Consider the following 72,089-nt stretch of genomic DNA (forward strand, 5'->3'; position numbering starts at 1 on the left):
ATTACAGTGTAATAATACACTGTGCTATTATACCTTTATTACAGTGTAATAACACATTGTGGTATTATACCTTTATTACAGTGTAATAATACATTGTGTTATTATACATTTATTACAATGTAATAATACATTGTGTTATTATACATTTATTACAGTGCCATAATACATTGTGAAAATATACCTTTATTACAGTGTAATAATACATTGTCTTATCATACATTCATTACAGTGTAATAACACATTGTGGTATTATACCTTTATTACAGTGTAATAATACATTGTCTTATCATACATTCATTACAGTGTAATAACACATTGTGGTATTATACCTTTATTACAGTGTAATGATACATTGTGTTATTATACCTTTATTACAGTGTAATAATACATTCTTATTATACATTTATTGCAGTCCCATAATACATTGTGCAATTCTACCTTTTTACAGTGCCATAATACATTGTGTAATTATACCTTCATTACAGTGCCATAATACTTTGTGAAATTATACCTTTAATTCAGTGTAATAATACATTGTGTTATTATACATTTATTACAATGTAATAATACATTGTGTTATTATACATTTATTACAGTGCCATAATACATTGTGAAAATATACCTTTATTACAGTGTAATAATACATTCTTATTATACATTTATTGCAGTCCCATAATACATTGTGCAATTCTACCTTTTTACAGTGCCATAATACTTTGTGAAATTATACCTTTATTACAGTGCCATAATACTTTGTGAAATTATACCTTTAATTCAGTGTAATAATATACTGTGCTATTATACCTTTATTTCAGTGTAATAACACATTGTGGTATTATACCTTTATTACAGTGTAATGATACATTGTCTTATAATACCTTTATTACAGTGTAATAATACACTGTGTAATTATACCTTTATTACAGTGTAATAATACATTGTCTTATAATACCTTTATTACAGTGTAATAATACACTCTGCTATTATACCTTTATTACAGTGTAATAACACATTGTGGTATTATACCTTTATTACAGTGTAATAATACATTGTCTTATCATACATTTATTACAGTGTAATAATACATTGTGTTATTATACATTTATTACAATGTAATAATACATTGTGTTATTATACATTTATTACAATGTAATAATACATTGTGTTATTATACCTTTATTACAGTGTAATAATACATTCTTATTATAAATTTATTACAGTGTAATAATACACTGTGTTATTATACCTTTATTACAGTGTAATAACACATTGTGGTATTATACCTTTATTACAGTGTAATAATACATTGTGAAATTATACCTTTATTACAGTGTAATAATACATTGTGTTATTATACATTTATTACAATGTAATAACACATTGTGTAATTATACCTTTATTACAGTGTAATAACACATTGTGTAATTATACCTTTATTACAGTGTAATAATACATTGTGTAATTATACCTTTATTACAGTGTAATAATACACTGTGTTATTATACCTTTATTACAATGTAATAATACATTGTGTCATTATGCTTTTATTACAGTGTAATAATACATTGTGTCATTATGCTTTTATTACAGTGTAATAATACACTGTGTTATTATACCTTTATTACAGTGTAATAATACATTCTTATTATACATTTATTACAGTCCCATAATACATTTTGTGATTCTACCTTTTTACAGTGCCATAATACACTGTGCTATTATACCTTTATTACAGTGTAATAACACATTGTGGTATTATACCTTTATTACAGTGTAATAATACATTGTGTTATTATACATTTATTACAATGTAATAATACATTGTGTTATTATACATTTATTACAATGTAATAATACATTGTGCTATTATACCTTTATTACAGTGTAATAACACATTGTGGTATTATACCTTTATTACAGTGTAATAATACACTGTGTTATTATACCTTTATTACAGTGTAATAACACATTGTGGTATTATACCTTTATTACAGTGTAATAATACATTGTGAAATTATACCTTTATTACAGTGTAATAATACATTGTGTTATTATACATTTATTACAATGTAATAACACATTGTGTAATTATACCTTTATTACAGTGTAATAATACATTGTCTTATTATACCTTTATTACAGTGTAATAATACACTGTGTTATTATACCTTTATTACAGTGTAATAACACATTGTGGTATTATACCTTTATTACAGTGTAATAATACATTGTGAAATTATACCTTTATTACAGTGTAATAATACATTGTGTTATTATACATTTATTACAATGTAATAATACATTGTGTTATTATACATTTATTACAATGTAATAATACATTGTGTTATTATACCTTTATTACAGTGTAATAATACATTGTGTTATTATACATTTATTACAATGTAATAATACATTGTGTTATTATACATTTATTACAATGTAATAATACATTGTGTTATTATACCTTTATTACAGTGTAATAATACATTCTTATTATACATTTATTACAGTCCCATAATACATTGTGATTCTACTTTTTACAGTGCCATAATACATAGTGAAATATATCTTTATTACAGTGTAATAATACATTGTGGTATTATACCTTTATTACAGTGTAATAATACATTGTGTTATTATACATTTATTACAATGTAATAATACATTGTGTTATTATACATTTATTACAATGTAATAATACACTGTGCTATTATACCTTTATTACAGTGTAATGATACATTGTCTTCTTATACCTTTATTACAGTGTAATAATACATTCTTATTATACATTTATTACAGTTCCATAATACATTGTAATTCTACTTTTTTACAGTGCCATAATACATAGTGAAATTATACCTTTATTACAGTGTAATAATACACTGTGCTATTATACCTTTATTACAGTGTAATAATACATTCTTATTATACATTTATTACAGTTCCATAATACATTGTAATTCTACTTTTTTACAGTGCCATAATACATAGTGAAATTATACCTTTATTACAGTGTAATAATACACTGTGCTATTATACCTTTATTACAGTGTTATAACACATTGTGGTATTATACCTTTATTAGAGTGTAATAATACATTGTGTTATTATACATTTATTACAATGTAATAATACACTGTGTTATTATACATTTATTACAATGTAATAATACATTGTGTTATTATACCTTTATTACAGTATAATACATTGTGTAATTATACCTTCATTACAGTGCCATAACACATTGTGTAATTTTACCTTTATTACAGTGTAATAATACACTGTGCTATTATACCTTTATTACAGTGTAATAACACATTGTGGTATTATACCTTTATTACAGTGTAATAATACATTGTGTTATTATACATTTATTACAATGTAATAATACATTGTGTTATTATACATTTATTACAGTGCCATAATACATTGTGAAAATATACCTTTATTACAGTGTAATAATACATTGTCTTATCATACATTCATTACAGTGTAATAACACATTGTGGTATTATACCTTTATTACAGTGTAATGATACATTGTCTTATAATACCTTTATTACAGTGTAATAATACACTGTGTAATTATACCTTTATTACAGTGTAATAATACATTGTCTTATAATACCTTTATTACAGTGTAATAATACACTCTGCTATTATACCTTTATTACAGTGTAATAACACATTGTGGTATTATACCTTTATTACAGTGTAATAATACATTGTCTTATCATACATTTATTACAGTGTAATAATACATTGTGTTATTATACATTTATTACAATGTAATAATACATTGTGTTATTATACATTTATTACAATGTAATAATACATTGTGTTATTATACCTTTATTACAGTGTAATAATACATTCTTATTATACATTTATTACAGTGTAATAATACACTGTGTTATTATACCTTTATTACAGTGTAATAACACATTGTGGTATTATACCTTTATTACAGTGTAATAATACATTGTGAAATTATACCTTTATTACAGTGTAATAATACACTGTGTTATTATACCTTTATTACAATGTAATAATACATTGTGTCATTATGCTTTTATTACAGTGTAATAATACATTGTGTCATTATGCTTTTATTACAGTGTAATAATACACTGTGTTATTATACATTTATTACAGTGTAATAACACATTGTGGTATTATACTTTTATTACAGTGTAATAATACATTGTGTTATTATACATTTATTACAATGTAATAATACATTGTGTTATTATACATTTATTACAATGTAATAATACATTGTGCTATTATACCTTTATTACAGTGTAATAACACATTGTGGTATTATACCTTTATTACAGTGTAATAATACATTGTGTAATTATACCTTTATTACAGTGTAATAATACATTGTGTAATTATACCTTTATTACAGTGTAATAATACACTGTGTTATTATACCTTTATTACAGTGTAATAACACATTGTCTTATAATACCTTTATTACAGTGTAATAATACATTGTGTCATTATGCTTTTATTACAGTGTAATAATACATTGTGCTATTATACCTTTATTACAGTGTAATAACACATTGTGCTATTATACCTTTATTACAATGTAATAATACATTGTGTAATTATACCTTTATTACAGTGTAATAATACATTGTGGTGTTATACCTTTATTACATTGTAATGATACATTGTCTTATTATACCTTTATTACAGTGTAATAATACATTGTGCTATTATATCTTTATTACAGTGTAATAATACATTGTGCTATTATACCTTTATTACAGTGTAATGATACATTGTGAAATTATACCTTTATTACAGTGTAATAATAAACTGTGCTATTATACCTTTATTACAGTGTAATAACACATTGTGTAATTATGCTTTTATTACAGTGTAATACATTGTGTAATTATACCTTTATTACAGTGTAATGATACATTGTCTTATTATACCTTTATTACAGTGTAATAACACATTGTGTAATTATACCTTTATTACAGTGTAATAATACATTGTGTAATTATGCTTTTATTACAGTGTAATACATTGTGTAATTATACCTTTATTACAGTGTAATAATACATTGTGTAATTATACCTTTATTACAGTGTAATGATACATTGTCTTATTATACCTTTATTACAGTGTAATAACACATTGTGTAATTATACCTTTATTACAGTGTAATAATACATTGTGTAATTATACCTTTATTACAGTGTAATAATACACTGTGTTATTATACCTTTATTACAATGTAATAATACATTGTGTCATTATGCTTTTATTACAGTGTAATAATACATTGTGTAATTATACCTTTATTACAGTGTAAAAATACATTGTGTCATTATGCCTTTATTACAGTGTAATAATACATTGTGTTATTATGCTTTTATTACAGTGTAATAATACATTGTGTAATTATACGTTTATTATCGTGTAATAATACATTGTGTAATTATACCTTTATTACAGTGTAATAATGCATTGTCATTATGCCTTTATTATAGTGTAATAATACATTGTGTCATTATGCTTTTATTACAGTGTAATAATACATTGTGTAATTATACCTTTATTACCATGTAATAATACATTGTGTCATTATGCTTTTATTACAGTGTAATAATGCATTGTGTCATTATGCCTTTATTATAGTGTAATAATACATTGTGTCATTATGCTTTTATTACAGTGTAATAATACATTGTGTAATTATACCTTTATTACAGTGTAATAATACATTTTGTCATTATACCTTTATTACAGTGTAATAATACATTGTGCTATTATACCTTTATTACAGTGTAATAATACATTTTGTCATTATACCTTTATTACAGTGTAATAATACATTGTGTAATTATACCTTTATTACAATGTAATAACACATTGTGCTATTATACCTTTATTACAGTGTAATAATACATTGTGTCATTATACCTTTATTACAGTGTAATAATACATTGTGTAATTATACCTTTATTACAATGTAATAACACATTGTGCTATTATACCTTTATTACAGTGTAATAATACATTGTGTCATTATACCTTTATTACAGTTTAATAATACATTGTGTAATTATACCTTTATTACAGTGTAATAATACATTGTGCTATTATACCTTTATTACAGTGTAATAATACATTGTGTAATTATACCTTTATTACAGTGTAATAATACATTGTGTCATTATACCTTTATTACAGTGTAATAATACATTGTGCTATTATACCTTTATTACAGTGTAATAATACATTGTGTCATTATGCTTTTATTACAGTGTAATAATACATTGTGTAATTATACCTTTATTACAATGTAATAACACATTGTGTAATTATACCTTTATTACAATGTAATAATACATTGTGAAATTATACCTTTATTACAGTGTAATAATACATTGTGTAATTATACCTTTATTACAGTGTAATAACACACTGTGTTATTATACCTTTATTACAGTGTAATAATACACTGTGTTATTATACCTTTATTACAGTGTAATAATACATTGTGTCATTATACCTTTATTACAGTGTAATAATACATTGTGTAATTATACCTTTATTACAATGTAATAATACATTGTGAAATTATACCTTTATTACAGTGTAATAATACATTGTGTGATTGTACCTTTATTACAGTGTAATAACACACTGTGTTATTATACCTTTATTACAGTGTAATAATACACTGTGTTATTATACCTTTATTACAGTGTAATAATACATTGTCTTTAATACCTTTATTACAGTGTAATAATACATTGTCTTTAATACCTTTATTACAGTGTAATAACACATTGTGCTATTATACCTTTATTACAGTGTAATAATACACTGTGTTATTATACCTTTATTACAGTGTAATAATACACTGTGTTATTACAGTGTAATAATACACTGTGTTATTATACCTTTATTACAGTGTAATAATACATTGTGAAATTCTACTTTTTTAAAATATAATAATTCATTGTGAAATTATACCTTTATTACAGTGTAATGACATATTGTGGTATTATACCTTTATTACAGCGTAATAATACATTGTGTTATTATACCTTTATTACAGTGTAATAATACATTGTGTTATTATACATTTATTACAGTGTAATAATACATTGTGTAATTATACCTTTATTACAGTGTAATAATACATTGTGTTATTATACATTTATTGCAGTGTAATAATACATTGTGTAATTATACATTTATTACAGTGTAATAATACATTGTGTTATTATACCTTTATTGCAGTGTAATAATACATTGTGTAATTATACCTTTATTACAGTGTAATAATACACTGTGCTATTATACTTTTATTACAGTATAATAATACATTGTGTAATTATACCTTTATTACAGTGTAATAATACATTGTGTAATTATACCTTTATTACAGTGTAATAATACATTGTGTAATTATACCTTTATTACAGTGTAATAATACACTGTGTTATTATACCTTTATTACAGTGTAATAATACATTGTGAAATTATACCTTTATTACAGTGTAATAACACATTGTGCTATTATACCTTTATTAGTGTAATAATACATTGTGTAATTATACCTTTATTACAGTGTAATAACACATTGTGCTATTATACCTTTATTACAGTGTAATAATACATTGTGAAATTATACCTTTATTACAGTGTAATAACACATTGTGCTATTATACCTTTATTACAGTGTAATAACACATTGTGTAATTATGCTTTTATTACAGTGTAATAATACATTGTGTTATTATGCTTTTATTGCAGTGTAATAATACATTGTGTAATTATGCCTTTATTACAGTGTAATAATACATTGTGTCATTATGCCTTTATTACAGTGTAATAATACATTGTGTCATTATGCCTTTATTACAGTGTAATAATACATTGTGTAATTATACCTTTATTACAGTGTAATAATACATTGTGAAATTATACCTTTATTACAGTGTAATAACACATTGTGCTATTATACCTTTATTACAGTGTAATAATACATTGTGTCATTATGCCTTTATTACAGTGTAATAATACATTGTGTCATTATGCCTTTATTACAGTGTAATAATACATTGTGTAATTATACCTTTATTACAGTGTAATAATACATTGTGTCATTATGCCTTTATTACAGTGTAATAATACATTGTGTTATTATACCTTTATTACAGTGTAATAATACATTGTGTTATTATGCTTTTATTACAGTGTAATAATACATTGTGTTATTATGCCTTTATTACAGTGTAATAATACATTGTGTAATTATGCCTTTATTACAGTGTAATAATGCATTGTGTTATTATGCTTTTATTACAGTGTAATAATACATTGTGTAATTATACCTTTATTACCGTGTAATAATTCATTGTGTCATTATGCTTTTATTACAGTGTAATAATACATTGTGTAATTATACCTTTATTACCGTGTAATAATGCATTGTGTAATTATACCTTTATTACATTGTAATAATACATTGTGTAATTATACCTTTATTACAGTGTAATAATGCATTGTGTCATTATGCCTTTATTACAGTGTAATAATACATTGTGTAATTATACCTTTATTACAGTGTAATAATACATTGTGTAATTATACCTTTATTACAATGTAATAATATATTGTGTCATTATGCCTTTATTTCAGTGTAATAATACATTGTGTAATTATACCTTTATTACAGTGTAATAATACATTGTGAAATTATACCTTTATTACAATGTAATAATACATTGTGTCATTATGCCTTTATTACAGTGTAATAATACATTGTGTAATTATACCTTTATTACAGTGTAATAATACATTGTGTAATTATACCTTTATTACAGTGTAATAATACATTGTGTCATTATGCCTTTATTTCAGTGTAATAATACATTGTGTAATTATACCTTTATTACAGTGTAATAATACATTGTGTAATTATACCTTTATTACAGTGTAATAATACATTGTGTCATTATGCCTTTATTACAATGTAATAATACATTGTGTCATTATGCTTTTATTACAGTGTAATAATACATTGTGTTATTATACATTTATTACAATGTAATACATTGTGAAATTCTACTTTTTTAAAATATAATAATTCATTGTGAAATTATACCTTTATTACAGTGTAATAATACACTGTACTATTATACCTTTATTACAGTGTAATGACATATTGTGGTATTATACCTTTATTACAGCGTAATAATACATTGTGTTATTATACATTTATTACTATGCAATAATACATTGTGTTATTATACTTTTATTACAGTGTAATAATACATTCTTATTACACATTACAGTCCCATAATGCATTGTGTCATTATGCCTTTATTACAGTGTAATAATACATTGTGAAATTATACCTTTATTACAATGTAATAATACATTGTGTCATTATGCCTTTATTACAGTGTAATAATACATTGTGTAATTACCTTTATTACAGTGTAATAATACATTGTGTAATTATACCTTTATTACAGTGTAATAATACATTGTGTCATTATGCCTTTATTATAGTGTAATAATACATTGTGTCATTATGCTTTTATTACAGTGTAATAATACATTGTGTAATTATACCTTTATTACCATGTAATAATACATTGTGTCATTATGCTTTTATTACAGTGTAATAATGCATTGTGTCATTATGCCTTTATTATAGTGTAATAATACATTGTGTCATTATGCTTTTATTACAGTGTAATAATACATTGTGTAATTATACCTTTATTACAGTGTAATAATATATTGTGCTATTATACCTTTATTGCAGTGTAATAATACATTGTGTTATTATACATTTATTACAATGTAATACATTGTGAAATTCTACTTTTTTAAAATATAATAATTCATTGTGAAATTATACCTTTATTACAGCGTAATAATACATTGTGTAATTATACCTTTATTACAGTGTAATAATACATTGTATAATTATACCTTTATTACAGTGTAATAATACATTGTGTTATTATACCTTTATTACAGTGTAATAATACATTTTTATTATACATTACAGTCCCATAATACATTGTGAAATTATACCTTTATTACAGTGTAATACGTGTTATTATACCTTTATTACAGTGTAATAATACATTGTGTAATTATACCTTTATTACAGTGTAATAATACACTGTGTTATTATACCTTTATTACAGTGTAATAATACATTGTCTTTAATACCTTTATTACAGTGTAATAACACATTGTGCTATTATACCTTTATTACAGTGTAATAATACATTGTGAAATTATACATTTATTACAGTGTAATAACACATTGTGCTATTATACCTTTATTAGTGTAATAATACATTGTGTAATTATACCTTTATTACAGTGTAATAACACATTGTGCTATTATACCTTTATTACAGTGTAATAATACATTGTGCTATTATACCTTTATTACAGTGTAATAATACATTGTTCTATTATACCTTTATTACAGTGTAATAATACATTGTGCTATTATACCTTTATTACAGTGTAATAATACATTGTGTCATTATACCTTTATTACAGTGTAATAATACATTGTGTAATTATACCTTTATTACAATGTAATAACACATTGTGCTATTATACCTTTATTACAGTGTAATAATACATTGTGTCATTATACCTTTATTACAGTGTAATAATACATTGTGTAATTATACCTTTATTACAATGTAATAACACATTGTGCTATTATACCTTTATTACAGTGTAATAATACATTGTGTCATTATACCTTTATTACAGTTTAATAATACATTGTGTAATTATACCTTTATTACAGTGTAATAATACATTGTGCTATTATACCTTTATTACAGTGTAATAATACATTGTGTAATTATACCTTTATTACAGTGTAATAATACATTGTGCTATTATACCTTTATTACAGTGTAATAATACATTGTGTCATTATGCTTTTATTACAGTGTAATAATACATTGTGTAATTATACCTTTATTACAATGTAATAACACATTGTGTAATTATACCTTTATTACAATGTAATAATACATTGTGAAATTATACCTTTATTACAGTGTAATAATACATTGTGTAATTATACCTTTATTACAGTGTAATAACACACTGTGTCATTATACCTTTATTACAGTGTAATAATACATTGTGTCATTATACCTTTATTACAGTGTAATAATACATTGTGTAATTATACCTTTATTACAATGTAATAATACATTGTGAAATTATACCTTTATTACAGTGTAATAATACATTGTGTGATTGTACCTTTATTACAGTGTAATAACACACTGTGTTATTATACCTTTATTACAGTGTAATAATACACTGTGTTATTATACCTTTATTACAGTGTAATAATACATTGTCTTTAATACCTTTATTACAGTGTAATAATACATTGTCTTTAATACCTTTATTACAGTGTAATAACACATTGTGCTATTATACCTTTATTACAGTGTAATAATACACTGTGTTATTATACCTTTATTACAGTGTAATAATACACTGTGTTATTACAGTGTAATAATACACTGTGTTATTATACCTTTATTACAGTGTAATAATACATTGTGAAATTCTACTTTTTTAAAATATAATAATTCATTGTGAAATTATACCTTTATTACAGTGTAATGACATATTGTGGTATTATACCTTTATTACAGCGTAATAATACATTGTGTTATTATACCTTTATTACAGTGTAATAATACATTGTGTTATTATACATTTATTACAGTGTAATAATACATTGTGTAATTATACCTTTATTACAGTGTAATAATACATTGTGTTATTATACATTTATTGCAGTGTAATAATACATTGTGTAATTATACATTTATTACAGTGTAATAATACATTGTGTTATTATACCTTTATTGCAGTGTAATAATACATTGTGTAATTATACCTTTATTACAGTGTAATAATACACTGTGCTATTATACCTTTATTACAGTATAATAATACATTGTGTAATTATACCTTTATTACAGTGTAATAATACATTGTGTAATTATACCTTTATTACAGTGTAATAATACATTGTGTAATTATACCTTTATTACAGTGTAATAATACATTGTGTAATTATACCTTTATTACAGTGTAATAATACACTGTGTTATTATACCTTTATTACAGTGTAATAATACATTGTGAAATTATACCTTTATTACAGTGTAATAACACATTGTGCTATTATACCTTTATTAGTGTAATAATACATTGTGTAATTATACCTTTATTACAGTGTAATAACACATTGTGCTATTATACCTTTATTACAGTGTAATAATACATTGTGAAATTATACCTTTATTACAGTGTAATAACACATTGTGCTATTATACCTTTATTACAGTGTAATAACACATTGTGTAATTATGCTTTTATTACAGTGTAATAATACATTGTGTTATTATGCTTTTATTGCAGTGTAATAATACATTGTGTAATTATGCCTTTATTACAGTGTAATAATACATTGTGTCATTATGCCTTTATTACAGTGTAATAATACATTGTGTCATTATGCCTTTATTACAGTGTAATAATACATTGTGTAATTATACCTTTATTACAGTGTAATAATACATTGTGAAATTATACCTTTATTACAGTGTAATAACACATTGTGCTATTATACCTTTATTACAGTGTAATAATACATTGTGTCATTATGCCTTTATTACAGTGTAATAATACATTGTGTCATTATGCCTTTATTACAGTGTAATAATACATTGTGTAATTATACCTTTATTACAGTGTAATAATACATTGTGTCATTATGCCTTTATTACAGTGTAATAATACATTGTGAAATTATACCTTTATTACAGTGTAATAACACATTGTGCTATTATACCTTTATTACAGTGTAATAACACATTGTGTAATTATGCTTTTATTACAGTGTAATAATACATTGTGTTATTATGCTTTTATTGCAGTGTAATAATACATTGTGTAATTATGCCTTTATTACAGTGTAATAATACATTGTGTCATTATGCCTTTATTACAGTGTAATAATACATTGTGTCATTATGCCTTTATTACAGTGTAATAATACATTGTGTAATTATACCTTTATTACAGTGTAATAATACATTGTGAAATTATACCTTTATTACAGTGTAATAACACATTGTGCTATTATACCTTTATTACAGTGTAATAATACATTGTGTCATTATGCCTTTATTACAGTGTAATAATACATTGTGTCATTATGCCTTTATTACAGTGTAATAATACATTGTGTAATTATACCTTTATTACAGTGTAATAATACATTGTGTCATTATGCCTTTATTACAGTGTAATAATACATCGTGTTATTATACCTTTATTACAGTGTAATAATACATTGTGTTATTATGCTTTTATTACAGTGTAATAATACATTGTGTTATTATGCCTTTATTACAGTGTAATAATACATTGTGTAATTATGCCTTTATTACAGTGTAATAATGCATTGTGTTATTATGCTTTTATTACAGTGTAATAATACATTGTGTAATTATACCTTTATTACCGTGTAATAATGCATTGTGTCATTATGCTTTTATTACAGTGTAATAATACATTGTGTAATTATACCTTTATTACCGTGTAATAATGCATTGTGTAATTATACCTTTATTACAGTGTAATAATACATTGTGTAACTATACCTTTATTACAGTGTAATAATGCATTGTGTCATTATGCCTTTATTACAGTGTAATAATACATTGTGTAATTATACCTTTATTACAGTGTAATAATACATTGTGTAATTATACCTTTATTACAATGTAATAATACATTGTGTCATTATGCCTTTATTTCAGTGTAATAATACATTGTGTAATTATACCTTTATTACAGTGTAATAATACATTGTGAAATTATACCTTTATTACAATGTAATAATACATTGTGTCATTATGCCTTTATTACAGTGTAATAATACATTGTGTAATTATACCTTTATTACAGTGTAATAATACATTGTGTAATTATACCTTTATTACAGTGTAATAATACATTGTGTCATTATGCCTTTATTTCAGTGTAATAATACATTGTGTAATTATACCTTTATTACAGTGTAATAATACATTGTGTAATTATACCTTTATTACAGTGTAATAATACATTGTGTCATTATGCCTTTATTACAATGTAATAATACATTGTGTCATTATGCTTTTATTACAGTGTAATAATACATTGTGTTATTATACATTTATTACAATGTAATACATTGTGAAATTCTACTTTTTTAAAATATAATAATTCATTGTGAAATTATACCTTTATTACAGTGTAATAATACACTGTACTATTATACCTTTATTACAGTGTAATGACATATTGTGGTATTATACCTTTATTACAGCGTAATAATACATTGTGTTATTATACATTTATTACTATGCAATAATACATTGTGTTATTATACTTTTATTACAGTGTAATAATACATTCTTATTACACATTACAGTCCCATAATGCATTGTGTCATTATGCCTTTATTACAGTGTAATAATACATTGTGAAATTATACCTTTATTACAATGTAATAATACATTGTGTCATTATGCCTTTATTACAGTGTAATAATACATTGTGTAATTACCTTTATTACAGTGTAATAATACATTGTGTAATTATACCTTTATTACAGTGTAATAATACATTGTGTCATTATGCCTTTATTATAGCGTAATAATACATTGTGTCATTATGCTTTTATTACAGTGTAATAATACATTGTGTAATTATACCTTTATTACCATGTAATAATACATTGTGTCATTATGCTTTTATTACAGTGTAATAATGCATTGTGTCATTATGCCTTTATTATAGTGTAATAATACATTGTGTCATTATGCTTTTATTACAGTGTAATAATACATTGTGTAATTATACCTTTATTACAGTGTAATAATATATTGTGCTATTATACCTTTATTGCAGTGTAATAATACATTGTGTTATTATACATTTATTACAATGTAATACATTGTGAAATTCTACTTTTTTAAAATATAATAATTCATTGTGAAATTATACCTTTATTACAGCGTAATAATACATTGTGTAATTATACCTTTATTACAGTGTAATAATACATTGTATAATTATACCTTTATTACAGTGTAATAATACATTGTGTTATTATACCTTTATTACAGTGTAATAATACATTTTTATTATACATTACAGTCCCATAATACATTGTGAAATTATACCTTTATTACAGTGTAATACGTGTTATTATACCTTTATTACAGTGTAATAATACATTGTGTAATTATACCTTTATTACAGTGTAATAATACACTGTGTTATTATACCTTTATTACAGTGTAATAATACATTGTCTTTAATACCTTTATTACAGTGTAATAACACATTGTGCTATTATACCTTTATTACAGTGTAATAATACATTGTGAAATTATACATTTATTACAGTGTAATAACACATTGTGCTATTATACCTTTATTACAGTGTAATAATACATTGTTCTATTATACCTTTATTACAGTGTAATAATACATTGTGCTATTATACCTTTATTACAGTGTAATAATACATTGTGTCATTATACCTTTATTACAATGTAATAACACATTGTGCTATTATACCTTTATTACAGTGTAATAATACATTGTGTCATTATACCTTTATTACAGTGTAATAATACATTGTATAATTATACCTTTATTACAGTGTAATAATACATTGTATAATTATACCTTTATTACAGTGTAATAATACATTGTGTTATTATACCTTTATTACAGTGTAATAATACATTTTTATTATACATTACAGTCCCATAATACATTGTGAAATTATACCTTTATTACAGTGTAATACGTGTTATTATACCTTTATTACAGTGTAATAATACATTGTGTAATTATACCTTTATTACAGTGTAATAATACACTGTGTTATTATACCTTTATTACAGTGTAATAATACATTGTCTTTAATACCTTTATTACAGTGTAATAACACATTGTGCTATTATACCTTTATTACAGTGTAATAATACATTGTGAAATTATACATTTATTACAGTGTAATAACACATTGTGCTATTATACCTTTATTAGTGTAATAATACATTGTGTAATTATACCTTTATTACAGTGTAATAACACATTGTGCTATTATACCTTTATTACAGTGTAATAATACATTGTGCTATTATACCTTTATTACAGTGTAATAATACATTGTTCTATTATACCTTTATTACAGTGTAATAATACATTGTGCTATTATACCTTTATTACAGTGTAATAATACATTGTGTAATTATACCTTTATTACAATGTAATAACACATTGTGCTATTATACCTTTATTACAGTGTAATAATACATTGTGTCATTATACCTTTATTACAGTGTAATAATACATTGTGTAATTATACCTTTATTACAGTGTAATAATACATTGTGCCATTATACCTTTATTACAGTGTAATAATACATTGTGTCATTATACCTTTATTACAGTGTAATAATACATTGTGTAATTATACCTTTATTACAATGTAATAACACATTGTGCTATTATACCTTTATTACAGTGTAATAATACATTGTGTCATTATACCTTTATTACAGTGTAATAATACATTGTGTAATTATACCTTTATTACAATGTAATAACACATTGTGCTATTATACCTTTATTACAGTGTAATAATACATTGTGTCATTATACCTTTATTACAGTTTAATAATACATTGTGTAATTATACCTTTATTACAGTGTAATAATACATTGTGCTATTATACCTTTATTACAGTGTAATAATACATTGTGTAATTATACCTTTATTACAGTGTAATAATACATTGTGTCATTATACCTTTATTACAGTGTAATAATACATTGTGTAATTATACCTTTATTACAGTGTAATAATACATTGTGCTATTATACCTTTATTACAGTGTAATAATACATTGTGTCATTATGCTTTTATTACAGTGTAATAATACATTGTGTAATTATACCTTTATTACAATGTAATAACACATTGTGTAATTATACCTTTATTACAATGTAATAATACATTGTGAAATTATACCTTTATTACAGTGTAATAATACATTGTGTAATTATACCTTTATTACAGTGTAATAACACACTGTGTTATTATACCTTTATTACAGTGTAATAATACACTGTGTTATTATACCTTTATTACAGTGTAATAATACATTGTGTCATTATACCTTTATTACAGTGTAATAATACATTGTGTAATTATACCTTTATTACAATGTAATAATACATTGTGAAATTATACCTTTATTACAGTGTAATAATACATTGTGTGATTGTACCTTTATTACAGTGTAATAACACACTGTGTTATTATACCTTTATTACAGTGTAATAATACACTGTGTTATTATACCTTTATTACAGTGTAATAATACATTGTCTTTAATACCTTTATTACAGTGTAATAATACATTGTCTTTAATACCTTTATTACAGTGTAATAACACATTGTGCTATTATACCTTTATTACAGTGTAATAATACACTGTGTTATTATACCTTTATTACAGTGTAATAATACACTGTGTTATTACAGTGTAATAATACACTGTGTTATTATACCTTTATTACAGTGTAATAATACATTGTGAAATTCTACTTTTTTAAAATATAATAATTCATTGTGAAATTATACCTTTATTACAGTGTAATGACATATTGTGGTATTATACCTTTATTACAGCGTAATAATACATTGTGTTATTATACCTTTATTACAGTGTAATAATACATTGTGTTATTATACATTTATTACAGTGTAATAATACATTGTGTAATTATACCTTTATTACAGTGTAATAATACATTGTGTTATTATACATTTATTGCAGTGTAATAATACATTGTGTAATTATACATTTATTACAGTGTAATAATACATTGTGTTATTATACCTTTATTGCAGTGTAATAATACATTGTGTAATTATACCTTTATTACAGTGTAATAATACACTGTGCTATTATACCTTTATTACAGTATAATAATACATTGTGTAATTATACCTTTATTACAGTGTAATAATACATTGTGTAATTATACCTTTATTACAGTGTAATAATACATTGTGTAATTATACCTTTATTACAGTGTAATAATACATTGTGTAATTATACCTTTATTACAGTGTAATAATACACTGTGTTATTATACCTTTATTACAGTGTAATAATACATTGTGAAATTATACCTTTATTACAGTGTAATAACACATTGTGCTATTATACCTTTATTAGTGTAATAATACATTGTGTAATTATACCTTTATTACAGTGTAATAACACATTGTGCTATTATACCTTTATTACAGTGTAATAATACATTGTGAAATTATACCTTTATTACAGTGTAATAACACATTGTGCTATTATACCTTTATTACAGTGTAATAACACATTGTGTAATTATGCTTTTATTACAGTGTAATAATACATTGTGTTATTATGCTTTTATTGCAGTGTAATAATACATTGTGTAATTATGCCTTTATTACAGTGTAATAACACATTGTGCTATTATACCTTTATTACAGTGTAATAATACATTGTGTCATTATGCCTTTATTACAGTGTAATAATACATTGTGTCATTATGCCTTTATTACAGTGTAATAATACATTGTGTAATTATGCCTTTATTACAGTGTAATAATGCATTGTGTTATTATGCCTTTATTACAGTGTAATAATGCATTGTGTCATTATGCCTTTATTACAGTGTAATAATACATTGTGTAATTATACCTTTATTACAGTGTAATAATACATTGTGAAATTATACCTTTATTACAGTGTAATAACACATTGTGCTATTATACCTTTATTACAGTGTAATAATACATTGTGTCATTATGCCTTTATTACAGTGTAATAATACATTGTGTCATTATGCCTTTATTACAGTGTAATAATACATTGTGTCATTATGCCTTTATTACAGTGTAATAATACATTGTGTAATTATACCTTTATTACAGTGTAATAATACATTGTGAAATTATACCTTTATTACAGTGTAATAACACATTGTGCTATTATACCTTTATTACAGTGTAATAATACATTGTGTCATTATGCCTTTATTACAGTGTAATAATACATTGTGTCATTATGCCTTTATTACAGTGTAATAATACATTGTGTAATTATGCCTTTATTACAGTGTAATAATGCATTGTGTTATTATGCCTTTATTACAGTGTAATAATGCATTGTGTCATTATGCCTTTATTACAGTGTAATAATACATTGTGTAATTATACCTTTATTACCGTGTAATAATGCATTGTGTAATTATACCTTTATTACAGTGTAATAATACATTGTGTAACTATACCTTTATTACAGTGTAATAATGCATTGTGTCATTATGCCTTTATTACAGTGTAATAATACATTGTGTAATTATACCTTTATTACAGTGTAATAATACATTGTGTAATTATACCTTTATTACAATGTAATAATACATTGTGTCATTATGCCTTTATTTCAGTGTAATAATACATTGTGTAATTATACCTTTATTACAGTGTAATAATACATTGTGAAATTATACCTTTATTACAATGTAATAATACATTGTGTCATTATGCCTTTATTACAGTGTAATAATACATTGTGTAATTATACCTTTATTACAGTGTAATAATACATTGTGTAATTATACCTTTATTACAGTGTAATAATACATTGTGTCATTATGCCTTTATTTCAGTGTAATAATACATTGTGTAATTATACCTTTATTACAGTGTAATAATACATTGTGTAATTATACCTTTATTACAGTGTAATAATACATTGTGTCATTATGCCTTTATTACAATGTAATAATACATTGTGTCATTATGCTTTTATTACAGTGTAATAATACATTGTGTTATTATACATTTATTACAATGTAATACATTGTGAAATTCTACTTTTTTAAAATATAATAATTCATTGTGAAATTATACCTTTATTACAGTGTAATAATACACTGTACTATTATACCTTTATTACAGTGTAATGACATATTGTGGTATTATACCTTTATTACAGCGTAATAATACATTGTGTTATTATACATTTATTACTATGCAATAATACATTGTGTTATTATACTTTTATTACAGTGTAATAATACATTCTTATTACACATTACAGTCCCATAATGCATTGTGTCATTATGCCTTTATTACAGTGTAATAATACATTGTGAAATTATACCTTTATTACAATGTAATAATACATTGTGTCATTATGCCTTTATTACAGTGTAATAATACATTGTGTAATTACCTTTATTACAGTGTAATAATACATTGTGTAATTATACCTTTATTACAGTGTAATAATACATTGTGTCATTATGCCTTTATTATAGTGTAATAATACATTGTGTCATTATGCTTTTATTACAGTGTAATAATACATTGTGTAATTATACCTTTATTACCATGTAATAATACATTGTGTCATTATGCTTTTATTACAGTGTAATAATGCATTGTGTCATTATGCCTTTATTATAGTGTAATAATACATTGTGTCATTATGCTTTTATTACAGTGTAATAATACATTGTGTAATTATACCTTTATTACAGTGTAATAATATATTGTGCTATTATACCTTTATTGCAGTGTAATAATACATTGTGTTATTATACATTTATTACAATGTAATACATTGTGAAATTCTACTTTTTTAAAATATAATAATTCATTGTGAAATTATACCTTTATTACAGCGTAATAATACATTGTGTAATTATACCTTTATTACAGTGTAATAATACATTGTATAATTATACCTTTATTACAGTGTAATAATACATTGTGTTATTATACCTTTATTACAGTGTAATAATACATTTTTATTATACATTACAGTCCCATAATACATTGTGAAATTATACCTTTATTACAGTGTAATACGTGTTATTATACCTTTATTACAGTGTAATAGTACATTGTGTAATTATACCTTTATTACAGTGTAATAATACACTGTGTTATTATACCTTTATTACAGTGTAATAATACATTGTCTTTAATACCTTTATTACAGTGTAATAACACATTGTGCTATTATACCTTTATTACAGTGTAATAATACATTGTGAAATTATACATTTATTACAGTGTAATAACACATTGTGCTATTATACCTTTATTAGTGTAATAATACATTGTGTAATTATACCTTTATTACAGTGTAATAACACATTGTGCTATTATACCTTTATTACAGTGTAATAATACATTGTGCTATTATACCTTTATTACAGTGTAATAATACATTGTTCTATTATACCTTTATTACAGTGTAATAATACATTGTGCTATTATACCTTTATTACAGTGTAATAATACATTGTGTCATTATACCTTTATTACAGTGTAATAATACATTGTGTAATTATACCTTTATTACAATGTAATAACACATTGTGCTATTATACCTTTATTACAGTGTAATAATACATTGTGTCATTATACCTTTATTACAGTGTAATAATACATTGTGTAATTATACCTTTATTACAGTGTAATAATACATTGTGCCATTATACCTTTATTACAGTGTAATAATACATTGTGTCATTATACCTTTATTACAGTGTAATAATACATTGTGTAATTATACCTTTATTACAATGTAATAACACATTGTGCTCTTATACCTTTATTACAGTGTAATAATACATTGTGTCATTATACCTTTATTACAGTGTAATAATACATTGTGTAATTATACCTTTATTACAATGTAATAACACATTGTGCTATTATACCTTTATTACAGTGTAATAATACATTGTGTCATTATACCTTTATTACAGTTTAATAATACATTGTGTAATTATACCTTTATTACAGTGTAATAATACATTGTGCTATTATACCTTTATTACAGTGTAATAATACATTGTGTAATTATACCTTTATTACAGTGTAATAATACATTGTGTCATTATACCTTTATTACAGTGTAATAATACATTGTGTAATTATACCTTTATTACAGTGTAATAATACACTGTGTTATTATACCTTTATTACAGTGTAATAATACATTGTGTCATTATACCTTTATTACAGTGTAATAATACATTGTGTAATTATACCTTTATTACAATGTAATAATACATTGTGAAATTATACCTTTATTACAGTGTAATAATACATTGTGTGATTGTACCTTTATTACAGTGTAATAACACACTGTGTTATTATACCTTTATTACAGTGTAATAATACACTGTGTTATTATACCTTTATTACAGTGTAATAATACATTGTCTTTAATACCTTTATTACAGTGTAATAATACATTGTCTTTAATACCTTTATTACAGTGTAATAACACATTGTGCTATTATACCTTTATTACAGTGTAATAATACACTGTGTTATTATACCTTTATTACAGTGTAATAATACACTGTGTTATTACAGTGTAATAATACACTGTGTTATTATACCTTTATTACAGTGTAATAATACATTGTGAAATTCTACTTTTTTAAAATATAATAATTCATTGTGAAATTATACCTTTATTACAGTGTAATGACATATTGTGGTATTATACCTTTATTACAGCGTAATAATACATTGTGTTATTATACCTTTATTACAGTGTAATAATACATTGTGTTATTATACATTTATTACAGTGTAATAATACATTGTGTAATTATACCTTTATTACAGTGTAATAATACATTGTGTTATTATACATTTATTGCAGTGTAATAATACATTGTGTAATTATACATTTATTACAGTGTAATAATACATTGTGTTATTATACCTTTATTGCAGTGTAATAATACATTGTGTAATTATACCTTTATTACAGTGTAATAATACACTGTGCTATTATACCTTTATTACAGTATAATAATACATTGTGTAATTATACCTTTATTACAGTGTAATAATACATTGTGTAATTATACCTTTATTACAGTGTAATAATACATTGTGTAATTATACCTTTATTACAGTGTAATAATACATTGTGTAATTATACCTTTATTACAGTGTAATAATACACTGTGTTATTATACCTTTATTACAGTGTAATAATACATTGTGAAATTATACCTTTATTACAGTGTAATAACACATTGTGCTATTATACCTTTATTAGTGTAATAATACATTGTGTAATTATACCTTTATTACAGTGTAATAACACATTGTGCTATTATACCTTTATTACAGTGTAATAATACATTGTGAAATTATACCTTTATTACAGTGTAATAACACATTGTGCTATTATACCTTTATTACAGTGTAATAACACATTGTGTAATTATGCTTTTATTACAGTGTAATAATACATTGTGTTATTATGCTTTTATTGCAGTGTAATAATACATTGTGTAATTATGCCTTTATTACAGTGTAATAACACATTGTGCTATTATACCTTTATTACAGTGTAATAATACATTGTGTCATTATGCCTTTATTACAGTGTAATAATACATTGTGTCATTATGCCTTTATTACAGTGTAATAATACATTGTGTAATTATGCCTTTATTACAGTGTAATAATGCATTGTGTTATTATGCCTTTATTACAGTGTAATAATGCATTGTGTCATTATGCCTTTATTACAGTGTAATAATACATTGTGTAATTATACCTTTATTACAGTGTAATAATACATTGTGAAATTATACCTTTATTACAGTGTAATAACACATTGTGCTATTATACCTTTATTACAGTGTAATAATACATTGTGTCATTATGCCTTTATTACAGTGTAATAATACATTGTGTCATTATGCCTTTATTACAGTGTAATAATACATTGTGTCATTATGCCTTTATTACAGTGTAATAATACATTGTGTAATTATACCTTTATTACAGTGTAATAATACATTGTGAAATTATACCTTTATTACAGTGTAATAACACATTGTGCTATTATACCTTTATTACAGTGTAATAATACATTGTGTCATTATGCCTTTATTACAGTGTAATAATACATTGTGTCATTATGCCTTTATTACAGTGTAATAATACATTGTGTAATTATGCCTTTATTACAGTGTAATAATGCATTGTGTTATTATGCCTTTATTACAGTGTAATAATGCATTGTGTCATTATGCCTTTATTACAGTGTAATAATACATTGTGTAATTATACCTTTATTACAGTGTAATAATACATTGTGAAATTATACCTTTATTACAGTGTAATAACACATTGTGCTATTATACCTTTATTACAGTGTAATAATACATTGTGTCATTATGCCTTTATTACAGTGTAATAATACATTGTGTCATTATGCCTTTATTACAGTGTAATAATACATTGTGTAATTATGCCTTTATTACAGTGTAATAATACATTGTGTAATTATGCCTTTATTACAGTGTAATAATACATTGTGTCATTATGCCTTTATTACAGTGTAATAATACATTGTGTAATTATGCCTTTATTACAGTGTAATAATACATTGTGTAATTATGCCTTTATTACAGTGTAATAATGCATTGTGTTATTATGCTTTTATTACAGTGTAATAATACATTGTGTCATTATGCCTTTATTACAGTGTAATAATACATTGTGTCATTATGCCTTTATTACAGTGTAATAATACATTGTGTAATTATGCCTTTATTACAGTGTAATAATACATTGTGTAATTATGCCTTTATTACAGTGTAATAATGCATTGTGTTATTATGCTTTTATTACAGTGTAATAATACATTGTGTAATTATACCTTTATTACCGTGTAATAATGCATTGTGTCATTATGCTTTTATTACAGTGTAATAATACATTGTGTAATTATACCTTTATTACCGTGTAATAATGCATTGTGTAATTATACCTTTATTACAGTGTAATAATACATTGTGTAATTATACCTTTATTACAGTGTAATAATGCATTGTGTCATTATGCCTTTATTACAGTGTAATAATACATTGTGTAATTATACCTTTATTACAGTGTAATAATACATTGTGTAATTATACCTTTATTACAATGTAATAATACATTGTGTCATTATGCCTTTATTTCAGTGTAATAATACATTGTGTAATTATACCTTTATTACAGTGTAATAATACATTGTGAAATTATACCTTTATTACAATGTAATAATACATTGTGTCATTATGCCTTTATTACAGTGTAATAATACATTGTGTAATTATACCTTTATTACAGTGTAATAATACATTGTGTAATTATACCTTTATTACAGTGTAATAATACATTGTGTCATTATGCCTTTATTTCAGTGTAATAATACATTGTGTAATTATACCTTTATTACAGTGTAATAATACATTGTGTAATTATACCTTTATTACAGTGTAATAATACATTGTGTCATTATGCCTTTATTACAATGTAATAATACATTGTGTCATTATGCTTTTATTACAGTGTAATAATACATTGTGTTATTATACATTTATTACAATGTAATACATTGTGAAATTCTACTTTTTTAAAATATAATAATTCATTGTGAAATTATACCTTTATTACAGTGTAATAATACACTGTACTATTATACCTTTATTACAGTGTAATGACATATTGTGGTATTATACCTTTATTACAGCGTAATAATACATTGTGTTATTATACATTTATTACTATGCAATAATACATTGTGTTATTATACTTTTATTACAGTGTAATAATACATTCTTATTATACATTACAGTCCCATAATGCATTGTGTCATTATGCCTTTATTACAGTGTAATAATACATTGTGAAATTATACCTTTATTACAATGTAATAATACATTGTGTCATTATGCCTTTATTACAGTGTAATAATACATTGTGTAATTACCTTTATTACAGTGTAATAATACATAATTATACCTTTATTACAGTGTAATAATACATTGTGTCATTATGCCTTTATTACAGTGTAATAATACATTGTGTAATTATACCTTTATTACAGTGTAATAATACATTGTGTCATTATGCCTTTATTACAGTGTAATAATACATTGTGAAATTATACCTTTATTACAGTGTAATAATACATTGTGTCATTATGCCTTTATTACAGTGTAATAATACATTGTGTAATTATACCTTTATTACAGTGTAATAATACATTGTGTCATTATGCCTTTATTACAATGTAATAATACATTGTGTCATTATGCTTTTATTACAGTGTAATAATACATTGTGTTATTATACATTTATTACAATGTAATACATTGTGAAATTCTACTTTTTTAAAATATAATAATTCATTGTGAAATTATACCTTTATTACAGCGTAATAATACACTGTGCTATTATACCTTTATTACAGTGTAATAACACATTGTGGTATTATACCTTTATTACAGTATAATAATACATTGTGTAATTATACCTTTATTACAGTGTAATAATACATTGTGTAATTATACCTTTATTACAGTGTAATAATACACTGTGTTATTATACCTTTATTACAGTATAATAATACATTGTGTAATTATACCTTTATTACAGTGTAATAATACATTGTGTAATTATACCTTTATTACAGTGTAATAATACACTGTGTTATTATACCTTTATTACAGTGTAATAATGCATTGTCTTTAATACCTTTATTACAGTGTAATAATACATTGTGGAATTATATTTTTATTACAATAATACACTGTGTTATTATACCTTGAAATTATACCTTTATTATAATGTAATACATTGTGTTATTATAACTTTAATACAATGTAATAATACATGTGTAATTATACCTTTATTACAATGTAAAATACATGTTTAATTATACCTTTATTACAGTGTTATTATACCTTTATTACAGTGTAATAATACATTGTGCAAGCATACCTTTATTAGAGTGTTTTAAATACATTTATTTCAGTGTAATAATGCATTGTGTAATTTTAGCTTTATTACAGTGTAATAATACATTGTGTACTTATACCTTCGTTACAGTGTAATAATATATTGTGTTATTATTAGTGCTGTCAAAGTTAGTGCGTTAATAACGCGTTAACGCAAAATCATATTGACGGCACAAATTTTTTTAACGGCTGATCAACGCAGCGCATATTTTCTGTTTGACCCGTGGCCCAACCCCTAGTTGAAGAAATGGAGATACACAGTCTTGCCAATTTAGCGACATTGCAGACCCCTTTAGCCATTTTTTCCCTTCAAAAAAGCGGCCAAACCTTATTTAGTTTCTGAGAATCGCCGGTACTGCTCTCCCAGCATGCGCGCGCACCTCTCTCTCTCTCTCTCTCTGTGCGTCTCGTAGTATCTTTAATTCAGTTAAACACAGATATTATGTTGCTTCTCTAATTTTACATGCAAGTATAGCCGAAATCACAACACAAATATTGTCTTTATCTTATGTGTATTTGATTTCATCAGACGACGGCTCGATTATCAGGATTTTTGTGCAGATTAACGTCTTGGAAGGGAGAGCTGGTTATGTTTATTGGGTTGCATTTCAGTCACTATTTCATATTCATTCCATTGTTTGACAAAAGAAACAGTAAAATATACCAATGAAAACAGTTTTATTCAGAATTTAGCTTCATTAAAATGGGCACAGAGACAGACAAACTAATGTAATAATAAATAATAAATAATAAATGTTCATTTAGCATTTTCAGAAGAGCTGCCCTGTCATCTAAGCATGTTTGTGTTAGTAAATTACTCAGTGCAAAGAAAGAGAATAATTAGAATCTGGTATTTCTTTGTTCTTTCTACATGTGTCTAATAGACATGAACAAGTTCTTTGAAAAACATCTATGACCTTTGAAACATGTCTTGTCTTCATGCTCTATGTTGACTATGGTTTCAATAATAAACATACATTTGCATAAAGCATCGATATTTATCCATGCCCATGTTGATTTAGAGTATTACAAACTTGAAAAGTTTTAATTTAAGGTACATTTAGAACAAATAAAAAATGTGCGATGAATTGCGATCAATCGTGAGTTAACTCATAACAATCATGCGATTAATCGCTATTACATTTTTTTATCGATTGACAGCCCTAGTTATTATACCTTTATTACAATGTAATTGTGTAATTATACCTTTATTACAGTGTAATATAAATGTGTAATTATACCTTTATTAAAGTGTGATAATACCTTTATTACAGTGAAATTATACATTGATCACCACATTTCTCAACACATTAAGTCATTTTACGATGCGATAAGGGCTCCCCCTCCCTACAAAAGCCAGTTTAACCACTGGGTACTGTATATACTGAAAGTCACAGTGAGCAGACAGGACCCCTATTTTCAATTGTGCTTCAAAACGAATCAGCTTGATAATGAACAGATAGACTATGAAATGTTTAGTTTGACGTCCTGTGGCTGACAAACAACATTTTCTGCAGATCAACATCTTTCACAGTTTCAGGTCCTGTTTCATACCCTGTTTGTGAAAAGTGCAGAAATTGAGAGGGTTGATTTCCATAAATATGGTTATTTATTTAATTCCATTGACAAATGATTTATTATTATTATTATTATTATTATTTCACTAATGGTAAAACATATCGTTCAGCAAAGCCTAATTAATGTCATTAACATATAAACTATCACCAGTCAAAGTCATTGAGAATGGCGAATGGCCTATTATGCCCCCTTTTACAAGATGTAAAATAAGTCTCTGATGTCCTCAGAGTTTGTATGTGAAGTTTCAGCTCAAAATACCCAACAGATCATTTTTATAGCATGTTAAAGGGATAGTTCACCCAAAAATGAAAATTAGCCAATGATTTACTCACCCTCAAGTCATCAGGTGTCATCCAAATGACATTCTTCTTTTAGACAAATACAATCAAGAGTTATATAAAAAAAAAATGTCCTGGCTCTTCCCAGCTTTATAATGGCAGTGAATCATTGTTTCTGTTTTGAAGTCCATAAAAGTGCATCTATCCATCATAAAAGTGCTCCAGACAGCCCCGGGGGGTTAAAAAAGACCTTCTGAAGCAAAGTGCTGCGTTTGTGTAGGAAAAATATCCATATTTAAAACTTTATGAAGTAAAATAAGTAACTTCCGGCCAAACGAACATACGGATTCCACTTAAGTCTAAAGTGCAACTTATGCGAGTAATGCAACGTACTGCTGATATTTACACTACGCCATGACGCACTGCGCTTACTTCTGACGTCACAAGTTGTGTAAGTGGAATCTGTATGTTTGTTTGGCCGGAAGATAGTTATTTTACTTTATAAAGTTTGAAATATGGATATGTTTCTTAGACAAACGCATCGCTTCACTTCAGAAGGCCTTTATTGAAGACAGAACAGGTACAGTTGGGGCGCTTTCACACTAGCACTTTTGGTGCGCACCCGGGGTCGAATGACATCAGAGTTCGGTTCGTTTGGATGATGTGAACGCTGTCTTCCGAACTCAGGTGCGCACCCGCGAACCGTACTCGAGTCCGCTCATAAAGGTGGTCTGGGGTACGGTTCATGTGAACTCGGGTACGGTTCGCTGCTGATAACGCAATCGAACCAAACCGCGGAAGTGAACCGCTATTGTTGACGTAATGTGTCTTCGGCGGACAGCCCGCTGTCTTTGAAACGTTTTCAGAATTTTTGCGGCAGACAGACGCAAGTGTGTTTCTGTATGTCTATGTTGAAAACAAAACCAAAGGTTAAAAAAAGAAGAAAAAATGTCAACCGAGCAAGTCTATCCATTTGGGCGCCTTTTCATTCGCGGTTACCAAGCAACACCATTACGCCAGCTGCAGCCTGATGACGCAAGTGTACCGCGGTTCGGATAGAAATAATATAATGTGAACACAGTCCATTGGGGGCGGGGGGAGGGGAGAGCAATCGAACTCGGGTTCGGAACAGGCAATCGAACCAAGTGTGAAAGCGCCCTTAGTCTGTTGTAGCAGACCCCGTCCGAATGATTTTACTGATGAGTTTTATGAAGTTTATTGTATATCACACAAAAGATGAAGCATCTGTTTTCACCAGCAGAAAATCACAGTAAGAGCTGAATAAAGCACAGTACAAGAAGTGCACATTAAAGTCTTACCCATAAACTCTCTCTACCTTGCATTATCATCAACATACACAGCAAATTACACAAAGCAACTCATTACAACTAACAGTAAACAAATATATACAGACCTTATGCCTTTTCGAGGGGTGCGCAATAAACTGGTAAACTTTATATACGTAAAACAACTCAGATGAACTGTAATAAAGTATGTGCCCTCCCTTTCATTACTACTGTAATCAGTATGGCTCCGGAGACTATAAGCTGGATCACCATCAGTTGGTACTGACAGTGTACTACTCGCTCAGGGCGGGTCTATGCTAATACGGCAGAGTTCGTCAGCAGTCGTGGGCGGGGCCTGTACAAAGTGACATCACTTTGCACAGAATCTGCGAACGGCTTGTTCTGAGACACTGCTTATGATTTATGGGGATTAATTAAGAGTGGTTAGATTTTTATCCATATAGGGTGGTTGTTTACACCAAAGTCCCTGTCAAGGAAAATCTATTTGCAACGCCTCCGGGCGGCTATTACTAAGTCCTACACTGTAAAAAAAAATGTTCATGATTTTTTATCACAACTTTTAATCTTTTGTCAAATCAACTTAGATAATTAATGTGGTTCAGATAACATATAATTTGAGGTTCTGTTTATTAAACCATAATCTTTTGTCAAATCAACTTAGATAATGTGGTTCAGACAACATATATTTTGAGTTTCTATTTATTAAACCAATCTCTTTGTTGCATTAACTAAAGGTTTAACTTAAAAATGTAAGTTACCAGGTTGCCTTAAAATTTTGAGTTCATTGAAATTAAAAAATTGAGTTAATGCAACAAAGAGATTGGTTTAATAAATAGAAACTCAAAATATATGTTGTCTGAACCACATTATCTAAGTTGATTTGACAAAAGATTATGGTTTAATAAACAGAACCTCAAAATATATGTTATCTGAACCACATTAATTATCTAAGTTGATTTGACAAAAGATTAAAAGTTGTGATAACAAATCATGAACATTTTTTTTTACAGTGTATCTATTTGAATGGGGGAATCCTGAAATCTCAAAAACTGCTTGCCGAACTCACAACTAAATAACATATTTCAAACAGCAAAAAATCTGACATAAACTGTCCCATAAATGTTGTTTCTTATGCTCAAATAGCATTAGAAAAGCTTAGTTTTCAGGCTAGACCAGCCAATGCACATGTGCAGTCCTAAGCGCGTCTCAAGTTTCTATGGGAACCAGAGCTTCTAAAACACTGTGTAAAACACTGTGTAAAAGTAAATTTTGCATAATAGGTAATCTTTAAATTTCCAAATATCTACAGTTCTCAGACTCTCTGCCACGAGGGAAAGTGCGTACGTCTGCTCAGACCCTGACATGGTGCCAAGCACTTTTCCACATCAAATGCCTTTTTTTGGCGTGGATTTTAGCGTACGCACACTCGAAGGCTCCAGCTACTTTATTCAAAGCACTTATCCAATATATTGCAAAATGGGGTCTATAGGTTGTCTGCTGAATGTAATTATGTAAAAGTGCTTGAGTCTCCAACCTTTACAAGTACCTGTGGAAAAACAGCTTTTTTGGGGCTTTTGTGTTATATTTTTACCAAACAAAATTTAAATCTTTAAAACAGTGTAAAGGGTGGCAGGCTTATCATTCATTATAGGAGATGATGAATGTATATTTTAGATGCTAAGGCACACTCAACATGTGGGAAGAGAAAATTGTTGAGATAAAGGTTATTTTTCCCAACACCCATGCAATCTACAGAAAAATGTTAATAGGCTACTTAAGCTTTCACACTGACAGTTCAGATAATTGGTGACGTCTAATTTCCATGCATCCATAAAAAAATTTATTCATGAGGAAATATGCAACGGTTTTGCAAAAGTACATACAGGTTCTACAGAAATGTAATACTCACTGCTAATACATAAACACATTACTGACTGGAAAAAGTTTGTTTATAACAGCTCAAGAAACTAAACTGTCCTTTTACAGCAAAGCTGACATTTAGAATAAGACGCTAATATCACAAAATCAGTCGTTAGATGTGGATTTGAAAAAGGTCAAAAACAGCCATTCTGCACTAATAGCAATGAAATGCAAGGATTGTTGCAATAAATACTTCATAACAAATAACTAAGAAGAAATTATCTAAGAGACCCTCTGTGATACTCAGAATATGTCTAAACACTGTACACTTCATAGTCAAAGGTTATCAAACACCTTCACTAGTAGCACAAAATTACACATTATCAAGCACCATGAAATGAACAATGTGTCAAGAGTTTATGTAACAGTGTATTTTAACAGCGATCCTAAGGAAAGTATTCTGTCATCCATGCAAAACCTTAGGATGAAATTTTGGTCCATTCTCTGTATCTTTCTCCATATATCTTTATCCTGAAATCCTTCATTGTTCTGTGAAAATTGAGCATTTTTGTCTCTCTAAATTTTGCTGTATGAGAAACTGAATTTGTGTATTCAGTACATCGTTTGTCCTCAGTAATAATGCATTTCAATAACAAGATCCCACAAATCCCAGGGAAACGCATTCACTTTTATTTAAAAATCCAATTACGGGAATCCACTCTGATGGCTCATACACCACTAATAATTGCAGATTTCCTATTGACCGTTCCAAGGCCACATTTTTTATGTTTTTTCCACTGCATGATTAGAATCTTGATGGTCCAAATGATCTCATTTCCTCACTTTGGAAAACATTTAGCAGATTATTTTCCCACCAACGAACCAGCATTTTGCCTTTCTGTATATAAGCTTGTCGCCAACTTTTTTTTAACCTCAGAGGAGTTTAAAACTCAGTGGTGGAGATCTGGGTGACCTCAGACTGCAGGTCTTTCTGTGTCCTTGGTTGCGTACCAGGAGGCATCTGGTCCAGGTCTAGTCATGCGGGCTGCTTCACTGAATCAGACTTGCCGCACACTGAGATGGGCTCTCTCGTGGCGCAACGAGGTCTGGAAAAGCTGCTGTGCTTCATGCGGGAACGAAAGGGCACGCATAATTCTCTGAAGCACCTCTTGAAGTTTTCATCCAGGAATGCGTACAAGACCGGGTTGAGGCTGCTGTTCATGTAGCCAAGAGCAATACACAGGTGCCAGCAGGTGACAATGACCAGATTCTTGTTGTTGACCTCCACCATGGTCCTGACGATGATGAAGATGTGGATAGGGGTCCAGCAGATGATGAAGGCTGCCACCACCACCAATACCATGCGGGTGATACGCCGGAGGTTCCTGTCCTTCTCTTTGGAGCCGGACAACAAGCGCACACTCTTAAGGCGAAAGATCATCAGGCCGTAACAGATGGTGATGACCAAGACGGGAACCACAAAGGCAAAAATGAAAACACAGATCTTGGTCACAGTATCCCAATACTGCGGATTTGAGCCTGGGAATTTCAACATGCAGAGCGTTTTGCCTGAGGGGAATATAACTGTAAAGAAAAAGATAAGAAGATTTGTTCATTTGTAATTTAATTTTTTATTTATTAAATGCAATATTATAACGCCAGGTGACGACAAGTGACTCCCTGTGTCAGAATATGCCTACTTCCCTACTATATAAGGAATAGGCAAAAAGATTATAAAGTGCATATCTGATAGATGCTTTACTATCCCATGAGGCCTCTCAGAGGAGCTGTGAATGGCAGTGAAGCAATGCGACGCAGGCAGGTCACATGATTTTGACAACATGAAGAATAGTTTGTTCATACTTCTACCCATATTCATTCTATAGTAGTACTGCAAAGTATGTTTCAAACCAAATATAGAACCTAACAGTTTGCAATTTCGGTGCATCAGTTAAGTGAGTCATTGAATTCAATCAACCGATTATTTAATAACACTGATTTCTTCAGAACCCGAAACAAGCAATTGTCTTAATGAGCAAGCATTGAATCATTCATTCAACTGATTTGTATAAAAAGAATAATTCATCCACAGTGAAACTGTGTATTGCTCGGAGAGCGTTAACTAATTCAGTATGGTTTTGTTAAAAACGATTTTGTTAGCAGAGCAAAAATAGACAAAGTATGGTAACTAGCAATTTTGGATCTAAAATATAAGTTACTCAAAATTAACATCTAGTTTATTGTGCTATAAAATCAAATACTTCTGTATTTCCCCCCACTCACTTTGTCCTCACCTTTATCTGTCACTGTAACGGCCATAACCATGACTGGGATGCCGATAGCAGAGGAGAGAATCCATATGCAGATGTTGATGATCTTTGCTTTGACAGGCGTGCGGAAGTCCAGGGCTCTCACTGGATGGCACACGGCAATGTAACGGTCCACACTCATCATCGTCAATGTGAAAATACTGGTAAACATGTTGTAGTAGTCAATAGCCATGACCACTTTGCACAACAGCTCACCGAATGGCCAGGTGCCCATGAGGTATTTGGCACTCTGGAAGGGCAGAGTACTGGTGGCTAATGCATCGGCCAAAGCCAGATTAAAGATGTAAATGTTGGTAGCTGTCTTCATCTTTGTGTACCTGTTGAAGAAAAAAAGAGCAAAAGTCAGCCTGAGAGAATAAGCTACACAAGCACTTCATAGTTTTTGAATGTCGATCAGCTGCACCTGCGTTTGCAATGACGACATGAACATTCAAGAATTCAGATGCAGATGAATGATGAATTGGATGCGCTGATTGTACATGATTTGAGGCTCTTCTCACTTTTGCCCTTTCATTATAAATATGAGATGATTAGCATGAGCACATATTTCCATTCGTGGTTGATCATCATTTAACACCCTTCTAAACTGTATTCAACGTTTATTCCAATAATTAAAATGTTAACAGTAAAATAACTTATTATAATATATATAGTTCAGATGCAAAAGCCTCTAAGTGCCATCTGAAATTTTCTTCTAGAATGATCATTTTTATCAAGCTCCTTTATTTAAGTTCAGTAATTTCACTTAAATGGCAATGAAATTACCTATTAGTTGTCATTTAAGTGAAATTACTGAACTTAAATATACGAGCTTGATAAAAATGATCATTCTAGAAGAAAGTTTCAGATGGCACTTAGAGGCTTTTGCATCTGAACTTTTCATAGGTTATTATAGGCTATAATGGCTAAACAGCTATGTATATGGAGAAATAGTGAAAAGGTGTAGTTACAACATCTACCAGCAGGGGCTAACAACATGCTTTCATTAAATTAAGATGTCTCAATATCATACAATAATCAGTTTATAATTTTCTCTGTATTTTTTAAATTAATAATGGGCTGATGTATGATAGGGTTGCCTATAAAATGATGCAAATAGTTACTTAAGAAAAGATCAATGCCAAAGGCAAAAATTGTAATCCACTGATTATCCTCTCTTTGAGATTTGTCTGGAGCCCACACAGTGATCTCTTTTGAGGACTTAACATTTGAAGTCTCACAGCGCTGAAGAGAGAATACAGCACATCCATTAGTGACACTACAGTTTATTCCTCTCTTTGTACATGTCTACACGTGTAGTGAGATGAATAAATCCATTATTATAAGTTCCATTAAGTCTTTAGTACTGAGTGCATAACATGTTTTGTTGTATATCCATGACTCATGTTTGCATCTCCTATTTTACACTGGCCGCTAATTCATAAGGAAAAACTGGTTTGCTATGCTAAATTTGTAGCATTGCCATCAATCACGTTTTTCATGCTCATCATGGAACACATTTCTGCAACAGGCCTTGTTGTTTAGAGGTAGCGCCATTATATTGACCTCTGAATGGTGTGTGTGTGTGTGTGTGTGTGTGTATATACATATATATATATATATATATATATATATATATATATATATATATATATATATATATATATATATATATATATATATATAGCTAGAGAAGCAAATAGTTTTTGCTGCTGTTGTTATTTTAATCAAAAACCTTAATACATTTGTTTCTGCTGTCTTGTCTTTTAAGGACACTTAGATATTTTTACTGGGAAACCAGACAAAAATACCATTTAATAATGGCTTTTTGGTGCAGTGTGAGAAATAATGGATTAAAATGAGGGGGAAACTTTGATGTAGATGCAATCTTAAATGCATTCATATCAAGTTCTCCGTCTGCAATTGAAACTTTAGGGGGAATTATTAATGAGTTCTTTTCACACCAGACTTCCTATTGTACAGCTTCATCCTTCCAGGCTGTAGTGTCTGATACACTATAATACTCTCTTCTGCTATATTTTTTTGTATGTCTCCTCAAAGGTAGGCAATCCAGAGATTCCGAATATGATTAGTCCATTCAGACTTTCCCTCCTAGGCAATGGCTTTGCACTCTTGAATATAAGTGCTGTGAATAGATAGAAAGATCTGAACCACTCGCTTGCCAAGGGCTCTATTTATATTCAAAATCTTTTTGGTTCCCTTCCATTTTCTTTTCTAAATCGAGCTGTAAAATGCATGTTCACTTTAATAGTTTAGTTTAAATGTATCAATGCAATCTAACAAACACAACACCTTTAGCTGAATTTCCTACGTTATAAAAAAAAAAATCTTATTTTTTGGAGTTCCTATTCTGTTCATTTCCTTACAGCGTTCTACTGCTTATTTCATATTTGGAATGCCTGAAAGGTATTATAAATAGAATGCTTTATGAGTTCATTTAAAAGAACTCTGATTAGTTCTTTATAGCTGTTTGAAATGGTTTTATACACTGTAAACTTGGGGTTAAGGAATTTGGGGTTCTTCAGATAAAGAAAATTTTGCAGAACCTATAGGCATTTTAAAGGTGCCTCAAAAGACCCTAGTCAGGGTAGCAGTATATTTAATTTTTGAGTTTTGACAAGCATGAAAACAAGGCTGTGAGCGATAGAAGTAGTGTGTTAAAAAAAATGTTTACAGTGTTTAGGGTTCTTACAGGAACTTATGGGTTTAATTTTTAAAAAGTTTCTTGAACTTTTAGAAAGGGTGCATAGAGGTTCTACATTGGCCATTGGGCTTTCCAGGTGGTGATCTGAAATGTTGCCTGGAGGATCTTTTTATTTTACAGTGATAAAACCAGGATTTACAAACATGACATCATAACTCTGATAAGAAATGTAGTTTTCATTTTATTGCAGAACATTTTAATAGCTATACACTTAATATATAAGACACTTCAAGAAGAATTGTGATTCATTGTTAGCTTAATGAAGCCTTTTGTGCGAAATAGATATATATATATGAGAAACCCCCTGGCTTTGTGGTCAACCTCAATAAAAGGGAACTCTCCACCCTCAAATGAGCACATCAAAAAATCTTACTCCTTAGCTTTGTCTTTCATCTTCTCCCACTTTATCAGATTGCAGTCAAACTCCCATGTCCAACACATTCTCTGTAGGCTACATGCTATATATTTCCCGGGTTCAAATAGGTGACGCTCTTTATCTTTCTCTTTAGACTTTGTGCACTTATTGTACAGAAAACCAGCAAAGTTTGGGCTAAGATGGTCATTTCTCAGTAGCTATTAATGGCAAGTGGTAAATTAAATAATGAATGATTATCCCAGCTGCATAGACTTTTGAAGTAGGCCTAGGCTACAAAGGATATTCATTGAATAAACTAGTTCTCTTACCTGACCACACCGTACATAACCAGGATATTTCCAAACAGTCCCACCACGCATATGACTGAGTACAGCGCGGTGATGCACACAGCGATAGCGACCTCACTGCTCCCTCTCACCGCCTTCGGCTCGCTGCCCTTGCTCCAGTTGGACAGAAGTCCCGCTGGTTCCTCCAGAAAGCTCGAGTTGTGGAGAATTAAAGGATTCTGTTCGAGAACATCATTAACCGTTACTGTTGGAGGCTCCATTATGCGCTTCCCTTGTACAATGCCAAACGTCTTCTAATGTGACTCAAAAACGGGAAGATCTTAAACGTATATCGTTAATCTAAAAGGTATAGAAAGATATAGAACAGCAGATATAAGGACATCAACTCCACTGGTCACTTTACGCAGCTCTCCTTTTCTCTTCTCCTCTGCTCGGGAGCGCGCACTCGACTTCCAACTGCGCGTGCTGCTGTACATGCGCTCGCACTTTCTCCCGAACTACAAACCATGTGCATAGTGGAACACACTAAAAATCTGCGCCCACACACAAAAGTGACACATTAGACATACTGTAAACATGCACTATAACTGTGATATTTACTATTAATTGTTATGTTTCCATTCCACTCTCTTAGAAACAAGGTTCAATTTGGGTTCTTATACCCATAGGGTTCTTGACTCAATTTTAAGGAACCCTTTATGTCAAACAGGTTCTATAAGGATACATGTCTTCAATGAATGCATAATGCTTTCATATTTAACATTATTTAAATGTTTCGAGTCATAATAAAGTATATTTACACGTGTTCAATTCATAACTTTTAATCAAAATCAAAATAATTACAATTTATTAAAACTATATTATATAGTTTTATATAAAGCACCTATATTTTTCTTCTATAAGCATGTTGTTCAGTTAAAGAGAGAAATACAATTTTATGGAAATCTGTTATGAAGGCCAAAAGTAATATAGTTCTTGGCCTTGCTGCTTTGAGGTGACACATTTGTCAAGATTGTGATTTTGTCGAGCACTGCTCTTGGCTTCGTTTCATGAATAACAGGGCACCATCTGGAGGCTTTGTATTTAAGTCAAGCTGTTACAGCATGTTGTTTTGGTACCTCTTAAGACATTATTGAGTTCATTCAACTTGCCAGAATTCTACAGTACATGTACTTTTATGTTAATTCTACTTCAATGCATAATACATGTCTTATTCCTCATAATAAGTGACTTACATTTACATGTGCTAGGAGGCATAATTATTAAGTTTGACCCTCAGGGTAAATTTGCAATTAGCACACATTTTGATAATGGAATCCTGTTCAAATGATTACACGATCAGTTAAATCAAAAACGATTCTTCACCATTCGTGGCTTCTAATCGCAGTGGTTATGCGGAAATGAAATTATATAACAGAGAATCAATTTCAAGCACTTGACAATATCCTCCCTGCATGGCTCTGGCTCTCTACTGTTAGAACATTGTGCTTTTTATCCAAAATTTATGATTAGCGATGTTAAAAGTTACCTTTTGTATACGCTTTGTATCACTCAGGAAACAGGATGATTTCTCTGGAGCCTGTTAAAAGAACAGATCAGACAAACAGAGATAAACAAAATAACAGAGTGCTGTTTTTATAATGAAATGTTATGCAACGCTTTCACACAGTACAGAAATCTTCCATGATTTAAAAAGACTAAATGTGCTAGAAGATTTCTTTTGAGTGAATTATCTAGTTTAGTGCCATGAGCATGTCCTAATGAGAGTGAAATTACATTTGACTTGCATGACATTAGTATAAATGAATGAATCTGTATAATGGATGTTAGACAGTGAATTTCAGAGCAACCACAAGCTTACATCTGCACTCAGTCTGTTTTGCTTCATAGGTCACCATTTTAGCTGGCCAGTAGACATTTAAACTGAGAGAGCATCTGTTGTTACAGATGGCTTGATAAATATGACTTGATGAGAGAGATTGGATCATTAACTTGCATAGACCACTCCAGTTCTTCCCAGACAAAATATTTCTGGAAGTTCTCAGTACACAGCCATAATTCTTTATTTGTTACCAGTTCTACCTGTATGTGTGATTTATGTCGGGTTTGTCCGAGACCAGATGCTAAGCTTGGCCACTAACAGATTGAAGTCTGCTTTAGCCTGACAGGTCCAAGAGCCAGATGCACACATTAAACCATCTGATCTTTAGCCAAACCGGCTATTTAGTTGTGACTGAACTGACCATATGCCATTTAGAGAAAAATGTGACCGAATATTGGCAAAATAAAATCCTGAGCCTTATTATATTTTTAAAAAATTCTATCTAAAATTGTCGACGAGAGAATGAGAAATGTTTCTTGATCTTCTGACTAACGATGTGATTTTAATATCTAGCCACAAAAATGTAAGCCTTGCCAAGAAAAAAAGATCACAGTGTGTCACCAAGAAAATGTAAAAGTTTTATTTCCAATATAACACTGTCTCTTACTTTAAGTTTTAATGAATATAAGTAACCACTAGATCAAATAATACATACAGAACAAAACAATTATATAATTAACACAATCATAGCCAATGTTGACACATGAATTAAAATAATGCATGTATGCAAATCTGAAGGAACTGTTTAATGCAGGTTCTCAACCAATTTGTAATTGCAGCTATTGCTTTGAATGTCATTTCAAGTGCCTTTGGATCAGCACTTGATAAAAATAATCTGATTATTTATTCTTTCTTTAAAATTCAGGCCTCATTAAAGCTATTTACATTTGGGCTGGATACAGGATATCAAGCACTGAGTAATACATATATACATAATGGATTTAATTTACCCATGTAGTAATATCTGCTGTTATTTTCTTTGAAGTGCGGTTAAACGGATCATGTAATGCTCAAATATTACGTATTGGATTGTTACGAAGCCTCGGTTCGCCCAAGAATCAGTGCATGATAAGATGGCTGGTTTGCTTAATTATCATTAATGTGAAGGACAGAACAGCCACGAATGCCATTAGCATCTAATCAGTGTTTCTGCCTCTTGTCATCAACAGAACTGATGAATTCAAGCCAGTGGGAGTCTAGAGTGAAACATTGCTGCTGTTTACTGGGGATGTTCATTTAAATATATTTTTTTTTTAAACCAAAAAAGAATTACACCTGTCTAACAGTTCCTTTCTTCATAGTTTTTTTCCTACAAGAACAACATCCTTGGCTAAAAGGCATATTGTCTGTTGTTAGCATTAGTTTACAAGGCTGTAATGCATGTCAAAACAAAATGTAACATACTCCCCATTTTTCCCTCTCCACTCTGTCCATTACAAGTTTTTGTTTTGTTATTGTTTCTTTCAAATTGATTTTCCTTGGAAAATAGTATACTGTAAGCAAGTCAAACAGTGTGTAAAAGTTTGATGAGTCTTTTTTTTTTTTTGAGGGGCTGGTGGATTAGATCACGGGTGACTGGTAGATTAGATTGATGAGAGTAGCCAGCGGAGCCTTCTGCCCACATATTGGAACAGATCTTCTGACAGCCATCAACACTTTGAGACTGAGAAAACTGTCTATCACCTCTCATTTTCATCCAGATCTGACCATCCAGACTATGATGAGCTTCTGCTGTAGAAATACACTAACTCTGCCTTGTCTTTCAAAGGATTTAGATCAGTAATATATACACAATACTTATGGAATATATAATATCTTTGTCATCCAACCACACACTGCCATGAGAATAGTTCTTAATAGCTCCAAGCTCCTCTCTAACTGTGCTTGCATTTCATTGTAACATCCATTGTGAGCTATTGGATTTCTGATGAATGCATATTGACCATCTATGTTTGTAATTTAAAATGTGTAATAACTTAATTTGTTTCTAGTAATAAAGTATATTTACTAGCTGTTTAATTCAAACAAATTTAATATAAAAATATTAATATATTAAAAAATGTATTAAAACAAAATCCATTAAATCAATTATCACTTTATTTCAATAGTCCAATTTAGGCATGCCAATAAGTAACTTTGCAATTACATGTCAACTAACTCCCATTAATTTGCAACTTCATGTCAACTAACTCTTAGAGTATTAGTAGACTGTTAGTTAGGGGTATACTGTAGTAGAATAAGTTGACATAGTTGCAAAGTTACTTATAATCAGTAGAATGTCTAAAGTGGACCATCAAAATAATGTGTTATTTGATGATCCCATGATAGGAACCTCTGTAGTGCATACAATGCAAACAACCTAAATAAGTGGAACTCTGTGTCACTTTAGCACTACAACTGCAAATTTCCAAACAGTTCCTAAAATTGTTATAAAAAAAAACTGAATGGTTCACTGTCTTTGAGTGTAACAGCAACTGTATATTGTTCTATTGTAATATATCTCGGTTCTAGCAATATGCATTTCATAAAGCATTCTTGGCTCTGACATATTTCTCTATTCAGGGAGAATTTGGGGGAGGGGGGAGTCAACTCATGGCCAACATCCTGGAATCATCACCATAGTGCTTTTCTTTCTTTGCATCTTTTGCACTTGTTTGCAATACAATCGTGAATCATCTTCGCAACCGTCTTCTACAGGTAACTAAATTTTGCCTTTGTAAATACATGTTGATTCTGCTGTAATACAGTTAATGCAATGACAGTTGAAAAGACGCCCATAGAGTCTGCCTGGCAACTCATTCAACAGAGATGTGAGATGTGCGTCTAGGGTAACTGGCTAAATTGTGTTTTTTAAAGTTCTTTCGAGAGCAACTTAGTTCAATTATTTGGATCCTTAAAAAGCACTCTGGCTTGTTTTGAATTTCACAGCGTCGCCTCTCTCCTGCCAGACTCGAGTATATGCCTTCACAGTCAAACTCTGACAATTTATTACAATTATTTATATATAAAAAAAAAAATTAAATCCCTTAAATGATTTTGAGTAACACAAATGTATTTATCTTCGATTTTAGATGCGTCTGGGGAAAAATAGGTTTCAATATTTTATAAAGATGAGTGGGCACTAAGAGCTATCATCAACCTCCTAAAGTCATGATGGCTGAAGTCTAATGGAACACATTAGATGTTTGATAGAATGAGTCTCAGTCCTTTGATACCTCTGCAAAAAAATGATCCAAGAAGTCCTAATGGACTCTCTCAGTAAAATGTAGTTGTCATGGGAACAGCTGACTCACTTCATCCTCAGCAAGGGGGCTAGAGTTCTACAGCTTATTGGTTGTATGTGTGCTATATACAGATTTTGTGGACATTTTTATTTTTTTAATATAGTTTGTTTATTGAAATACTCTGTCACATTTTTTTCCAAATCCAGAGGACATAGCCTAACCTATCACGTGCTGGCTGGAGCAATTGTTAACTAAGGGTATTATGACGAATTATGTAGCCTACTAAAAATGGAAACGTTTTTTCTTGGAATTGTTTGCATACAGACGGCAACTTTGTCAAAATAATCCCCATTCACACAGATCTACGAAAACGACAAAGACGCTAGCTGTATTCGGCAGTTGGTGATGTCACTTTGTAAAAAATAAAATTAAAAAAACTACACAGCCTGAACACATAATTAACTCTACTATGCATGATTCTTCACCATTTTCACAAATTTGTGTATTTTGTTGTTTACATGGAGACGATAACGGTATCGTTTTCAAAAACTTGCACTTTGAACCTTTTCAAAAGTTTTGTTTTCAGGCCCCCAAAATGCCGTTGTCGTGTAAATTTACGGCCAAAACGCATACTAAGTTTTCTATTTTTAGTAGAAAACATTGTTGTGTAAACGGCCCCTAAGATGATGATAGTTTCGTTTGTTTGAAGAAAGATAGGCTATCACAAGTTAGCGGTGTGATGACACGAGACATGAAAGTAGCGCCGGTTTCATTTAAGCGGACTGATATACAGCTTTGTCATGGACGATGGCGAAAATGAGGAAATATAGAAAAACTGGACTACGCTGACCAATCAGAATCAAGTATTCCAGAGCTGTGTAATATGAACATAATAAACATAACTCTAAAAACACGTATGGAGAAAACAAGTAATTGTCGTGAGGTGATCCTGACTAAGAAATGTCAATTTGGCTTCTTTTTTTATCTTACCGTGATGTGTTATTGTGTTCATTTGCATTTTAACCTCCTGATGCTTACAGCAATACCCATGGCTATCTAAAAATCTAAGCATCAAAATGACAAGAGGGGCTCTCTTACCTGCAGGGTATCCAATTATCTGTTCAAGCCTGAGAGAAATAACTTGTGCCTTTTAGAGAAACTGAACACTGCACAGCGCTGGCATAGTTATCCACTGCTTCATGCCATCCTCTCAGTGGCATTTCCTTTTTACCAAAGGAAATACTGTCAGAAGCGGAACATTCATTAACAGCATTTAATTCAATTCGCTTCTAATGAGGGGGCACCCTGGTAAACTGAGTAATGAAACTTGAGTGAAGATTCAGGGCTAAAAGGGACAATTTCACACAGAGTTACTCATCTCATTTCAAACGTAGTGCACTGAGGATAGCAGAGACCAGGGTACTTATTAAACCCAAAATATAGTGACAGGGGCATCATTAGCTCGGCTAGAAGTGCATCAGAAGGAAATGTCCATGAATAATGACACACAGGGCAGACTTTGACATGCCAGTGAAAGAAATTTCCCACAAGTATGGATGAGGAAAAATGGCTCTCATTCAAACTCTAGGGGTCCTCATTTATCGAAGTCATATAGGGTACAGCAATAATTTAGTTCTATTATAAAATAATAAACATTTATTTTTAGTTTTACAAATATAGGCTAGCATGTTTTAGGAATAATGTGAAAAACTGAGGCTATGGATTGCATTGTTTACTTATATTTAATTTACACGTCAACTATATGGTATAGCCAAATTAGACAATTTAACCACCTGGTGCTCTTTGGTCATTTTTTACCAAAACTTTTTTACATTTTGTGTGAATTTTTTACTTCATCGGAATGGTACGAAACTTGGTAAACTTGGCACTTGCTATGTGATCACATACACAAACAAAAGGATTAATGGACATGATTTGAAAAGGTTAAATGGTCCTGAAAAAAGTCTCCTCTAGACTCCTTTGACTCCTCGCGGTCAAAAACAACCGCATTGGAAATGAATGGGAAACAAAATTTTGGTACTGTGCCCAAACAAAATCTTACTGAAAGCTAATTTCTTTTGAGATATCAAGCTCAAATTTGGAACACAACTTGTTTAGATTCATGGCTATGAATTTCTTGCAATTTTAGATTAAAACATATTTAGGAATCATATCTACGTTCCTACTCTCACCTATGGTCATGAGCTGTAGGACAAGATCCCGGGTTCAGGCGGCCGAAATGAGCTTTCTCCGCAGGGTGGCTGGGCGATCCCTTAGAGATAGGGTGAGAAGCTCGGTCACTCGGGAGGAGCTCAGAGTAGAGCCACTGCTCCTCCACGTCGAGAGGGGCCAGCTGAGGTGGCTCGGGCATCTTTTCCGGATGCCTCCTGGTCGCCTTCCCGGGAAGGTGTTCCGGGCACGTCCCACCGGGAGGAGGCCCCGGGGAAGACCTAGGACACGCTGGAGAGACTATGTCTCCCGGCTGGCCTGGGAACGCCTCGGTGTCCCCCCGGAAGAGCTGGAGGAAGTGTCCAGTGTCCGGATAAGCGGAAGAAGATGGATGGAGATGGATGGACATATTTTGGAAAATATATATCATATAAAAATGTAAAATAGTATTGTTTGTGCATTTTTCAAAACAATAAACGTAACATTTGTATAACGTTTTTGGGGTTCACTTTTTTCACTTAATAATCGGACAAGTGTCGTCTTTAAAAAGAGACCAAACTTAAGTCTGTGCTCCAAAGCATTCAAGATTTATGACAGTTTAAGTTGGAAATGTCATTTTCATTTTCAGGTCTATGCTCAAAAATGGAATAAATGGATTATAACTACTGCATTAATATAATTTAGTGCCAAAAAATACAAAATATAGTACATTCATTTAATTAAAAAATAATAATAAAAAAATATAATAAATATATTTTTGACCGCCATGCGAAGAGCACCAGAGGGTAAATCCAGGAATCACTTGATCTGGTGTGTCCTGTATGTATTTTTGGGAATTTGACAGCATGATGTGGAGCTGGCTGTGGTGCTTTACTAAACGCTTTTGGCTGTAATGGTAAATCACTCAGCATTGCAGTTAGGGCTCTTATTTAGAGTTTGTTTGCGTTCAGGAGTGAAAGTATGGGTGTTGTCTACATGTGTGGTATTTCCTGCTTTCACAGGACTGGCAGGTTGATAAGCGTTCCAAGCATATTTGATGAGCTTTGGACAACCATGGCTGTGCCTGAATGGTATTAGGTCTTTTTAAGCCTGCAAAAAATACTACAAAAAATATCAATTCAACATAATTTATTCAAATCAATATTACAATTATTGCTTTAGTTTTTGCGATTTTTCTCTACAATATTTTATGCATCACCAAAATTTAAAACAAAATGTTTAGATCCATTTAAAAAGCATTTTTGTGTTGTACTGTATAGATAGATTAGGTTTCTCTTCATTAATTAAATAAAAAATTTGTTAACACATAAGTCTGACCCCAATAGGATTCTGTGTAATAAACCAATTAATCAAGTAAAAAAAAAAAAATAACACTGACATTTCATAAAACAGTATAAAAGTGTAGAATTTGATCAGATTTACATCTCCCAAGTTATAAATGTTCACTTTAATTATGAATATACAGAACACACTCTTTGCTATGTGTACTTCTGTAAAAGTTAAATAATTAATTTACATATTATAAATTCAGGACCATTTGCTGGTAGAATAAACCATTATATTACTTTCTCTTCCAAATTAAAAAAAAAGATGAGGAATCCTACATGGCAGTGGCGAGGCTACATAAGGGCCAGGGTTAGTGGATTCTAACTTAAACACCTCTGATTGGCCATTGCGTTCAAGAAATCAACAGATATGTCTGTGATTGGCTGCATTACTCAACGATGTAAAAAAACATTGTAAATAGAAACCTTCGACACTCTTCAGAGCACAAACACAGATACGCACTGGATCGTTTGCCAAATCACCAATATGCTATTATTACAGAGAAAACTGATCGTAGAACAGCAGTTATGGACAGCTTTTCCCTCTAAAAGCAATCAGAAGCAGCAGAAGTCAGTGGTTTGAGTGAGAAAATTCCCTCAGCCAGGGGAAGGGTAAGCCTTGCCCAGCCTTAAACACACTCTGTCTATGATTATTTATCTTCATTTACTGTTCTAATTCTGTTCACTGGATATTTTATTTATGATTAGTTATGATTTTGTTCTTTTCATGAAACAATTGGCTGACAATAAATCACATTTAACTAAATTTAACTGTCAAACTATTTTTAAAATGGATGTAATTTGAGAGTAGGGATTGGTCCACCCTCACTTTTAAATTTCTGGCCTCGCCACTGCTGCATGGTCAATGTTGTTGGACTCCTGGCTTCAAGTTAGCAGAACTAGAAAAAAAAATATTGAAAGACACTTGTTACTTACATTGTTCTACTGGACGTAAGATGATTGGTTTATAAAAAAATATAAAATACATAAGCCAAAACATATTTTTCTGACCTTCCAGCGATTACCACATTCATTGCACAGCACAAAGGTGGTCATTGGTTCATCAGCACTCCGAGTTTGCACCTGTGAAGGTTCAAAACATTACTCAGTATATATTTATTTTCGCAACAAATGAAAGAACTTTGTATACTAGGATCATATGCACTATAAATATCTACAGCTAAAAATCCAGTAATATTAGAAAATGCGGTTTCATCGATGTACCTGGTTGTAGGTGCAGTTTTTCTTCCTGCACTTGCCACACTGCAGCAGGTCAGTTGTGGTTCCTCCAGTCTTTGCCATCTGATGTTCTCGGATGGCCTCCTGGGTCAACACGTTCCTCAACTGTTTCAGTTCATCACTAGCCATTTCCTACAGCAGCAAGAACATAGTGTTCATTTATAGACAGCAGATTGGCTTCTGATATACTGTATCATCTTTCTGGGTAGAAGATATTTGTTTGACAACAGTTAATTTCAAAGGCTAAGCTTTACAACATTGCACTGCAAACAAATTTTCCAGTTAAAAATCTAACATCTAATATCTAATAATGTAATTCTTGTTTGAAACATAACTATCAGAACATTTTGGGCAAATGCGGTAAGAAAAATGTACTTTTACAAGGAATTAATACATTTAATCAGTAAGAACGCATTAAATTGATCAAATCACGATAAATGCTGTTCTTTTGAACCTTCTATTCGCCCTGAAAAAACATGACAGTTTCCACAAAAATATAAAGCAGCACAACTGCTTTCAACATTGATGATAAAAAAGAAATCTTGAGCACCAAATCAGAAGTAATTTCTGAAGGATCATGTGACACTGAAGAGTTGAGTTGCTGAAAATTCAGCTTTGTCATCACAGGAATAAATTACATTTTAAAATATATTCAAAAATCATTTTTTTAAATGCATTTTCAAATAAAATGCAGCATTGGTGAGACTTATATATTAACTTATGTTTATTATTTTGTTATTTATTATTTATAAATTGAAATGATTTAAGAAGTCCAAAATGTGCAAACTACCTCAGCAGTCATGGTGGCCATGCGGCTCAACTCGATGGCTCCAGCTAAGACATTTTTACGCAGATTGGGATTTTTGGGATCCTTCAGGTTACTTATGCGGCTGCGGACTCTGTTCTTGTATTTCATGTCTGTGGCTCTTATCTCCTGGTAGATATGTAGGCAGAGGAGGACAGTTAAGGATATCTACTTTTGAATTTTAAGCAACGAGGATTCTACACTCATTTTAAAAGCAATTGTCAAACAATAATGTCCACTAAGGATATAATCCTCGATTTCCGCTGCCATGCCTTCACAGTTTGCCCCATAGTCTTTGTAGTCATCTAATAGGAAAGAAAAGCATATTGTGAGCATCATCTCCACAATAATGAGTATCAAAACGAATAATAATGTCAGTATGTCTGTGATATATGTCAGACTCTGTGTGGGTGTCAAGTGTTTGTTTTGCGTACCATCTGTACGTAGTGCGGCGGTCAGCATTTCAATGCATTTGTCCCTGATGGAATCCCCGGTTAGCAGACGAGGAGATAAAGGACCCACACTGGAGCTAAGTGGAGAGAGGGGGCTTGTGGGTGTTGTGGGCGTCTTTGGGGTCTCTGGTTTACTCTTGCTGTATGGGAAAAACAAAAAGCAGGCGTCTTTAGTTCTCTAATGACCACGTGACAATTATTTAAAGATAGAATGTTCCAACATTCCAACAGAACCATTGATCACTGCTGTCTGTGAACATTATTTTCATAATTTGTTAGTCATGATTTGAATGACTTTGGGATTTTGTGTTGTATTATAACTGGAATATGAAGCAGGCAGAATTCTAAGTATATATGAGCCAAAAGCATGAGAGTGAGAACAAATTGCCACAATAGCACCATATGGCATGCTGGTCACATCTAAATGAGTAAATAATAATAAAAAGTAAAGTATAATTCTTGCCTTTCACTAGATTTCTTGGCCTGAGGTGAGTTGCCAGACCTTGAGTTAGTAGAATCTCTCCTGGAGAAATAACACATGAGAGTTTATAGTACGCATTCTGTGTTGAACATGAAATTCATGCATTTATCTTTGTAAAGGATCAGTAGGTTTGAATTAGGGATGTGCGAGACTAGTCAACTAAATGATATTGCTGCTAGTCGACATTGGAAATACTAGTCGTTTACATACTTTTTTTATTTATTTTATTTTAGCTTTATTTATTTCTACAAAGGCTACATTCAAATTACTCGCATTAGTGTTACATTTTAAAAACACTTTTTTTTTGAAAAGTGTACATCCTAAGCGGATAACAAAATCATATTTTATCTCAGAGCTTTCATTCATTCACTTTTTTAAACGTCCACTCGGAAGATGAGCAAGGTGATTCAAGGAGTATTTTGACTTAGAATAAAAAACGGAACAGTTTTGTGTAGGCTATTTCATTTAACAATTAAGCTTGCTTACAGGCTTGTTTTACTACAGGTTATGAGGGTCTATATACTGGTATGAAATTTGATTCCAATATAAAGGAGAAACATTATAAATTAAACTTAGGCTACTTAACAACAACAGATCCTATATCAATATCCTAACAAACGGAATCCCTCTATAGTTGACAAACAACAATACCTTGTTACTTATGTTAACTAACATCTATTTGAGGAATTCTGTTTATAATAGGCTATTAAGTTTGTATTTATTGGTCCTCCACTGCCTGTTGATTCAGAAGATTTTAATAAATATGTCAATATTGGCTAACATTAAACACTTATGTTTAGTGTACAATGATCCAAATGCAAGGCAAGCACATCGCATATATATGACCTTTTTTTCCAGCAGCATTCAGTATGGGATTTGACTCAAAGATTATATAGGTTATTTCAAATTGATATTCATATAGACTGGGATTTTTTTCTTCTGGGGGTTTGTTAGACTAGTTGGTTAAAAAAATTTCCTTTTAAACGTTAATGAAATTGGAACACATCCCTATTTTGGATACTTCAATATTTCACTGCAAGACTATAACATGTTACCTCTCCAATTTAGTTTCACTTGATTGTCGTTTCAAAAGGTGATGGCTTGACTTGGAGTCGGTAGAGTCCTTACTGCAGTAAAAGAGCAAAACACAAATGCCTGATTGTCAGTAACCATTTTATTTGGCTTTTTATTTGATTTCTATGTTGTTGTTGTTTTTTCAGTAATGCATGAGCAGACCTGTCTCTCCGTCCTTCCATGCTCGGCTTTCTAGGAGGGAGCTTTTTGGAATCTGTGGAGTCCTTTCTAGGAATAAAAGCAGAGTAGGGAATTTTGGTGTCAAATTATATTGTTTTAATGAACATAAAGAATCCACAAGTCTTGCAAATTGCCACCATCCTCAAACTCCCAAGACAAAGTAACAACAATGCATGCACTTCTGCTGCCCTCTGCCTACATTCAGTTGCAAAACATCAATTCAAACCTCTCAATCTTGAGCTTCATTGACGGTCTTTTAAGTGGTTTACTCTCTCTTGTGTCTTTTCTGAGAAAAAGAAAATCATCTCAGCACTTTGGGATGGTGGAAATTATTATCACCACAAGCCATGAAAAGACTTCATCCAAATTGAATGAAGGAGTTCACTCAAAAATGTAAATTCTGTCATTATTCTGTCATTCTAGTCATTCCAAACCTGTATGGCTTTCTTTGAGTATGTAGCACACAAGTCATTTGGATTACTTTTATGCAGCATGAAAGCAGTGTCCAAGATTTTCCTTTTGTGTTCCACAGAAGAAAGTAAGTCATACAGGTTTGAAACAACATGAGGTTAAATGATGCCTTTTTGGGAGAACCACCCCTTTAAATTAATAACACCAATGGTTTAGTGATACACTGTGCAACTTATAAGTATAATTTCACTCAACAATGGTGTTGTTCAAGGGTTAGTATTCATCATGTTTCAGACCTATCTTTCTCATTGTGTTCAGACATCCGTCGCTTCGGGTCTGATGTGTCTTTTCTATAGTAAAACAGTTGTAGTTATTCTTCAGATGGTGAAGTAATTAAGTAAAAACACAGGCACACAGCTATTCATGTCAACATGCTTTTCATTTCCTCTGTCCCTAACCTTTCTTTCTCTTTGTCTTTATTTGTGTCTAACGCGGGACGTTTTGTAGGTGTAGGTTGAAGATGGAGAGGAACAGGAGGGAGAGGAGCACTGGGATCCGCTGTTTCTTTTCTAAGCAAAGAAAGTCACTGATTATTTATGAGACAAACAACACTGCGCTTTGTTAGAACACTTTTACGCTAAAAAAAAATGTTGCAAGCGACTGAAAGTACTTTGTTTACTCAAAAAGACAACACGCCAAGCCCTAACCTTTCTTTCTTCATCTCTCGTTTCTGAGGAGGATGTAGATTGAAAGGTAAAGGAGGAAGAGGGGCATTCGGATCAATTGCTTTCTTTGCCCTAGGCAACAAATATACAATTCCAATGTGGCATTAAAATGAGAACAAGGGGAAAAACTTGCACTTGTGGCGATACTAGGTCATTTAGTGAACTAGAAATTATAATTTACAATTTTCTACCAATTGAATACTGGATCATTAAAAGCCACTCCCACTATTTTATTAAATAAAACAAACAAAAACCAAACTAAAGCAAAAATATTATATAATATTGTGCTCTTGTCTTCTAAAAAAAAACCCTCTTTATCAAAAAAGAGGGCCATGAACTTAAACTAAAAGGTGTTCAGACCTTTCTCTGGGCTCCTCTAGTGATGGATGTTTGGGAGGAGGAGGAGGAGGAAGAGGAGGTAGAGAAAGGATAGAAGCAGGAGGAGGTAAAGTTTCAGAAGGATCTCTCCTGTGAAAATAGATATTCAGTGGTGACCCCCTATGTTGGATATTTACTACATTTTTAATAAATAATACAAATTATGAACACATTCTCCTGAGAGCAATCCCTGACCTTTCTTTCTTCACCTCTGATGAGCGCTTAGGGATAGGAATAGGAGGAGGAGGAAGTGGAGGATGAGAGTGATTATGAAGAGGAAAAAGAAATTCATGTGTGTCTCTCCTGCAAAAAAAAAAAGCCAGCCTCATTGCAGTGTTGATTCAACATGAAAGCAGATATTTTCACTGCATGCACTTCTAACACAATGTCTAACCGTTCTTTCTTTCCATCTGAGAAGGGACGTTTAGTAGAATGAGACTTAAGAGGAAGAGACTGTGAGGAACCCAGAGTGTCTTTTCTGTGCAAGAAACGTAAACATCCAAATTCAGCATCTGAACTCCACATATACTACCATTCAAAAATTTGGGGTCATTAAGATTTTTTAATGTTTTTGTATATTTAAAAAATGGGATTTATTCCTGTGATGGCAAAGCTGAATTTTTAGCATCATTACTACAGTCTTCAGTGGCACATGATCCTTCAGAAATCATTCTAATATACTGATTTGCTGCTCAAGAGACATTTCTCATTACTATCAATGTTGAAAACAGTGGTGCTGCTTAATATTTGTTGTGGGCACTTTTTATTGAGGATTCCTTGATGAATAGAAAGTTCAAAAGAACAACATTTATTTGAAACAAATCTTTTGTAATATTACAGATGTATTTACTGTCACTTTTGATCAAATTTATATTTCCATGCTGAATTAAAGTATTCATTTAAAAAAAAGATTTTGACTGAACCCAAACTTTTGAAATGTAGTGTATTTTTGTTTTTGCTGTATCAGCTATCACTGTAGATAGCCTTATGACTAATAGACTGCATCAGAAAATAAAACTTGTCACACTATAATGGCGTATTCTTAACTAACACATGTCCAAACACAAGCATAAAGCTCTGACCTCTCTTTCTTTACATCTACTGATGAGCGTCTTAGAGGAGGGTGAGAAATGATTGAAGCAGGAGGGAAAAAATCAACGGGAGCATCTTTCCTAAACAAAAGTAAAAATTCATCTTACATTGCAACTCTGCTTGCCCAGCATACAAGTGGGAAAAGTAAAACAAAATTATGTCAACAGGATTGTGCACCACTCAGATTTGAGAATATTTTAAGGATATTCCTGAATTGTAATTGAGGTAGCAAACAGGATGTACAATTTTAATTTAATGATTATATAAATGATTATTAAACTATAACATGTTGGACATTTTGTTGTGCTGTTGAGAAAAAAAAAGTTCACTTTATTGTTTTGATGTTTGAGTATTTAAAGGGTTACTTCAGGATTTAGCATTAAGCTTTGTATTAGTAGAAAACCTGTAGTATTTTCGAATTACCATGCTTTCCCCCCTCATATCCCCCTGAGACGAGAGATTTATGTATTTTTTGTCTGGAAAAAATCCTCCGATGACGCAAAAATCGTCATTTTGCGTCATCGGAGGATTTTCTGGCCAGAGGCTAAAGACTACAGCCAGTAGATGGCGTTGTTCCGCATGTTTTCAACCCGCCCATAGAGGGTGGGATCTCACTCACAGAATGTACACAGTATCAGCCGTCTTTCTTTGGAAGCTAAGCTAGCATGCTCTTGTTCTGTGGAGAAAGCTGAATAATAGGAGAAAGCTGAGTAAGTAGGGGTTACCATCCTCCTTTTCCCGGACTTGTCCGGCGGGCGAGACTGTTAAAAATGTCCGGGATTCGGCTTTTGCTTTCTGCGGTCGCCATTCATTGTTTACATGCTCACCTCTCGTTTCAATCTAACTGAATTAATTCCGATCGGTGAATCTGACTGTAGTGTTTACATGAACGCTAAAAAAGTGATCGGTTGATGTGCGTTTTAACATTGCTAAGAAAATTCCCGCTCCTCCGTGAGAGATGCGAGACCCGGCGCGTCTCAGTAATGAAGCCACCGGCCTCGCGCCGTTCTCCCGCGGCCGTCAGCCTCGTCCTGCTCGCCACAGTAAACATGATGAATGGCGACTGTAGAACGCAAAAGCCGAATCCCGGACATTTTGGGTCTCTAAATCCCTGGCAAACTCATCACTTACTTAGGCTAGCCTTGTTGTTTTCAACTGTGCTCTCTAACCGGTAGGCGTGGCCTCCTAAGGCAGCGAAGCAAGTGCATTCTGGGAGTTGTTGTCTTTCATCCACATAAGCCAAAAATACATTTTCTGGCTTTTCTCAGTCTAGAAAGCTCCAAATTAAAAAATTTCTCCACATTTCTTCTACTTAAATGACCTATTTTAAATACACATTCATCTTCCCAGAGGTGAAGTATCCCTTTAACTTTAAGTTTATCTGATTAATGTAATATATATATATATATATATATATATATATATATATATATATATATATATATATATATATATACACACACATATATATATATACACATATATATATATATACACACACACATATATATACACATGTATATATACACATATACATACATTATATATATATATATATATATATATATATATATATATATATATATATATATTAGAAATCTGGAGGGGAAACAGGCATAATTATGTAAATAACTATGACTATGTAAATAAATTCAGTAAATTCCACTTTCTGTCCAATTCAAACTGAATTCAACATCCTTTTGGACATTAATTGGAAGTCAATTCTTAAATTCAGATTTTTTGCTTAACATTATCACCAGAAAAACTACAATGTTAACGTTCAGAAGAAAATGCCATTCATGCAATTGCCATGACCTTGTTAGTTTGTGACATTTTAAACTTTCCTAGATAATCAGAAATGAGTTTGAAATGCTGATACTTTCACCGTAATAATATGGCTTCGTGTTTTGTTTTGTTTTTTATGTAGTACAAGTGGTTCCTCCTAATCACAGTCACATGCTTCAACCGCATGCACAAGCCCTAACCTCTCCCTCTTCACTTCCCCAGATGGAGGAGGACACTTTGGGGGCTGAGATGAATGCGTCTTTCCGGAGGGAAGATGATCGCTGTTCAATGCATCTTTCCTAAACAGAATACACGTAAAAATCTAATGGCACAGTTTGGAATGAGCAGAGGGGCTTTACACAGCAGTAGGGCTTCTCACCTCTCTAGCTCCTTTTTATTGTTAATAGATTGTTTCTCTTTTTTCAGGTCACTTTCTTGTTTTCTGTTCCTGAGCTCTGCATCTCGTTTCTCTCTTCTGTGTTTTTCATTGAGTTTCTTGTTGGAGTCTAAGTCTGGTTTAATTTCCGTTGTCGATCTCCGTGGACTGACGAGATAAACAGGTTATACTTCATAACGCAAACCACTTTGCTAGCTTCAACCTCTGAGTAAATCAATGTTAGTAACAAAATAGGCCACTCTCGTGTATGCTTTTAGGAAGAGGTTCCTAAAGCTTTCAATTACACTGTACAAAAAAGTCTGTAATACTTCCATGTTTTACCCTGTTATTAGCAAACATACCTGGACTCTCTCTCAGGAGGAGTCCTGTTGGGTGACCCTGATGCCTTGCTTGGATGATTGCCATTCTTCATCTCATTTGTCTTCTCAGACTTTTGGTTTTGAGCTGATTCTGACAAAGACAAAAGGCGTATGACTTAAAATATTAAGCCAGACTATATTATACTGCATATATGAATAACATAAATGTATTATGAACCTTTTTTAAATGGGATTTGGAGTAAATTTGATCTGTATCTGATTTTAATATTTTTTTTCATTCAAATATTACCCTTACCTAAAAGCTTCTTCCAGTTTTTGATAAGAATCTTTGCCAAGTTGATAACATCCTCATCTGTGCAATGTTTCCTTATTCCGTTCACAGACATGCCAATTCTTGTATCCTGGAACAAAGTAAATATTAAATGTTAGACAAACAATGATGACATTAAAAAGAACAGCTGCATTTATGCACCGATCTATCTGATGTATCATATCTGTTTTATCAGTCTCTCACGACACATCATTTTAAAAATTAATTTATGAATCTCTCCATATTACTCAAACATTGATATTTTATTTGCATTGTCCATTTTGATTGCATTGTGTGTGTATATGGCTCTTTGTGATACCTTTGATTTGCAGCTATATTTTCCTACAGGGATCGATAACGTATGTCGATACAATTGATCCAGTAGACATACCTGAAGAAGCTTCAGTGTCATGTTGAAATTTTTCAATTCTCTCAGAAGATCTAGAGCTCCGTCCTACACAGAAAGGGAGATTAACAATTATTTAATTACTGTTGTTATGATTTTTCTTAATATTTTCATGTATTTAAATTATTTTGTATGGTAACAACACATCACTGTTACTTTTACTGTTCTCAGACATTTGGTCTGCAACACTATATTTAAAAAAAAAAAATCATACTGGTTTGAAACAACATGAGGGTGGGTAAATTATGGCAGAAGTTTCATTTTCATTTTTGGGCGAATATCCCTTTAAATTCTGTGCTCATGCGCGTAAAACTATTCAAGTCGGCCAAAACACACACCCCCTCGACCTTGTGCCATTTACTACGAGGAATTCAATACATACTGTTAAGTATTAACAAAAACCTGCATACAGCGTCAACTAAACTGTCTATAATGGCGCACTTTTGTCTTCGTTCTTGTTGCTGCCCTGAATAAATCTAAAGTAAATCTGCTCAATCCTCAGCCAACACCTGTTGTCACTCGCATATGCGTCTCTGTAGTCCTATTACACACACGCATTATGTCTCTCTCACTAGCAACCAAATTAAACAACGCTTGTGCACGCCTGTATCTTAATTAAGCAGAATTAAAACAGCGCAAACACACATGCAAAACAGTTTAAACTAGTTATTCGTAAGCAGCATGCGCAGAGATCGCACAAACAAACAGCGTGAAGCGTTGCGTCAAAATTAGGATCTCACCATGTTATTTCTAGACACCATCTTGTCTAGTTTTTTAGCAATCCGCAACAGGTCCTCCTCTCGTGACATTGTGTGCGCATTAATACGCTGTAAGTGAAAATGAGATGTGTTTAATACGTTATGTCATATAAATCTTATTAATTCAGCGAAATGTACGAAGTTTTGTTCCCACGCATAAGTTGCTCCTGCACGGTCAGTTGAGTCGGGGGGCGGGGCCTTCGGGACAGTCGGAGTTGTCAATCAATTTCATTTGGATTTATGACAATTCCTAAATATAGATGTTACCAGGGAGCGCTAAAAGTTCTCTTTGATTGTAAGGAGGGACACACCATGAACTTTGTAACTTGGGTCTATTGTATTTTATGTCTGTTTTTGAATATATAAATAGGGCTATTTTTTTCTTCGATTAAAGGGATACCCAGCTAACACAGTACGTTGTGACGACGTCGTCAGTTAGTTAGAACTATAGTTCACCTAAAAACCAAAATTCTGTCATTTACTCACCCTCAAGTTGTTTCAAACCTGTATAAATGTCTTTCTTCTGCTGAACACAAAATAAGATATTGACTTCCATGGCATTTTTTTCCATACTAACTTGTAGGCTGTTATTTAAATGTTCACTGAGTAACTCAAATTTCACTCACGTATGTCTGGACATTTGCAAGCAAACCTCAAAAGCATCAGACCGTGTGTGGTAAATAAGGGGCAAGTTCTGAGGCATTTGATTCAATAGACTACGCAGTACGCAATAAAAACTCGACAGGTTTTACAGTTAAGCAGCAGATGGCAACACTGTGTCATATATTAATGTCCTCTGAACGGTTGCATCTGCTGTGGAAGAGCAGTGCAACTAACTGCAAATATAAATGATTAAAGAAATAGTTTACTCACAAATTACTATAATTTACTCAACCTCATGTTATCCCATGACTTTCTTCTTTGAAACATAATTGGAGATTGGCAGAATGTTAGGGACAGTGTTGGTAACCACTGACTTTCATGGCATCTTTCAAATAAAAATAGGAAGACTGTCAGTCAACATCTCCTCTTGACGAATTAACATTGCATTTCCTGTGGTAATATAGAGAACATTCACAGACACTTAAGCTTTAAACAACCTGGAATGTACTATTTGGCTTGATTTTGCAGCTTGTGGGAGGGTGATAATGGATTTTCATAAACCCTCCTACACTTTTCATCACACTCTTTCCGTAGGAAAATTGTGATGTGGGGCCTGGATGTCTTATTGTTATGTTTGAGAGGCTAAAATAAAGGTCAATATCAATCACTTATGGGATGACCTCAGATGACATCTGTCCTAAAATAACACAGCAAATATGTTGTGGCACCTATTGCAAGTGTGTGCTTTCTCCAATGTCTTCATCCTAAATAACCTCTATGGCTTCGATGGTTGCATAAATGATATAAAATTATCAACATAAGTTTAAAATGTGCTGAATTAGCAGATTTCTGGGAAACAGATCTATCATTACCCTTTTCAAGCACCCCACATCAGTCAGCAACTGCAACCAATTCTCAACTGCAACAGACAGACAAGTAGAATTTGCCTGCAAGGCCCGGTTTTCAAACCACAGAGGAAAAAAAAAGAAGAGACTTGAAAAATGGTTTTCCTTTTGATGACCTTTGATGACAAAATAATGAATCAACCAGTACCCACCTACAGTGTCTTCTCAGGGAGTTTGCGGTGTCTCTACCAATTATAGACACAAGACGCCGGACTCCGGCAATTATGGAGAGTCTGAGATGACATCAGACCAGAAAATGAATGATTTCACCGTGCTTCGGTTTTTTTAGGCGCAGAGAGCCCCTGTAATAAAACTCAAAGATGCTAGGCTGGATTGCCACAGCATGCACACCAGCCTTTGGTTAAGGGTGTATTTATAAAATCTCAGCAATAGAACTTTTTTTTGTTGGTTAAGTTGGATAGTTCCTAGCATACAGTATCTGTGTGGCAACATTTTTGAAGGAACTGATATTTGCTGAGGATTTGAGGTGCTCACACGCCAGGAGCAGAACTAGTGCTTTCCAGTATGCCTGGTTGAAACCACAAAGGTGTGTTTGTCATTATAACTTTGAGAAAAGACAGATATTAACAGTGTTTCATTCAACATAGTCTGATGTAGCTCCGATGCTGCAAACCGTGTTAAACCCAAATTTCCAGACACTGGTTCGCTACGACATGTGTCTATGCAATTAAAAGCCTTTTAACTAAACATAACTCATTCATGCTAAGTGGTCACAGACATCAATTGTTTCAAAAAAGGAACTTAGCATTACACTCAGATTCCTGCAATTGACAATAAGTGCCTTTGTGATACCACAGACGCTGATCTCCATAACAAGATAGTTAAAGGCAGAAGTGTGTTAGTGTGTAAATCCCCTCTTACTCTCATTTCCCTTCCTATCTGCCATTAATCCTTTAGTGAGAACATCCACATCCCCTTACATAGCATATTTCTTGCTGCCAAATTCAGGACAGTTTTTGCCACCTACAAACCCAGTTTCACTTATTTCTTAATCAGCTTAAAGAGTATTAATCCGCTTGAGAGTTGCAATGAGGTGAAATCTTTTAAACTGGCATTGAAAAAAAAAACTTGTCTAGTCTCACACATAACGAGTATTGAATGTTGCATTTTCAAGAGAAATTTATTTTATTTTTGATAAACACCTTAATTACAGTTCAAAAGTTTGTGGTCATTTTTCTTTTTTAAAGAACTACAATTTTCCTCAGCAAGTATGCATTAAATTGATCAAAAGTGACACTAAGACATTTATAATGTTACAAAAGATTTATATTTTAAATACATGTACTGCAAAGAATCCTGAACAAAAAATTTATCACAACATTGATAATAATTAGAAATGTTTCTTGAGAAACAAATCAACATATTATAATGATTTCTGAAGGATCATGTGACACTTAAGACTGGAGTAATCATGCTGAAAATTCAGCTTTTGCCATCACAGGAATAAATTACAACAGAAACAGTTACTTTTAAATTATAATACCAACTGTTTTTAATGTATTTTTTGATAATTTTGGTGAGCATATGTGACCCTGGATCACAAAACCAGTCACAAATCGCACAGGTATATTTGTGGCAATAGCCAACAATCCATTGTATGGGTCAAAATTATTGATTTTTCTTTTATGCGAAAAATCATTAGGATTTTAAGTATAGATCATGTTTTCATGAAGATATTTTGTAAATTTCCTACCGTAAATATATACAAATGCAGCACAATCGTAAACATAAATGGACAGCTTTAAAGGAGATTTTCTCAATGTTTCGAATTTTTTGCACCCTCAGATTCCAGATGTTCAAATAGTTGTATCTCGGCCAAATATTGCCCTATCCTAACAAACCATAATTCAATGGAAAGCTTATTTATTCAGCTTTCAGATTATGTATACATCTCAATTTTAGAAAATTGACCCATGTGACTGGTTTTGTGGTCCAGGGTCACATATGAGGTGTTTTATTTTATATTGATTGATACAGTTGTTTTCACAGTTTTCTTTAAATTCAAGAATAATGGAGCTAAATTCTGTGGGTCATACAGTATATAAGGCAGATCACACACTCAATTTTGGTTGCAATGTAATTCATTCAAAATGTGTACTACATTTTGCCTTTGTAGGGCAACACAGATGATAATTATTATTGACAATGTCAACAAATGATGCAATAGTTCTAGTTTGTTTTTGTAAAACTGCAAATCCAATTTTGGATATTCTTATCAGGTCTAGCTCAGAGAGACCAATAGAGTTTATTAGACTTTGTTGATAAACAACCAATACTGCGGTCTGTAGACGTCTCTCTGTCATTCACACAAGTCTGCTGGCTCAGCTGTTCATTAGTTGCATTAGCTCTTTGCTGCTGCGAGAGCAAATTTAAAAGCTTTTTGACTTTCTCTGGGCTGTGCCAGCATATTTTGGGGATGGAGGATAAATGCGGACCCCTAATGCAAGTGTTGAAGTTATCTGCACAGGATAAGTATTGCATTAACCAGGAGAAGCAGTGCTTAGGCTTTAAAATATGTGTTGGTTTTAACCACTGAAGCCAACCATTCAAAAAGTGCACTTGTATCATAGCAACACCTCAAGACTAGACGTGTCAGTGAAAACACAGTGATCATCCACAGACATACTTAGCTCATTGTTATAATCTCATTATAGCTCTTCTCAAGTGTTTATAACCCTGTGAACACACTCATCTGTTTCTATGAAACACATCCTCCCCTACACCGCATTTTTGGTTAAATGCATAACCGGCTCGTTAAGATTTTATTTTCTTTGACAGAAATGAATATTTTTATTTAGCAAAGACGTCAAAAGTGACATTGGTCAAATGTGTCAGTAAAGACTTTTACATTGTTGCAAAAGATTTCTATTTCAAATAAATGCTGTTCTTTTCAACTTTCTATTCATCAAAGGATCCTGAAAAAACAAATGCATCACATTTTCGACTAAAACAAATTGGGCAACACAACTGTTTCAACTTTCATCATAAAAATAATAAATGTTTCTTGAGCACAAAATCAGAATATTATGAATAAGGAAGGATTATGTGACACTGAAGACTGGAGTAATGGCTGCTGAAAATTCAGCTTTGCCATTACAGAAATAAACAACATTTAAAAATATATTAAAACAGAAACCAGTTATTTTAAGTTGTAATAATATTCACAATATTACTGTCTTTCATCAAATAAATGCAGCCTAACTAAACTTTTGAACTGTAGTGTTGCTTTCTCAGGAGCTAGACAATTTTACTTCAAGACGTGACATTTAAAGTAAATTATTTTTGTAGCATATTTTATAAATGTGTATTTTTAAAGTGCCCCATTATGCTTTTTCAAATATTACCTTTCTTGCAAAGTGTAATAAAGCTGTTTATGAATGTAAAAGCCTGCAAAGTTTCAAAGATCAAAATGCAATCGATGCAATCGAATCGAGAATCGATTCTGAACTGTCGAAACGAGTCGTCAGGAATTCCAGTCTCACTTCCTGTTACATACCTGCGCGTAACAATGTAAATTTGCAAAATGCCAGCCTATGGTCTTCATTGGCTGAGAAGACGCTATTTTCAGTGCTGCAAATCCACTTTACATGTACTTCAAAAAGATGATGACTTGCACTGGAATTGATACGGAAAAACCAACGACATTCTTCGTGTTACTGTGTATCAAGCACTAAGGAAGCCTCCGGAGCTGAAATTCAGGTATAGGAGTTTCATTTCAGACAGGCACTGTACGCGGTGGACCAATCACAACAGACTGGGCTGTCTGACCAATCAGAGCAGAGTAGGCTCTCGAAAGGAGGGGTTTAAAAAGACTGAATCTTTCAACTAACATTTTTCAGATTCTTTGAGAAATGAGGTGATATGCAAAGTTTATTATGAGAAAATTAAAGTGTTTTTTGACCTTGGATGCATGTAAACCTATTTTAGGAGATCTCCAAAACAAAATTAGGGACCTTTAAAAGAGTATAGTTGGGGCACTTTAAAAGCAGTTTCTTTAGGGGAAACTTCCTCTCCTGAGGTTCATTTCACTTTGGGTGCCTCATCAAGATCAGTTCTATTTTGAAAACCTCTACTTTCCCCCATGGAACAATGAAGCTTGAACTTTTGCCTAGTTGTTTTTTTTTTTTGTGTGTGTGTGTGTGTGTGTGTGTGTGTGTGTGTGTGTGTGTGTGTGTGTGTGTGTGTGTGTGTGTGTGTGTGTGTGTGTGTGTGTGTGTGTGTGTGTGTGTGTGTGTGTGTGTGTGTGTGTGTGTGTGTGTGTGGTTTTTACAGTTTGAATTTCTGGGTTTCAAAATATTACAGTCTTGAATTTGGAGTTTATCATTTCTTTTCATACTAATACACTGTTAGTAATTAGAATATTTACAGCTAATTTTACCTCTAAAAACTCAGCTCTAAAAAAATATTTACATAATTTTTCTATCTTCCTTTATGACATCACTTCATACCTGGATGCTTGGATAAGAGAGTTTGGGAGGTTCCATGGTGCTTGGCAAAGACTTACAAGAGTTGTTGCCTCCTTAAAGCAACACTAAAGAACTTTTTTTTACCTTAAAATAATGTTTCCAGAATCGTTTCAGTGGTTCATCAAGTCGCAACAGGGTGAAAAGCACTTCTGCATTCGCTTTGCGGCCCTATATCTGCTATAACAGCACTATGTAAGTTTGCCAGATTGGGTAGCGTTTCAGTAGTTCGAAAGAGACATAAGAAATTACAAATTTGACTTGCTTTACGGCAAGCGTTACAATAGTCATTATTTTGTTTTTCTTAGTTTCTGATGTCGCAATACATCATACTTTCATAAAATCATGCAACATACTCTACCTTGTCTGTGGACATCGTTCATTCCAAAGCCGGTGCTGGATAAACAGCGAGCGTGCGACAGTAGGTTGCGGTAGGCTAAATTATTTACGACAGCGGTAATGGACAATTCCACTTCCAACCTGTAGGGCGACTGAAGAGGAAAAGTTCTTTAGTGTTGCTTTAAGAAGTACAAAAACAAAGAGTAGGACATGAAAACTAACAAAATCCCCAAAATGTTGAAATGAAATGAGCTTAGAGTAATAGTTCACTCAAAAAAAAAAATAATTTGTCATAATTTCAAATTTTAAAGAATGTTGGTAACCAGACAGTTGATGGTGCCCATTGACTTCCATAGTATTTTTTTCCTACTATGGAAGTCAACGGCTGCCGTCAAATGTTTAATTACCAACATTCTTTAAAATAATATTTTGTGCTCAACTGAAGAAAGAAACTCATTAAGGGTCGGAACAACTTGAGGGTGTGTTAACGATGACACAATTTTTATTTTTGGGTGAACTATCGACAGCATGGTACCTCTCATCACAAATGATTCTTAACCCTTCTAAGCCTGTCACTGAAATTAACTCTGACTATTTGACTGTCTAACATTTGATGAAAAGTAAAAAATGTTGTAAAATATAAATGATGAATGGATCCATCCAAACTCATTTCAACTGTTCTTTCACTTTTACTCAGGATTTATAGATACCACATGGTTCTTGCAGTCTAGACTCTAGAGGAAGCAGGGGACTCCTCTCCAAAAACTCTGATGGAAAATCTCCACAATGGCTTTAAGGTCGATCTCAGGTCAGAAGGAAAGAGCCGTTAAACAGGGGTAAGGGTGATTTCACTGGAGAGTGGCCCAAGGCAGCTGATGTCATGCGAGAGGCTGTTGGCAGGGCAACTTTCTAAACACATTCGTAGACCAGAGGAGACACAGTCCATTGGGACTTTAGCACATTGCCTTTAGCAGCCCAGAAGGTCAGGGTTTGTAAAAGACGAGGTCCTGTGACTCACCTCTCCATGGTCAATTTGCTGAGGGTGTTTTCCAAATCATCCCAAGCGGAGGAAGAGGCCACTAAGCACGGAAGCTGAAAAGTCTTTAGTCGAGTCATTGCTCCCTATATGAGGAAAAAGAAGGAAAAGAATATGTTGTTAATAGCTTATTCAGTTTTTCAGCTTGATGTTATGACAGTAAGAAAGATTTGCGATGAAAATGCAATAAGGTCTTATATAGGTTTCATTCATGGTCAAAATAACATTAACAAAATAACCTCACAGATTTTTTGGGGGGTTTTTTTGCTCCTTCAAAGGGTTATTTTATAAATAAATGAAAATTCCAAACCCGTGCATTTTTTTGCTTTAGGCTTTTATTCACAGGTAAACATTGATCAGCAAACATAAACAGAAGCTCAACCGAACCTGCTTGACGCATGAGAACAAGCCTCATTGGTTTTCACACGTCAAGCAAACATGCTTGAGCTTCCGTTCACCATAACTGATATGTGAGTTGATGAATGTTTATATGTTAATAAAAGCCTAAATTAATTCTGTTCATCTTATAAAGTGATCGTGTCTCTTCAGAAAATGTGGGCTAAACCACTCGATTCATATGGATTAGTTTTACGATGTCTTTATGAACTTTTTGAAGTGTCAAAGTGGTAGTTGCGTAGCTGTCAATGAAGGGACAGAAATTGCTCAGATTTGATTAAAAATGGTCTTTTTTGTAATTTGAATTAAAAAAAAAATTGTTTCAAAGATGAACGAAAGTCTTTCAGGTTTGGAACAACATGAGGGTGAGTAAATGAGAGGACTTTCATTTTTGGGTGAACTATCCCTTTAAATAAAAACATAATTATTCATTAGACAGTAGAGGTTTAGTGTTCTTTTTTAAGCAATGTTACACACATGATTTTATTAATGACTCATAAGTTGGCCATTGTAGCAGCTGTATCTGGTGAACTAGTTCATAGTGGGAAGACAAACATCCTCTCAATAAACCTTCCAGATCTAAAGTTAGAATCCGTGGGCTAATATATAAAGCGGATTTTATTAAAGGCAGCAGTGTGTCTGTAAGCTTGACTCCAGAGGAGCAGCTAAACACGGTTTTGTGATCTGATTACAATGGCGGGAACTGTCTTGCAGAAACATAAATTAAAGTCTTTTAGATGGTCATTAATTAAATCGACAGTTGTATGGACATTGAATTTATATAACTAATATGTGATTTTTCAGGGTTTTCTTGTGCAAGTTCAAAATGAGATTGTTTGATGCTTTTAATATGTGACAAATTTCTTGCTTATAGAGAAGTAAGAAGAAAAACGAGGAAGACTCATGACTCATTCACCGGTTAGGAACAGAAAAAGGAAGTGTTTGACCTAAATGCGTGATGTAAAGCAATAACTTCAGGAGCAGAGTATGGCGTCAACAAGAAAACAGGCGGAAGTAAGGATATAACAGAGGGTGATTAGAAAGAAACAGGCAGAGGAGAGGAAGACATAACTGATCCGATCAAATCCCACTTTGAGCTCTCAGGCGGAGGAATCCAGGGTGCAGTGTTGCATCATCACTTTTGAGTCTCTTGGATAACAGCAAGCTGTCTCATTATCTTCTGAGAGCTTATCCGTTCTCTACAACAATCATACAGCTGCAAAGAAAGAAACCTACTCTCTCTCTAATTGGCTTTGTTTGGAAAGTACAAGCTGCACAGTATACACTTTACACTGCCTATACATTTAATGTGAAACAGTACATTTGAAATGCAAAAAATGCAACAATAAACATTTTAAACAGCAGTGTACCACATATAGTAAAATATATTAATAATAATAATCTGCTTAATAGCTGAATTAAACTCACTCTATAATTGATGAACTTTACACAGTTATTGAACAAAACTGAATCAACACTGAACTGATTTTAACTGAATAATGACTGTTTATACTGTCTTTTAACAGCAGCATTGAATTCTGTTTGCATTATTGAATCATTATTTTCCTGTTTATCACTTTAAAGCTGCTTTGAAACAATCTGTATTGTATTGTATTGTATTGTATGAAGCGCTATATAAATAAAGGTGGCTTGACTAAAATCTTCATAGTTGAAATCAATTAATGAATTAAGAAGGAGATTAATAATTGAAACTGATATTTTGTTCCAATTCATTTGTTCCTATAAGAATGGACGAATGGAAGTTCTGTTGTATATTGCACATTTTGGTCTGCATATACAGTATGTTCAATTTACACATATTGATTGATGCAATTAATTGATCAGCTTATCATACATTTTTTTTAAATAGATGAATTGTAGGCCTATATATACTGCATAAAATAGTTGTACGCTTTTCAAGCAAACCCATTTTCTGCCTATCTGAATGTCTATCCATCCGTTTGTAATGCCTCAATCCTAAATGTGAGTGTGCACGTGAAGATCACATTAAAATGCACCAATTTCATTTTGCACCTGTAATGTGTGTCCACTGAGTGTTTTCACTCAATGCTTTTTTGGAATTTGGCCACTAATGAAAGCTTTAGCTTAAGTTCTGCCAGGAAGACTCAATTGTTACGTCACTTATTACCTTCACATCTAACCAATCGTGTTCTAATACTACTACGCCAAAGAACTTTATAAATGCTTGCTGGGCTGTTAATAAATGTATGCTTAGTTACGCTATTTTGCCTCCCGAGTCTTTCTGGTAGAACTATTACCGAAGGTAAAATACTACTGTGTAAATGTATGTGTCACATGTGTGTGTTGTGAAGCCATTTTTCAGATAGCAGAAGAGAAGAGCTGTCTAACGTTCACAGTGACAACAAATCTAGCCGTTTCTGCTTCTCTCATTCGCTCTGCTACATCCCGCCGCCTGAGGCATGGAAAAATCCCAGCATCAGCCAGGGAAAATATTCCAACAGACAAACTGAACTCTTCAACAACGCATACATTTAAGTCAGCAGCAGGAGGAAAATCAGTGAAGTTTGAAGTAATGCTGTAATTAAGATATGGCCGAGTCAAATACATAATTTAAAGGATGGGATGTGAACATCTTTTCATCTGGTCTGAATAGTTTAGTGCACCTCCTCCAACTGATATCACTTTTAAACAGGATAAACAACACGATAAGATCATTTTAAGTGAGGATATATATTCTCCTGAATTCATTACACTTTAAGCAAGTATATAATAATAATAATAATAATAATAATAATAAACTTTATAGCGCCTTTAAAAGTTAAATCACAAAGTGCTTCACAAAAATAAGAAAATAAAATAAAAGAGAAATACAACAATATAAAAAAAGCATTTATAAAAGAGAAGTACATTCAAAATATACAATACAAATATAATGTTATCAAAAGAGTTTCATAAGTAAATGGTATAGAAAAAAAAGAATATGTTCATTTTAATCAGACTGCACAACTGCTAGGAATAAATGGACAAATTTGTAAGGACAAAAGGCAAAAATTCAATTACTCTAGCTAAAAACAAACAAACAAACAAACAAATAAATAAACTTATTGAAACCATATAATAAATACAATATTAATAATAATAATCATCATCATCACCATCATCTACTTTTCTTTAAATATTCAGCAGCTTTCATAACAAATAAAATCAAATAAAAACAATATGAAATACCATACAAAAATAAAAAATAAAATAAATACTGAATATTAGAAATATTATAAATATATAAAATGAAGCCTATATTATACATTTTTTTAAAAAATTTAAAAATAAAATAGTAAAATAAAATAATTGTATTGATCAGAAATAGCCCAATAAAATAATAAAATGATGACAGACTTTTCGTTTGCGGTAATAAATAAATACTAACAGTTCGTTCTTAAAAGGACTGCTGCAACTCCTCAGCTGTCTAAGCTTAGTGAGAGATTTAATATCTGCACATAAATCATGGCAATACCCTGAAGTTAGACTTTAGATGAAGGTATGCAACCCATCTCTAGAGTGTCAACATTATGCTTGAAAATCTCACAGGTATTGAAACATGGTGGGATGCTGTTATCACACAACCGATCTTGTTTTACTTCATTTATTTAAATTGACTTGTATTGTCAACTGGTATGTATTTTTGTGAAAGAGTAGACCACCAGAGTGTACCTGTAAACAACAGAGCTTTTGTTCCAGCAGTAGCCCCCCATTGAAAGCTGAGACTTTTTTTTTTAATAAAGGAAACCTGTTTTTCTCATCACAGTCAGGGAAGGTCTTGAGCTGACCACCCTTGTGATTGACCTTGTGCTAGAGAAGGGGCCACATCACTTTTGGTTTCACAGGAAATTATTTTTGGAGAAAAAAATTCTGGCTCTTATTGTTCATGATAACAAGTGCCATATTCACACTGTGCGTTTTGGCAAAAGCATAAAATGAAGAAACCCTATTTTCAAATCACAATATATTTTAATTATGCATTTCAAGCTTTTATGTGACAGGAAGCATCAGTGTGCAAGATACGGTTTCAAAGGGAGGAACTATTTACCTCAAAGTTATCCTAAAATATCTACCCCACCCACCTACACATGTCAGTCACCAATTCTCCCTGGTTTTCTCTAGTTTCTTCCACACATAGAGCTTTTGTGTGTTTTACACAGGATCTGAGAATAGACATAGGAAGTTCAAGCCAACGAGGGAATTGTGGGTGGACATGATGTCACAGTAAAGCTAGTGTGGATGATGCAGGCTGACACAGCAGTGACTGAGAAGGAAACGCTGAGCACCCTACAACCGGTCACAGAGAGATATCATTTTATTTCAGCCAAAACTTAATGTACCACACGGACAACACACACTAGCATACCACACGCACATACAATGACTTTAAAAGTGATAGGTTAAGCTTTATATGGTTCACCATGAAGTTAATTAAAGACACCATTGAATCAAATATAACATATTTTTAGCACTAAGCTTTGAGGTCACTTATATGCAAGTCAATTTGACGAAACCTGAAGTTCTTTTTTGGTTTAAAAGAATAGTTCGCTCAAAAATGAAAATTCTACCGTAATTTACTCAAACCTGTATGACTTTCTTTCTTCTGGGGAACACAAAAGAAGATATTTCTGTCTAGTGAAAGTCAATGGGGTCCAACATTATTTGGACAACAACATTCTTCAAAACATCTGAAGATAACAGTGAGTAAACTGCGACATAATTTTCATTTTTGTGTGAGCTGTTTATTTAAGAAGCCAAAACAAGAAGTCACATACCTCAAGATGGAAGTATTCCTCAATAATGATCCTGGGAATTTGGCTCATCTTTTAGCCAAACAAAATATCAGCCAAATAAAATATTAAATAAAAGCGAAGTGACTTTCCAAACAAAACAAAGTAAGGATAATAATCCAACAACAAAATCATCCAAAAACACCTACTGTATGTTAGTGAATAAACATCAAAACACACAGAGCCGAATGAGTCTATCTTAGGAAGGAAACTTATATCAGAACCATTATGGAAATACATGGCCATTTGTGTTCTCTAAATTAAATCAGTAATGATCATCTTAAGCAACAGCAGGAATTCTGATGCATTTGATTGATCTATGGATACATAGACTAAAACCGAAGAATAAGTACGCCTAAAAAAATGTCAAGTGTTTGATAGCAGCTAAATCATTACCATAAAGTCAAAGACAGTTGATAAATCACAAAGGAAACTTTCACAGAAACAACCAGTGGAACTTCAGGAAAGAGATTGATGCCATTAGGGTGCCTGTATATTTTTTTAACCTTGATCAAGGACTAAGAACACTTCCCATCAGCCCACTGCAGCAGCTTCTAAGAATCAAGGAAATGGGATCTCCACAGAGTTCTTCTGAAGCCAAATCCAAATCACACCCCGCTTGCCTCTGATGAGTGATGTTGCGCAATAATTACTTTCCTGCGAATGTCCTCACGGTCACCCGGCTATACAAATTGTTCCGAAAACACCCCGAATCTACTCTAACATAAGCTGTGAACATACTATGGATGTGCAGACAGTTCACGGCACTGCTGTAAACAAACAACTCTGGTCAATATAAGACATACAGCGAGAAATGGACCAGGATCTACATTTAAAAATAATGTAAAAAAAAATGAAAAATTTGTGATTGATATTTTTGTCCAAATTCTTGTCACAAGTGCATGCCATTTTTAAAATTGGTCAGATTTTTTTAAACCCACAAAATATAAGGTAAAAGGCAATATAAACATCGACTTAAAACCACACAAACAATTTTAATTTTAAATATCTGATGTTTAATAAAAAACATAGAATACACATAATTTAGAAAATGAGTAAAATTTAGAAGGTATAAAAATGTTTATAAGACAAAATGTAAAGTAAATACATGTATGTGTTGCACACTTGAAGTACGAGACCGTAGACAAGCGTGATGAAATAAAAATCAAATTCGTATTTATTAAACAACACAAATCAAACAGAGCACATTCAATGCTTTTCACTTCCTCTCTCGTGGTGCTTCAGGACCCCGGGAAACTTTCTCTAGCTGTCCAACCTGCGCCTGATAGTGCTCTGCATTTATTCACAATGTCTTTGAATTAATACCAATGGACAGTGGTAAATAAAAGAACAATTTAACATAGCAAAACATGCATCGGTACTTTAAAAGGCAAATTGTAACAATAACCGCTATAGTTACCACATATGTATAGAATATAAAGAAATTATACTGTGTACTGTAAGTAACTTGAATATGAGCAGGCAATATAGTCTTCTAAGGTACAACAGGAAAAAAATAGCAGTAGAAGTCATCATATTCTCAAAACAAAGCATTAAACTAAAATCAAACGAACACGATACAAATAAAAGAAAATGTGCCCATGAGTAAACCAATGAACGATTTTCTATTTCTGATTCCCTCTAAATTACATTTATTTTGACTCAAAGCTTTGCACGGAATTGCTCAAGTAAGTTCCAGTGTTCCCATAAAATGGTTTTACTGTGAAAAGGGTGGATGTTGTTGAATTATGTGTGCTTTGAAACAATTTAATGTGGGACTACAGCGCTGTTATTTATAGAAGGCGAGTTTCTGAGTGCGTTCCCGAGGTCGTGTTTATTTAGTTTCTCAGGGAGGGTAAAAACATTCCCCTCCAGAAGTTTTAAAAAGTCTTTCGCTTGAAGACAGCGAAAGAAACTTGAGACAATGGGACACTGTTGCACAGACAGTGGGATGCTCTGTGACCTTGCCCATGATCTCCGCTCCCCGTGCTGGGAACAGAGGATGTCTGAGATCATAGCCCCACAGACAGCCTTGCATCCCCCTCAGCACACCACAGGCCGCCACACTTGGCTCAGTCTCTAGCTTGCGATAACATCCGAGGCTAATTCCTCCTGGAGACTTCACATGAGAGCCACGTGTGGGGCGAGACGACAACCAACGGAGCATCTCTCGAGCCAATCTCTCCACCTGAGAACATCTGGCCCTGGGCAGAACAACCCGCAGCTTTCATCTGGCCTTGAGAAGCATGGGGGTGGAAAGAGTGACTTTCTCATACTGTAAATATGGACAGTCTCAGACAGCTCACTGTTTCCTCAAAGCGCATTAGTGTATACTCTGTCTGTAGG

The 72,089-nt window shown here is 31.4% G+C and overlaps 2 protein-coding genes across 7 annotated transcripts; both read right to left on the minus strand.

Moving 5' to 3' along the window:
- Window positions 1-32,019: 32,019 nt before the first annotated feature.
- On the minus strand, window positions 32,020-38,247 carry oprd1b (opioid receptor, delta 1b). Its single transcript, XM_081388589.1, has 3 exons — window positions 37,778-38,247; window positions 34,354-34,706; window positions 32,020-33,643 (listed from the first exon to the last, which is right to left on the minus strand). Exons 1-3 carry the CDS (start codon window positions 38,014-38,016, stop codon window positions 33,096-33,098), a joined length of 1,140 nt encoding a protein of 379 aa, XP_081244715.1. The 5' UTR covers window positions 38,017-38,247; the 3' UTR covers window positions 32,020-33,095.
- A 7,896-nt stretch (window positions 38,248-46,143) lies between these two features.
- tcea3 (transcription elongation factor A (SII), 3) lies at window positions 46,144-57,781 on the minus strand. 6 transcript variants are annotated; one of them, XM_081388460.1, is made up of 24 exons: window positions 57,656-57,781; window positions 57,152-57,238; window positions 56,397-56,459; window positions 55,991-56,096; window positions 55,717-55,825; window positions 55,358-55,522; window positions 55,179-55,277; window positions 53,184-53,273; window positions 52,496-52,579; window positions 52,297-52,404; window positions 52,084-52,191; window positions 51,706-51,795; window positions 51,457-51,567; window positions 51,295-51,348; window positions 50,814-50,873; window positions 50,570-50,635; window positions 50,389-50,460; window positions 49,316-49,375; window positions 48,835-48,992; window positions 48,644-48,705; window positions 48,386-48,535; window positions 47,581-47,727; window positions 47,368-47,439; window positions 46,144-47,255 (listed from the first exon to the last, which is right to left on the minus strand). In XM_081388460.1, the coding sequence occupies exons 2-24, from the start codon at window positions 57,218-57,220 to the stop codon at window positions 47,247-47,249; spliced, it is 2,112 nt and encodes a 703-aa protein (XP_081244586.1). In that variant the 5' UTR covers window positions 57,221-57,238; window positions 57,656-57,781; the 3' UTR covers window positions 46,144-47,246. The 6 variants fall into 6 exon arrangements, with proteins under 6 accessions (XP_081244586.1, XP_081244587.1, XP_081244585.1 ...); XM_081388461.1 differs by lacking the exon at window positions 57,656-57,781 and adding an exon at window positions 57,324-57,355; XM_081388459.1 differs by lacking the exon at window positions 57,656-57,781 and having other exon boundaries at window positions 57,152-57,368.
- Window positions 57,782-72,089: the final 14,308 nt, after the last annotated feature.

This window comes from Scardinius erythrophthalmus (genome assembly GCF_964197995.2).
Source record: "Scardinius erythrophthalmus genome assembly, chromosome: 16".
Lineage (NCBI taxonomy): Eukaryota > Metazoa > Chordata > Actinopteri > Cypriniformes > Leuciscidae > Scardinius > Scardinius erythrophthalmus.

Bases quoted from the DNA above. Each gene is read 5' to 3' on its own strand.
- oprd1b (XM_081388589.1), bottom strand. From the start codon at position 38,016: ATGGAGCCTCCAACAGTAACGGTTAATGATGTTCTCGAACAGAATCCT. The intron at 34,707-37,777 runs GTAAGAGAACTA...TTTCTTCAACAG, and splicing joins GTTATGTACGGTGTGGTCAG to GTACACAAAGATGAAGACAG. The intron at 33,644-34,353 runs GTGAGGACAAAG...TTTTCTTTACAG, and splicing joins CGTTACAGTGACAGATAAAG to TTATATTCCCCTCAGGCAAA.
- tcea3 (XM_081388460.1), bottom strand. From the start codon at position 57,220: ATGTCACGAGAGGAGGACCTGTTGCGGATTGCTAAAAAACTAGACAAG. The intron at 49,376-50,388 runs GTAACATGTTAT...TTATTTCTCCAG, and splicing joins AGTGAAACTAAATTGGAGAG to GAGAGATTCTACTAACTCAA. The intron at 48,706-48,834 runs GTACGCAAAACA...CTTTCCTATTAG, and splicing joins CGCCGCACTACGTACAGATG to ATGACTACAAAGACTATGGG.